The sequence below is a fragment of the Cololabis saira genome, chromosome 3, assembly GCF_033807715.1.
Source record: "Cololabis saira isolate AMF1-May2022 chromosome 3, fColSai1.1, whole genome shotgun sequence".
Lineage (NCBI taxonomy): Eukaryota > Metazoa > Chordata > Actinopteri > Beloniformes > Belonidae > Cololabis > Cololabis saira.
The window spans coordinates 55,215,157-55,287,245 of NC_084589.1; the positions used below are offsets into that span (position 1 = coordinate 55,215,157).

At 41.8% G+C, this 72,089-nt stretch overlaps 1 protein-coding gene across 1 annotated transcript; it reads left to right on the forward strand.

The window, feature by feature from the left end:
• Positions 1 to 24,224: 24,224 nt before the first annotated feature.
• LOC133440525 (uncharacterized) lies at positions 24,225 to 54,497 on the forward strand. Its single transcript, XM_061717800.1, has 3 exons — positions 24,225 to 24,274; positions 44,022 to 52,754; positions 52,910 to 54,497. The coding sequence occupies exon 2, from the start codon at positions 44,078 to 44,080 to the stop codon at positions 52,748 to 52,750; it is 8,673 nt and encodes a 2,890-aa protein (XP_061573784.1). The 5' UTR covers positions 24,225 to 24,274; positions 44,022 to 44,077; the 3' UTR covers positions 52,751 to 52,754; positions 52,910 to 54,497.
• The last annotated feature ends 17,592 nt before the right edge of the window (positions 54,498 to 72,089 follow it).

Genomic DNA, 72,089 nt, shown 5'->3' on the forward strand with positions numbered 1-72,089 from the left:
TATCTAAAATCATCTGTGAGTAGGGCTCCAGAGACATGCTGCGGATGTGCGCTCTTGGTTGGTAAAGAACAGCTCATTCGCGTGCTTGCTTTGTAAATGCCAGCTTCCAGTGCACGAATATGAATAAACGGTTGTTTTTGGTTCGATTTTTCGTTCCTGTTGACTAGTGATTTCATTTTTCTTATATGAAATAGAAAACGAAAATAAAAGCGTATTTTGAATCTTTGTTAAATCATATTAACACAAAAAAAGAAAAAATGCAGTGTAATTCAATATTTGTTTTTTGTTTTAAAAGGAAAATCAAATAAACCAATCGTTTTTTGTTTTTTGATTCCCACTCATGACGGAAAAATCCAATGACCAAAAGATACACTGACCTGGACTGATGGTTGGAAGAATTAGCAAGTGATTTGTGGGTAAAAGTGAGTGTAATTGAAAGTTTTTTTGGAGGGATCTTACAGAAAGAAAATGGAAAGTTTTTGGGAAGTTTTTCAGTAAGAGAGTCAGAGAAAGAGTTGACTGATCCTTTTAAATACATGTATGGTAATTACGGTACCGATAGTTTTATTTGTTAGTTTTATTTGTTACTTAGTTAGTATTACAGTTTTTCACAATTGTTTAAACGGCGTAGGGTACGCGGCGAACTCACCGAACGGTGTGCGTCGCTGCGTACCCTACGCCGTAGGGTCTGCGTTGGTGTAACGCGGAACCATAAATCAGCCTTTATTCACCCGCTCGTGCGCTCCTGAAAGAAACTCCTAAAATAACTCCTAAAAGAGTAAAGAGACAAGTAAAAGATGGTGATTACTTCTAATCTTCCTACGTTTGTACTTTCTAAACAGAAAACAAGCTTATAATTTGGTGGAATAAGTGGGGAAAAAACCGAACGGTGACGCAATCAAACAGTGAACAGCGTGAGAGACCGGCGTGTTCGTGGTGTTAAAGCAGCAAACATGTCAGCATGTCAGATCATTACTGGGATGTGGGGAAAAAGCAGAGGACACGAGAAATCCGGCAGGATCCGGCACAAATTAAGCCCTAATAAGATTAAGATAAGATTCTTATTATATCTTATTATCTTATCAGAACCTGCAGCTCCCTGGCATCTCCCTCCAGCAGCTGCCACTTTATTGAGGTTCTTGTATTGAAATGACTGTTTCCTACAGCGCTTTACACTTTTTTTCAACTTTCAACCGGCTTTCAAAGCGAGCGACAGGAAGAAAATAGAACCAGGGCGTGCGACAAAAGTCCAGCTCAAAACGACGCCGCGTCGCAACCAGTGTAGACAGTGCAATAAAAATAAAGCAATGGAACTGTTTTTGACGCTGACTCTCGCTCGCGTCGCATGCAGTGTGTATATTTACAATATACTGTGGACATTTGAATAAAAACCTCATAAATAGATCAAAGCGCTCTCCAGCTCTGCGTCTGATATACGTCTTTTTTCTCCTCAGATGATGCCGAGCACAGAATCTTCTGACGCTCATTTCTGAGCATTGCAGGAGACTCATCTGCTGCAACGTGCAGGAAATGTGTTTGTGCGTCAAACCACTGTGGAACAAGTCCTTAATCAATCTTTAAAAAATAATCCTTAAACTGTTGTTCCAGCGCCGCTATGGTTGCCATGGTTACCCAAACTGCCGCGTACAGAGCCATTTCCGGCTCACGTAAACCCGACAAATTAAATATTAAAATCAAATTCAGTCCCGCGGCCCGTTTTTCTATTTCGTATTTTTGATCTGTGCCTAAAATTGAAATATGAAAAACCGGACGTTTTTCCGTTTTTTGTGTTATAATAAAAAACAAATAACAAAATAACCAGTCACTTTTTCATGTTTTGGTTTTTGATTGCCAATTGAAAATGGAAAGAACGAATGATACACGGATTTTTCTCTATTCTTATTTTGTCATTTCAAAACACAGAACGGATGGCGGTGAAGTCCACAGACCCCTGAGTCTCTGCCCGACACTTTTCCACGTCTAATGGTCTGTCCGACTCGTACGAGTTCCTGCAGCTGGTTCCTCTTAAACCCTCGTGTTGCTGCAATTCCACTCAACATGAGCTAATATGTTTCTCACTAAGTAGAAAATACCTCCGTTAAACATTTGCTCTGGATTGTTACGCTGGTTTACGGCCGTGAGACGTTCACTCTGGTTTTATGTTTGTTTTACAGTCTTGAGTGGGTTTGGATGTTTAGATCAGCGGTCGTCAACCCAAGATATTAAAGAGACATTTTGGACCAAAAACACAAAAAACTATTAAAGCTGCAGCAGCGATGAACGGATGAATGGATGAACAGATGAACGGATGAACAGATGAACGGATGAACGGATGAATGGATGAACGGATGAACGGATGAACAGATGAACGGGTGAACAGATGAACAGATGAACAGATGAACTGATGAACGGATGAATGGATGAACGGATGAACGGATGAACGGATGAACGGATGAACGGATGAACGGGTGAACGGATGAACGGATGAACGGATGAACGGGTGAACGGGTGAACGGATGAACAGATGAACGGCCTCCACCCTTGTGCTCGTTCAGGCTGCAGTGGAAGCTTGTGACTTGTAGATTCTTCAGAACTGGACATTTAGCAGATGAAACCACCCACGACTCTCTATGTCAAACCATTCAAAAGTTATGGCAGAAAGTAGGAACTATCAAATATGGACCAATCAGATGAAGGGGGGGCGCGCTTTTTGGCATGTAGCGTCGCCACGGTAACACTTTTGACTGAGAAAAGTAATGCGTGGTGTCGCAGGATGGAGACGCACATTTTGATGTATAACACACCTGGGTGCACGTTACGGTTCGGGCTGAATTAACGGCCGAAGAAATGGGATAAATTGCGCCAAAATTACGCGATTCATTCAAAATGTTCAAAATGGCCGACTTCCTGTTCACATTTTTCACCAGGCCTGGCTTGGTGCAACATTTGGTGACTTTTGGGACACGTTTAGGGGGAAAAAAGACCTAATTTCATCAGAAAAATAAAAAGAAAGAAAGAAAGAAAGAAAGAAAGAAAGAAAGAAAGAAAGAAAGAAAGAAAGAAAGAAAGAAAGAAAGAAAGAAAGAAAGAAAGAAAGAAAGAAAGAAAGAAAGAAAGAAAGAAAGAAAGAAAGAAAGAAAGAAGAAGAAAATTCCTACAGATACAATAGGGCCCTAAATATGTCTGGAGCTGCAAAAAATGAAAAGTCTTGCATCATCTTAGAATGAAGGAACACATGCTGCATGTTTCTATATATATATATATATATATAATGTTCAGAGACGAGTGGAACAGACGTTTTAGTGCAAATAACAGCCGTTTTAGTGCAAATAAGAGCCGTTTTAGTGTAAATAAAAATGATTATAGTGTAAATAACAGCCGTTTTAGTGTACATAACAGCCGTTTCAGTGCAAATGAAAATGATTTCAGTGTAAATAAGGGTCTGTTTTAGTGTAAATAATGATAATGTTTAAGAGTCCGGGGGAGGAGCGGAGCCAGCAGGCTCTTTTACTGGCGTTGACATGTTTTCACCCCCATGTTCCCCCAGGACCCCAGAGTCCAGCAGGGAGAGGTTCCCCGGACCCCAGAGTGAGGTCCTTGAGAGGTTCCAGGTTTCCCAGGGTTCCCAGGACCCCAGGTTTTCCAGGCCCACCTTGGTTCCGGGTCCACCACGACCACCGGGATTCGCTTCGTATCCAGAACATTTACACATGACGTTGCAGCAAACACGTTCAGCCACGGAGCTCTGGAGAGAAACGGAGCAAAGAAACCTGATCAAGGACTGAACAGACCAGGAGACCAGGAACAATGAAGAACCGGTCTGAGGTTACCAATCTGGGTTACCAGTCCTGGTTACCGTGGTTACCGTGGTTACCAGGGACGTCAGAACTCACGATCTGCTGCAGGATGCGGCTGCTGATTCCCGGCGTGCTGACGGCGAGGGAATCCTTGTAGCCGAAGCGCCGGCCGAACTCCAGGGAGAGAAGCTGGTGGGGGTCGGAGCCCTGCAGCGCCACCGTGAGGAGAGCACTGACGCCTGCAGACGAGACCACACCCGTTATCCACGGAGAGAAGCTGGTGGGGGTCGGAGCCCTGCAGCGCCACCGTGAGGAGAGCACTGACGCCTGCAGACCAGACCACACCCCTTATCCACGGACCAGACCAGAAACCAGACCTGTGAGGTTAATTAACCTTTAAACTTGTTTTTGTCCTTACAGAAACTGTCACATGCTTTATTAACAGATGTTACAACAGTCACTTCCTGATCCACTCAGGGTTTGGACTGTTCTGGTGACATCTGTCTACTGTAGTGTCAGTATTCAATCACACGTTATCACTTCCACCCATTGTCTATTGTTCACTGTCCATATTTGGTCATTTCCTCTCAGGTTTCTCAATAAAACCATCATGCAGGAGGAGAATACTGTGGCAGGGTGCAGGATTGGGGCGTGGTCTGCAGGGGAGAGAGGGAGTGCGGAGGAGTGTCGCACAGGTGACGCGGCTAGAACAGCTGATGGTGCACAGGTGTGTCTAATCACTCTCTGTGTATTTCAGTAGGTGTGCGAGCCCTGGAGACGGAGGAGGACCTAAGCAGAGCAGAGCGCGAGCGAAGCCCTGCTGGAAGTGCTGGTGCACGTATTGCCTCCCAAAAGGAGAATTAAGAACGTGAAAATAAAACGTTTCTGCACACATCCCTGTATCCGCTGTCCTGTCTGTGACCCCAGTAGCAGCGTGACCTGTTACAAATACTTTGGGAAGCGTTTGCTGTTGCTGTTGCTCTCCTCCTTCTGCAGAAGTGGTTAAAACCATTCCAAGTAGTCGCTGTTGTCTTTCCTCATTACGAACTTATGTAATGTTGATTTAGACCTAACAAGAACCACTCAAGGTGACAAAACTTGCTTATCATTTTTGAAATGTCTATAGATGATATTTTGGTCTGAAAACCTTCCTAAGTGGCAGCTGGATCAGAGTTATCAGCTCATGAAGTTCTGAAAATTACATTTTAGATGCTGCTGCATATCCTGGTTTAGACTCATGTACAGGAAATCTGTCAATGTTTCACAATATTGTCTTTGGTATCATTTTAATCATTCATTCAAGCTAAGATGTGAATCTTTCTGACCAACATAGAGGAAACTGCAGCTCTTTAAACTATAAACAACACACATATTTACACAATTTTCGCCTAAATGATATACTATCTTTTATCCCTGTGTCATCTAGTGTGACGACCCTCTTTGCCTTCCTGCCTTGTGGCTGGTCTTCTCCCTTGCAGGTAGCAGTGGGCGGGGCTGAGGGTCATCGGAGAAGTGGCAGCACCTGTTGCTCAATGAGCCTTTAAAAAGCTCTGGCTGCTCACTTCTCTCTCTCTCTCATCCCTGATGCAGCATTTTGTTTGTGGTTTGGTTTTGCTTTAGTTTTACACCTTACACACATACACCCACATTGTTTCCCGCATGCACTCACTTACACCACTGATCTACTGACTACACACGCCATACTTAATTAAGGTTCTTCTTTTAGGTTTATTATTTGGTATTATTTAATAAAAAACATTTTTGATTGGCTTTCCTTGTGTTGCGTCTCCCTCTTTGTCATGGCCGTGCAGCCCGGTTCGTGACAAGTGGGGGCTCGTCCTTAGCTGTTTGGTGAGTAACCGGCTTGTCCTTCGTGACAAGTGGGGGCTCGTCCTCGTCCAAGGTTTGATTTGTTTCAGGCTGTTTGGTGCCTTAATTGATTTGGGGATTTGTTTGAGTGCATGGCATCAGCTATGGTGATGTCCAGTGTACCCTGTGTTTGGGAGATGCAGTTTTGAATAGGAAGGTTAATTTTGTTCTTTAGTTTGGCTGTTGTTCAGTTGGAGGTTTGTCCTGCGTTCAGAGTGCTGATTGAAAGGGCAGGTGTTTCTTGTGCGCATCCTCGTAATATGGGAAGAGTTTTTTTATTTTAGTTTGAGTTGGAGATTGCCGGTAGTCCTGTTATCGGTTTTGTTTGGTTATAGGTTTACCTTGGTTTTTTCTTATTTAGTGGGGAAAGTGCGTGGTCCGACGGCCCATTGCGTGGCTGGCCCTGTGCTGACCCTTCTTTTGTTCTTTTTGGCTGGGATCTCCAACTCATTTTGTTTCATTAAAAGAATGAATATTATACGTATACGTATATTATTTGTTGGCCTGGACTAACGGTGGCCCCTGGACTAACAGTGGCCCCTGGACTACCGGTGGCCCCTGGACTAACAGTGGCCCCTGGACTACCGGTGGCCCCTGGACTACCGGTGGCCCCTGGACTAATGGTGGCCCCTGGACTAATGGTGGCCCCTGGACTAACGGTGGCCCCTGGACTAACGATGGCCCCTGGCTTGTACCGTCCGCTGCCGAAATCACTAAACAGGTCCAATACTTGAGGAATAGAGACATTCAGATTTTCTAAATAGAGAAGAATGTCGTCGGCATATAACAAAATGAGGTGGGGTTGATCCTGTAATTTATAGGGGAAATGGAAGTACTCTGTCTGACAGCCTGAGCTAACGGCTCAAGAGCGAGACAGAATAAGATGGGTGAGCGAGGACAACCCTGTCTGGTCGAGCGCTCTAATTGGAATGTGGGAGAGATGGTTTTCCCTGTAAGGACCGCTGCCGTCGGTGCACCATATAAAGTCTTCACCATATTCTTCTTCACACCCAGGCGCTCTAGCACTGTCCACATATACCCCCACTCGAGACGGTCAAATGCCTTCTCTGCGTCGAGCGAGAAAATGGCGCGGGAATCATGAGAGTCATTAGTTGAGTTTAAAATGTGGAGCAGTCTGCGCACGTTGTCAGCTGCGAGTCGTCCCCTCATAAAACCTGTCTGGTCTGGACCAATGAGAGCATCTGTGACTGCCTCCAATCGTACGGCAAGAGCTTTCGCAAAGAGCTTCTGGTCGCAGGGGATCAGAGAGATTGGTCTGTAGCTCGCACACTCCAGGGGATCCTTGCCTTTTTTTAACAGAAGCGAGATGAGAGCAGCCTTCTGGTCCCTATGGAACTCCCCCCTGGAGATAGCGGCGTTAAACAAGTCTAGGATCAGGGGGCCTATCAGCTCCCATAGCTCTAGGTATAACTGTGGTGGGAGACTTGAGGGCCCCATGAAGCTCTTCGAGGTCTAGGGGCGAATCTAAGAGCCCTCTGTCGGCCTGCGAGATCTTGGGCAAGTGTAAGACACTAAGGAACGCCTCACAGCACGATGCATCATGTTTCACTTCTGATTTATACAAGTCCGCATAGAATGACCTAAATGTGTTGTTCACTGACTGGGGTGAAGTGAGAATAGTGCCAGCGGGATCCCTAACGGCGGGGATGGAGGCCTTGCCCTCGCTCTCCCTTAGCCTAAGTGCCAGCAACCTACTAGGCCTCTCAGCGTCAAAATAGTATTTTTGTCTGTGAGGGATTCTGAGGGGGCGGGGCTATGATAATGAGGCTCTGCGCTGATTGGCTGCTTGAATGACGTGTAGCAGGAGAGGGAACAAAGCCTCTCCGGGCTGAAGAGCCGGCTGTGTACACAAAGCGCCTCCCTTGCGAGAAGCTTCTGCGACAAAATCAATACCATTGCTTTATTTTTTTTGTATTGGCCTGTCCTAACTGGCCGAGAGTTTAACGGTTTCAGTGTGGACAGAGAGAGTTTAATGGTTTCAGTGTGGACAGAGAGACTTTAAGGGTTTCAGTGTGGACAGAGAGACTTTAAGGGTTTCAGTGTGGACAGAGAGAGTTTAACGGTTTCAGTGTGGACAGAGAGAGTTTAACAGTTTCAGTGTGGACAGAGAGAGTTTAACAGTTTCAGTGTGGACAGAGAGAGTTTAATGGTTTCAGTGTGGACAGAGAGAGTTTAATGGTTTCAGTGTGGACAGAGAGAGTTTAACGGTTTCAGTGTGGACAGAGAGAGTTTAACGGTTTCAGTGTGGACAGAGAGAGTTTAATGGTTTCAGTGTGGACAGAGAGAGTTTAACAGTTTCAGTGTGGACAGAGAGAGTTTAACGGTTTCAGTGTGGACAGAGAGAGTTTAACGGTTTCAGTGTGGACAGAGAGAGTTTAAGGCCCAATCCCAATTCTCCTTCACTCGCCCTTCTTTTCTCCACTCGCACTTCTTTTCTTCCCTAAGCCCTAAAAAAGAAGGGGGAGATTTTAGGGCACTTGAGATCTAGGGCACTTGGCCCAGGTGCCTGTCCCAATTCTCCCCCTACCCCTCGTTTTCATCCCTTCCCTGATCAGGAAGCTGAGAGCCAAAAGCTGTTTTAATTTCAGCTGTAGCGCTGTTAATATGGCACTTTATTAAGTTTTAATATTTTTTCAGGTATAATGGTAACCTTAAGATCCCCAACCGGGGCTCAGTTTATCCAAATAACGCCTGTTAAGAAATTTGACCCGATGTTTTCGGAGATGAGAAGAGCCGCCGGCCCCGGGGAGCAGCCTCAGCTCACAGCCCGAGAAGAGACGTGATCGCTGGGTCAAGCTGCTCCGTCAGCCCCGGGAGAGACACTCTCTCCCGGGACGCAGCTCTGTTGAGAATCACGCCGGCTGAAATAAATCATTTAGGAATATGTTGGTTTAATAGATTAAATCTAACAGTTGTAGCTACGCCTGTTAAGAAATTTGCTCCGAAATTTAGAGATTTCTGTCTGCCGGGTCCGGAGCTTGGGTCCGCGTTAAATCGACGCAGAGCCTACGGCGTAGTTTGCGTAACCTCCGCCGTAGGATCTGCGTTGGTGTAACGCGGAACCATAAATCCCTTTATTCTGGCGTGATCTTCCGCAACTTTATCTGAAAGTGTGTAAATTACCCAGATAACAGCTGGATTACTTTGTGGTTTCTGAAGACTATTATATCAGAAACATCCAAAACAAATCTGACGAGTCACAGGATTATTTCTCTCTATTTCTCTGAGACCAGTCTGCCTGTTTGCCTTCGGTCGGCGAGTCAAATCGACGCAGAGCCTCTTTTTTTCATACCCCCTCGCTCGCCAAGTCAGCATCTGAAATCCCTCGATTTGAAGGGGCTATTCTCAGCCCCTAGCCCTCGTTATGCCCCCTCCCCCTAGGTGAAAAGAGGAATTGGGACACCACTACCTTCACGGGAACGCGCAAAAGTTAGGGTTAGGGAAGAAAAGGAGGGCGAGGGGGAGTATTGGGACGCACCCTAACAGTTTCAGTGTGGACAGAGAGAGTTTAACGGTTTCAGTGTGGACAGAGAGAGTTTAATGGTTTCAGTGTGCACAGAGAGAGTTTAATGGTTTCAGTGTGGACAGAGAGAGTTTAACGGTTTCAGTGTGGACAGAGAGAGTCCGATGTCACGCAGCTCGACACGATAGTCGGACGCTGGCATTCAGTTACACGCTGTAAACGGATCTTAAAGCCTGAATTATGGTTCCGCGTTAAATCGACGCGTAGCCTACGCCGTAGACTCTGCGTTGGTGAAACGTGGAACCATAAATCAGCCTTTAGTTCCCTGAAGAGGGAACGGGTCACCTCGTCTTCACACTAATTCACACAGGAAGATTTAATTGAATTCTAAACAGGTACACCACAGTTATTTACCCCGATTCCTCATCATTTCATTTCTTATGTTACAAAACAAATGAATCATGTTATGTTGGTGCCATAGGCGCAGATGCAGAACGGCTCGTAGATCAACATGGCACTAGAACGATCATCCGGGCGGCTGTACAGACCCTGCAGAATTCTGTTGCTTCCTCCTTCTCTGAGTTGGCAGGCTGAGGGGAGACCACTTTATATATGTTAAAGCAAGAAAAAACCTGTTTTTCATAATAGGTCCCCTTTAATAAGTTTTTATAGTAATTTATAAAACCCAGTGCAAAAATGTAGATCATGTACGGTAGATACAGCCCCGCCCCTTCCTATACGCAGAGTACGCACATTGCGTAAGGCCCCCGACGGCCAGGGGCCCCCAATTGCCTGAGCGAATTTGCGGAGTTTAGGCAAAGAACGTACTCTAGGATCCTCCCACTATCTGAGTACTACAGACGGACCCCTCGCCACAGCTGCTGCTACGGTATTTGCGCAGTGGTGCGTTGTGAATCCAAAAACGTAACTTGACGTTCAATCTCATGCGTGCACGGTGCAGCAGCCAGCAGCTGTTTGTTTACGTTTACGAGCCGGCGACCGAGCCGGCGCTAAAAAGAAAACCTAGTTCAGAGTTACAGTAGTAACAGTAACACCAACACTGCAGACTGCAAAATGAAAAGGATATATCCTTCAGGGTGCGAAAAAAAGAAAAAGAAGCAACGGAATGATGAGCTGCGTCAACAACAGTCAGGTAACCAGCCAACGTGACTTCCATGCAACTTGCAGTGTTGCACACTAGTAACGTCAATGTCGTGTTTTTGTTTTTAAAGAGGAATTCCACAATTTTTTAAATATTTTACTATGTCATCATGTAATTAAGATACGGTAGATATTGGCTTAGAGATAGATGTTGCGTGGTGGTGTGGAACTTTGGAAGTTGAATTGTGGAAATAATAATAAAACAGTGACATACCTCCAATCTGTGGGGGGACACCATGGAGGTATGAATGAAAATGGGTGGATTCCCCATTGTTGTGGTGAACTTGCCACAGTGTTGTACACAAGAAAATCATGCACAATCTACAGCATGATTTTTTGTCGTTTTGCTGTAACTTTGTTAGTTGTATCTGCATGACTATGACCAGAGCCTTGGGGTACCTATCCCAGGGGGCCATATACAGTTTTTATCCTAGGCGGATATTTTTATACTTGGATTAACCTAGCTAATATATAATAATATATATATAATAATATATATATATATATATATATATACAGTGAGAGTAAAAAGTATTTGACCCCTTGCTGATTTTGTTGGTTTGCCCACTAATAAAGACATGATCATTCTATACTTTTAATGGTAGATGTATTCTAACATGGAGAGACAGAATATCAAAACAAAAATCCAGAAAATAGCTTTAAAGAATATATTTTTATTAATTTGTATTTCATGGAGGGAAATAAATATTTGATCCCTCTAGCCGAAAGCACTTAATACTTGGTGGCAAAGCCTTTATTTGCAAGCACAGCGGTCAGACGTTTGTTGTAGTTTACCACAAGGTTAGCACACATATCAGGAGGAATTTTGGCCCACTCTTCTTTGCAGATCCTCTCTAAATCATTAAGGTTGGTGGGCTGTCGCTTGGCAACTCGGACCTTCAGCTCCCTCCATAGATTTTCAATTGGATTGAGATCCGGAGACTGGCTGGGCCACTCCATGACCTTAATGTGCTTCTTCTTGAGCCACTCCTTTGTTGCCTTTGCTGTATGCTTCGGGTCGTTGTCATGTTGGAAGACCCAACCGCGGCCCATTTTCAGCTTACTTGCAGAGGGGAGGAGGTTGTTCCCCAGGACTGCACGGTACATGGCTCCATCCATCTTTCCACTGATGCGGTGAAGTAGCCCTGTGCCCTTGGCAGAGAAACACCCCCAAAACATAATGTTTCCACCTCCATGCTTGACGGTGGGCACAGTGTTCCTGGGGTCATAGGCAGCATTTTTCTTCCTCCACACACGACGGGTAGAGTTCAGGCCAAATAGTTCAATTTTGGTCTCGTCTGACCACAGAACCTTCTCCCAATCACTTTGTGCATCTTTGAGGTGATCATTGGCATACTTTAGGCGGGCCTCCACATGTGCCTTCTTCAGCAGGGGTACCTTTCGGGCACTGCAGGATTTTAATCCATTGCGGCGCAAGGTGTTGCCAATTGTTTTCCTGGTGACTGTGGTCCCAGCTGCCTTGAGGTCATTCACCAACTCCCTCTGTGTGGTTGCAGGACGATTTATCACAGTTCTCATGATCCTTGCCACCCCACGAGGTGAAATCTTCTGTGGAGCACCAGACCGAGGTCTATTGATGGTCATGTTAAACTTCTTAGATTTTCTCACAATCGCACCAATAGTTGTTACTTTAATACCTAGCATCTTGCTAATGTTTTTGTAGCCAATACCAGATTTGTGCAGGTCAACAATCCTGTCTCTGAGGTCCTGAGAGAGTTCTTTGGTCTTACCCATGTTGGAGGGTTTGGAATCTGTCTGATTGTCTGATTCTGTGAACAGGTGCCTTTTATACAAGTGATTAGTTAGAACAGGTGTCTTCAATTCAGGTAACAGGTTGATTGGGAGTGTCTAACTGGTCTGTGAAAGCCAGAACTCCTAATGCATACTAGGGGATCAAATACTTATTTCCCTCAATGAAATGCAAATAAATTAAAATAAATTATTTTAAGTTATTTTCTGGATTTTCTTTTTGATATTCTGTCTCCCCATGTTAGAATACATCTACCATTAAAAGTATAGAATGATCATGTCCTTATTAGTGGGCAAACCAACAAAATCAGCAAGGGGTCAAATACTTTTTACTCTCACTATATATATATATATATATATATATATATATATATATATATATATATATATATATATATATATATATATATATATATATATATTATATTATAAATTTCAAATTTGCATAAAATTAGCTTGCATTCTGTTACTATGCCAAGTGTGTGTGTGTGTGTGTGTGTGTGTGTGTGTGTGTGTGTGTGTGTGTGTGTGTGTGTGTGTGTGTGTGTGTGTGTGTGTGTGTGTGTGTGTGTGTGTGTGTGTGTGTGTGAGTGATGGTGAGGCAGAGCATGTGAGTGAAGAAGAGGCACAGTCTGTACAGCATGCATCAGATGACAGCAGTCCTGACGCTTTCATACTCTAATACATACACTAAAAACAATGCAGTGTATTGCTTTTGCTGTAAGCTCTTTTCTACAAAAGACTACAACATAATAAATCGGGGTGTGAATGACTGGTCAAACATAAATTCTGTTCTACAAAGCCATGGGGGAAGTTCTGAGCACACAAATAACATGATCAAGTGGAGAGAACTTGATATACCATTGCAATACCATTCTCTGCAACCTGCATAAATAACATCTGTAAATATCCATCTGTTTTTCTTTTTGTATACTAGTATTTTTTTATTTATTACTATTTTTATTCTCCTTCTTCTTATTATTATTATTATTGTATATACTGTTTATAGTGTTTTCTATTATTATTATTATTGTGTGATATTGATGCCTCTTGTGTTTTGCACTATCCCCTTTGCTGCTGTAATCTGGAAATTTCCCCTCTGGGGGACTATTAAAGGATTTCTTATCTTATGTACGCCTACGTCAGGGAAAGACACTTGACCATATTCAAATAACGCTTCTGGAGGCTGAAAGAAAGAGATGGCGAGATGTCCTTAAAAGGTTACTACTTATCACCCAGTCTCTGGCCCAAAGAAACATTGATTTGATTTGATTTGATTTATTTGCACAACATAAAAACGGTACAAAAGTTGAAATGAACATAAAAGCATGAAAATATGTGCAGGTGAGAAAGGAAGCCCTAAATGGGCTTATTCAAAGTTCTCACCAAGAAAATACATTGAAATAATAGCAAGAACAAAAAAACAAAAAAACAGCGTTCCAAAAAAGATGGATATTTACAAACAGACAATTTCTCAGTTGAATGAGTGCATGTGCTTGCATGTGAGCATGCACATGTGTGTTTGTGTGTGTGTGTGTGTGTGTGTGTGTGTGTGTGTGTGTGTGTGCGCGCGCATGTGAATGTGCACATGCAGAAGTGAGTCCACATTAAGTGGAATCACTTCTAGACGCTTGATCAATAAGGCTGGTCTTCAATCTCTGTTTATAACTACTAATAGACAGTGTTTGCATTCAGGGGTTCATCACAACAATTATACCAGCCAGATAATGGAAACTTTTTGAAAGAGGTTGAGTTAATGGCAGCAGTTGACCCTGTTCTACAAACCCATCTGGGCAAAATTAAAGATGGAAAGACGCACAATCATTACCTTGGGTGCAGAATACAAAATGAGCTCATCCAGATTGTGAGTGGGAAAATACTGGAGACAATTGTGGCTCAAATAAGACAATCAAAATACTTCTCCATTATCTTGGACTGTACACCAGACATTAGCCACCAGGAGCAGATGTCTATTATTCTGAGAATTGTCAGCATTCCTGAAAAAAAGGAAAAAGAGGAAAAGACAGACATGAAGCCACAGATCAAGGAGCACTTCCTCGGCTTTGTGAATGTAGTGGAAACCACAGGCTTGAATCTCTCTAATGTCATCCTAAACAGACTGGAGGAGCTGAAGATTCATTTTGCAGATTGCAGAGGCCAGTCCTGTGACAATGGAGCTAACATGAAGGGCAGGCACCAAGGAGTACAAGCCAGACTGCTCCCAATCAACCCCAGAGCTGTATTTGTGCCTTGTGGAGCACATACACTAAACCTTGTAATTGCAGATGCTGCCACATCTTCAGAAGATGCAAATGGTTTCTTTGGGTACCTGCAAAAGATCTTCACCTTCTTTGCAGCTGCCACACAAAGATGGAGTGTTTTGAAGAAACATGTGAAGATAACTGTGAAGTCTTGGAGTGACACCAGGTGGGAGAGTAGGATCAAAAGTGTGGAGGCCGTCAGGTATCAGGCTTCTGAGGTCCGGGAGGCGTTACTGGAAGCCAGAGAGACCACCAGTGATTCTGCAGCCAAGATCGAGGCACAAGCCCTTGCAGATTGATTGATTGATTGAATTTATTTATTTAAAACAGGGATAATGCACCAAAAAAAAAACATTAATCTTGTAAAACAAGAAGAGATGCTTTGAGCCAGGTTATAGCAACAATTGCTAATTTCCGCCTGTAGTCCCTGGGCAGGTAAAGTGCTAAGCAGATACAATATTAAGATTAATTGAAATAAGACATAATAACCATAATATTTAAAAATTGGACAGAATGCACTAATAAATAAAAGCACGGAAACAAGAGCGCCAGATCATAAAGTGCACAATAGCGACCAACAGCACATACACTCTCTCTCACTCTCATCACACATTCAAACACATACACATACAATACACAGATAACAATCATCCTCAACCACACTCATAACCAGACACATACACACACTCACATAATATTCAACAATGTGTGCAAACCTGCTTACTTAGTAACCAGCGCTTTGACAAGCATGAGAATGTGTGAGGATTTGTACATAGAATAAGTTCTGTGGGAAGGACATTCCACTGCCCCATGGCCACAGGAAAAAGAAGAGTTCTACGTTGAGGAATACTACACTCACCCCTCGTAACAGATCTAGTTAGACGTACTGTGTTTTCAGAGCAGAGTGTCACAAACTTTTTCAGAGGGGGGGCATAAGCATTATGAATAATTTTGTGAAGTAGACAAACATTTGAGTGTATAATCAAGTTTTCAAAGCTCAAAATATCATATTTGGCAAGTACATGGCAATGATGGTAATGTCGTGGGTTTTTGGCATGGATCTTAAGACTACTTTTGTACAATAACTCTAGTGGGTCCTCTCAGAGGAAGTTGGGTCCTACCGTTTCTTGATTTGCTGTGTCGTATGGTATGACATACTGTTCATGACACACACTGTGAACAAGCATCTCCAGAAAGCCTCGATGCAGCTCGATGTGGCAATGAGTTCAATTTCAAAAGCAAAGGCTTCCCTCTCTGCATACCGGCAAAACGGAATCACTGGCGCCCAGACGACAGCCAAAGATCTTTGTGAAGAAAGGAATGTCGCCGCTGTGCTGAAAGCGAAGCGACTAAAAAGCACTGAGAGGCATTTCAGCTATGAGGCTCCTGATGAACCATTCACTGATGCACTGAGAAAACTGGAAGTCAACTTCTTCAACAAGGTGGTCGACTCTGCTGTGACATCCACGGGTGAGAGATTTGAAACAGTCAAATATGGGGTGCTGCTGAACTTCACAGCTGCCTCTGAGATGTCCAGTGAATCTTTAAAGGCCCACTGCATGGAACTTGAAAAGTCCCTAAGCTTTCAAGATGACTGTGACATCAGTGGACGGGACCTCGCACAAGAGATTCAGGATCTAACAGATCTGCCATCAAAAGACATGTCAATGTCAATGTCAATGTTAATTTTATTTATAAAGCACATTTAAAAACGGCAGAGGTCGACCAAAGTGCTGTACAGCATACAAAAAAATAAAACAATACCAAAAGAAAAACACAGTGCACAGTGTAGAAACAATAAAATCACTAACATACTAAAATGATCAATAAAATAGTAATAAAAAATAGAAAATAGAGAATAGACGACAAAGAACAGACACATAAAGTGCACAATCACTTCTCACAGATGTAGGGAACTAATTTGTCACACACTAAAAGCCATAGAAAATAAATACGTTTTCAAAGAAGACTTAAAAACCTCTCGGGTCTGAGCAGATCTAACATTTAGTGGCAAACTATTCCACCGCTTAGGGCCGGCCACCGCAAAAGCTCGGTCACCTCTAGTTTTGAGCCTGGATTTTGGGACGTCTAAAAGCAACTGATTTGACGACCTCAGAGCTCTGGCTGGTGTGTGAGAGTGGAGAAGTTCATTAAGGTATTGGGGAGCCAAGCCATTCAGTGATTTAAAAACAAGCAGCAGAATCTTAAAATCAATCCTGTAGTGAACAGGAAGCCAGTGCAGGGAGGCCAGAACCGGGTCATGTGGTCACGCTTTCTACTTCCAGTCAACAGTCGAGCAGCAGCATTCTGCACCAGCTGCAGGCGTCGCACAGAACGCTGGTCTAAGCCCACGTACAAGGAGTTGCAGTAATCTAGCCGTGATGTAATAAAGGCGTGAATGACCCTCTCATGACTCATGACTGCCTTTCAGCTACTTTCATTTCTCAGTGAGAAAAACCTGCATGATATTTATCCTAACCTTTGGAAAGCCCTAAGAATTGCAGTCCCCCTACCAGTAACCGTAGCATCAGCAGAGAGGAGCTTCTCAAGATTAAAGCTAATCAAAACCTACCTGAGATCCACCGTGTCACAGGAACGTTGGAGTGGTCTGGCCATCATGAGCATAAATCAGGAAGTGGGAAACGGTCTGTCCTATGATGACCTCATTGATGATTTTGCCTCCAGAAAGTGCAGAAGAGCAACATTTTCAGGTGGGTTTTTGACTCAAACATCCAAATGTTTTTCACACTTTAATTAATAACAGATTAAGACAATTAGGATTGTATATATAAATGTGTGTGCATTTGCATTTGCTTAACTGTGACATTTTTCACAATTTATTCCAGGCATTCCAGATAGACCGAACTATCCACACTGAAGAACAGTCTTTCCACTGGGAGACACACAGATTGAACAGGTCGTGTCATACAAATATCTAGGAGTCCAGGTGGACAATCAGCTCAAATGGAATGTCCACGTGGATTACCTGTGTGCAAAGTTGGCACAGCGCTTACACTTTCTTCGTAGGCCCAGGCTATTCGGTGTAAGCAAAGGAGTCATGTCCACATTCTATGATGCTGTCCTTGGCAGCATCCTTAGATACGGCATGGCAGCCTGGTATGGGACGTTGTCAGTCCAGCTCAAATCTAGAATAGCTAAAATGAAAAAAACAGCCATGAAGGTAATCGGTAGGAAAGACTCTCCGTCACTACAGGCAACTTTCGAGAAAACTGTTGTCAGCCTGGCAAATAGAATACTGTCCGACCCTTCACATATCTTATATCCCGAGTATGAGCTGCTACCCTCGGCTAGGCGCTACAGAGCGAGCCGCTGCAGGTATAATCATTATAAAATGTCCTTCCTACCTACTTCAATTGCCCTTTTGAACAAAAAATAGGGCCTTTTGTATGCTGTGTTGGGGGTTGTGCCTGTGTTCCCTCAGCTCCATGTTCCCCCACTGCCCAACCCCTACCTAATCCCCCTCCCTCCTCACTCCTACCCCCTCCCAACCCCTCACCCTTCCTACCGAGTGGGGGGGCATGGAAACTACGAATACTACAAAAACTACGAATACTATAAATACTACAAATACTACAAATACTACAAAAACTACGAATACTACAAATACTACAAATACTACAAAAACTACGAATACTACAAATACTACAAATACTACAAATACTACAAATACTACAAAAACTACAAATACTACAAAAACAGCACAAATCATGTACAGTATTTTTGCGGACGCTAGTGGTTGGTAGAGGAACCAAAGGTCTGGATCCATGACCCGGGCTCTGAACTGGGTTCTGAACCAGCAACCCTTTTGTATGCTGTGTTGGGGGTTGTGCCTGTGTTCCCTCAGCTCCATGTTCCCCCACTGCCCAACCCCTACCTAATCCCCCTCCCTCCTCACTCTTACCCCCTCCCAACCCCTCACCCTTCCTACCGAGTGGGGGGGCATGGAGCGGGGGGTGCATAGGGGCAGCCCCTAGTACTGTACTTTTTTATCTGTGTGTTTTGCACTACTGTACTTTTGTACGATGATTTACTACTTGGATTTTGATTGTTGATCTTTTGATAGTACTCTTGTATGATGATTTATAACTGGTACTTGAATTTTTACAATGATGAACTGTGAACTGCTGAAATGCTGTTGTTGATTGTTTGTCTCATGTTTTAAAAAGACGCTGTATGCACTTTGGCACCTTTGCCCAAAACAAATTTCCCCTCGGGGACAATAAAGTATATCTCATATCTCATCTCATCTCACTGTACACATTGTGACTAGAGTTTAATGCAATCACGAGTCTTCTGACCTGAAAAAGAAAAACCTTTCCACTGTAAACCTTTTCATTCATTCAGTCATCTGACCTAAAGAGGCAAAAACATACCCACACTGAGGAAAAAACCTTTCCAGTGTAAACATTTATGTTCTACACATGAATCGTGTGGGCCTGATGCAGAAAAGTCCATGCATGCTATAGAGAACCAAAGTTTAGCTATTCACACAGCTGTCAGTTTTTATATATATATATATATATATATATATATATATATATATATATATATATATATATATATATATATATATATATATATAGAGAGAGAGAGAGAGAGAGAGAGATAGATAGATATACTCTACTGTCCTGAGACATTCATAGCCTTTAGGCTTGTGTTTACAATTTTTGTAGCTGAAAAAGCTAATTTCATGTTTCGGAGCTGTTATTTTATTTGTATTTGTTTACAATAAGCCTGTAGGCTTATTAACAGTTTATTATTTATGTCAGTGTCAGTGGTTCTCAAACTATGTCCAAGAGCCTCAGTATTACATATATCTGTATTTGGCCACATACTCCAATCTCAGAATATGTTGTTCCAGGAACCTCCAGGAAAGTTTGCTGAGAAAGATTTGCACCACATTCTCTGGAGTTTTGGTGTAATATTCAATAAATGTTTCTACCTCATTCTGATGTGTTTGTCTACCTACTCTGAATATGGATTTTAACTGTTTTTAAGGTGAGAGAAACCCTGCAAAAACACTGGCCAAAATCAGTCCAAATTGGCCCAAATCGGCGCGGCTGCCACAATTCCTGCTTAGGGCCCCCTGGGAGCCAGGATCGGCACTGGGTAGATACTGCCTATACATTATGTGTAGTTCTGTGGTTATTGTTTTCCCATTGTTTTTATCTTCATGGGTTTTCTTTTTTTTTACTATTTATGCTTTTTATTGTCACTGCAAGGTTTACACTAAAGCTCTTTTCTTTTCTATTCTAAGGCCCCGTTTACACGGAGCAAAAACGGAGGCATTTTCATGCGTTTTGGCCGTTCGTTTACCAGAAAACGGAGCTCAAAGCCCCCAAAAACCATCATTTCTGAAAACGCCGGCCAAAGTGGAGATTTACAAAAACTCAGTTTTCACGTTTGCGTCTAACAGAGGAAAACGGAGGAAAACTGAGATTTATGTCACATTATGCGACAGAAACGTCACCAGCAGCGTCATGAGTGCGACCTGTGTTTACAATTTGTTTGGCCACCGCGACGATGGAAGCTGTTAAAGAAGTGCTGGTTTTTACGCTTTTGCACTTTTTGACTGTTTGCATTTGCATTCACAACTGCTGTATGATGTCAACGAGCAGAGGAGAAGGACTGCTCGGAGGTCTGCAACTATTTCAACGATATTACATCAACTTCATCTCCAACCAAGGCAAAGGGTTGCCTGCCGACGGCGTCGGCGTCGTTTTTGGATCCGACCAGGGCGAACCGCTCGCTGGTGGGAAAACTTTGAAAACGAAGTTGTTGTCCCGGAGGAATGGCGTGAGAACTTCAGGATGTCACGGTCATCGCTACTGTCCCTGTCGGAGTTACTGCGCCCCCACATAGAAGGGCAGACAACTGTCATGCAGCGCCCGGTCAGGGTAATGAAAAAAGTAGCTGCACCCTCTACTATTTAGCTGACGAGGGGAGACAAGCAAGACGGCAAACGCATTTGGTCTATCTAGATCTGTCGTTTCAATCATTGTCAGACAGGTGTGTAAAGCAATAACTGTGCACTTGGGTCCTAAACAGGGGCGAAAATCCCGGGGGGGACAGGGGGGATCATTTGAGACAGAATTAATAATTTTGGAACAATGCAGTAGTATTTAGTAGTGATGCACCAAAATGAACATTTGTGGCCCAAACCGAAATCGAAAATAATAATAAACAGTAAAATCTCATTACACTTAAAACAAGACTCATCACTGGAAAAAAACAACAATTTTCACCTGTTTCAAGTAAATTTTCACTTGAAATAAGTAGTAAAATCTGCCAGTGGAACAAGATTTATCTTCTCATTACAAGCAAAACAATCTTGTTCCACTGGCAGATTTTTCTACTTATTTTAAGTGAAAATCTACTTGTAACAGGTGAAAATTGTTGGTTTTTTCCAGTGATGAGTCTTGTTTTAAGAGTAATGACATTTTTTTTTTAACTAAAAATGAGACATTTTAACTAGAAATAATACAGATATTCTTGTACAGATTGTGGGTTTTTGTATCAGTGTATTATGTCACATGTGTGTATTATTGCACCTTCACCTAATACCATTGTTTTGTTTTGCTCTAAGAAAGCTCTTCTGCCTGTTTGAGATAGAGATGGAAATGTCAAAATGCTGGATTAAAGGAAGGATCAAACTTTTATTCTTTGTCCCCCCCTGGATTTATTCTCTAAAATGTTACTGTTCATTGTCCCCCCCAACTATGAAACGGGATTTTCGCCCCTGGACAGGTGTGTAAAGCAATAACTGTGCACTTGGGTCCTAAATACATGAAACTGCCCACAACAGAATGTGCTGTCCAGCAGCTTGTGCAGGATTTGAACCGGCTCACGGTCTCCCTCAGTGCCCGGGTGCTGTGGATGGGACTCATGTGGAGATCAAGCAACCATCAGATAATTCCACTGACTACCTGAACAGAAAAGGGAGGTTTACTTTGAATATCCAAGCCACCTCGGATTACAAATATTCTTTTATGGACGTGGTAGTGAAATGGCCAGGGAGTGTGCACGACGCCCGTGTTTTTGCAACTCCTCACTGAACACCTGCCTGAAAAATGGAAAAATCCCCCCCAAGAGACCTTGTTGATGACGAAGAGGCCATACCAGTTTATCTACCCGGCGATCCTGCATACCCACTGCTCCCATATCTCATGAAAGAATATGCAAATGGGGGACACACTGCCCAGGAACAGTACTTTGGACTACATTTGTGCCGAGCACGAATGGTGACTGAGTGTGAATTTGGGAGAGTAAAAGCTTCAGAGTCCTGAGAAGGGCGATGGACATTCATCTGAATGACCTTCCCGTTGTTATTTATGCTTGCTTCGTGCTGCATAATTATTGTGAAGCTTCAGAGGACAGGATAGACGACAACAGTGTTACTGTTAATTCAGTACGACAGGGACAACCAGCCGGATTCAGAAGTCGCTGTCAGAGACAGCTGGACAGCAGAAGGGAAGAGGGTCAGGAGAATCCTCACATGGATCCATAAAAGACACTTTTCTCCACTGTGTTTGAGAGAGAGAGCCAGTGTTGTTGCTTAAAGATATTTCTAATAAAACATTAATGTTAGTGCAATTGTGTTAACAAAAATGTTCAAAATGTCCGTGTGCACCACCAGTAATTAAAGCATTTTAAGTTTACATTTTTTGGCTTTTTTTTTTACATTTAAAGTTGTTTACAATAAGTCACTTGAATAGAGACAGCCAAGTCTAAATGTTTGGTTTGGTTGAATGCCATTGTTCATTGTTGTACTCTTATGTCGATTAATCACACAGACACACTCCTGAATTAGTTTTCAGACTTTTTATTTCTGAATAGATCTGACACTGTAAAGATTCACAAAAACATAGTGCAAATAAGCTGCCTCTAAAATACCCATTTTGATGATTAAATAAAAGCATTCAAGAATAACGCAGTTGTACAGCTGTTCAACAAAAATGCTGCAGAAATACTGTTCAAGTAAACAAAGACTCAAGAGGCTTGAACTGACCTCAGTGTTACAAACTCTTGGAGCTGCCAAAGTAAACATTTCACACATAAAACCCCTAAAACTAGTGCACCCATTTCTGTCAACATTTGAAGTATTGCAGCTTGCCATTTCACATCTCAAACTAACAGTGCAGGAACGGCCATGACTCCCAAACGGAGGTCATCATTGGGTGAGGTAAGATTCACTAATCTCCCTCAAGAAGAGACCGGGTTTATGAAAACTGCTGCATTCCCTCACCAGATGTGTTAAATCTGCTGGGTTGATGGTGCTAAGTGGTACAGCATTCCGTGTTCTATTGTCGGCCGATGAGTCGGTGGGAATGTGGGAAGTGCTGAATTTGAATTTGGGGGGTATGAGCGTAGTGGTGTGTGTGCAAACATCTGTCCATAAGGTAGACCCTCCAGAAAAACGGGCTAAAATCATTGATTATGCGATTAAATGTGCAGATTTTTTATGTGCTTTTATGCGGTGAAATTGCGGAATATGCTGGAAGTCGTGGAATATGCGGAAAGTTGCGATATATGCGAAATATGCAGGAAGTTGCGGATTCGGCGCTGAGCTCTTCCCTCTTCGCTCGCCGCTACTGAGGGAATCCTTGTTAGTTTCTTTTCCTCCGCTTAGTAATATGCTTAAATTCAGCGGGCTGTCTCGTCTGATCTGAGGTCGTAGACGAAAAAAAAAAAGGAGAGCGCGGGTGGAGAGGAGATGGGCGGTGGCCGTCTCTCTCCCTCCAGCCCGCGGCTCAGTGCTCGGTGATTGCCGGGCGCGCCGGCGCGGCGAGAGGACGAGCTGGGGCTCCGTCACCCCACACGTCCGCCGTGGATGGGAGCGTGGATGTGTGGGGTGGATGGGAGCGTGGATGTGTGGGGTGGATGGGAGCGTGCGTCCGCCTCCGCCGGCAGCCGCGCCCACCGCGCAAGCGGGGGGCTCGGCGGAGACGGCACTCCTTTTTCCTCTCACCCCCGCGGGTGAGAGCTGCTGTTTGGGGGGTGGCGGTTTCTGCGAGGGGTGCGGAGGTCCCGGGCGGGTCCCGCACGTCGCGACCGGGCGTCCCGACATGTCACTCACAACACTTCCCCCTTTTTCCAAACTTTATGCGAAAATGTTCGGCTTGTGAAATCAAGCGAGCCCCGCATTATTTGCATATTCAGCGCGGACATATGCGATTATCGCGGGAAATATGCGCTCTTTTAGGAATAAATGTATCGCCGCGTAATCTGCGCCATTTGGTCCTCTTCAACAGCATTCTGCGACTGGACCTCAGCTGGCAGTCTTCTCTTCAGCCGTTCATGTCGGTGTCCCTTCAGTTCTGCCTTTAAAAAGTAGACCAAAAACAAAATATATTAAAACATGCTAATTTGCAGAAGTAAACCCATCCTATACAATCTAATTTGATAACCTAATACAATAATTGATGGTCTACATTTCCCTCAGCATAATCAAACTATGAACAAGTCCTTAAGACTAAACATCTCAACAAATTATTGGAATATACAGGACTGTCTCAGAAAATTAAAATATTGTGATGTTCTGTAATGCAATTACAAAAACAAAAATGTCATCCATTCTGGATTCATTACAAATCAACTGAAATATTACAAGCCTTTTATTATTTTAATATTGCTGATCATGGCTTACAGTTTAAGAAAACTCAAATATCCTATCTCAAAAAATTTGAATAATCTGGGAATCTTAATCTTGAACTGCACTCGACTACATCAACTCTTCATGCTCTTTACTCTGTTGTGCAATGGCCTCTGGCTTGAATATCTTATATCATTTTGTAATTCCCGCCCACTCGACTCCACCCCTGTGAAAATAAAAGCCCCTCTGCGAGCAGCACGCCAGCCAGACTGGAGCTCCGCTGCACACCCAACCAGGACCCACGGCTGAAAAAAACACTGTGAGTATACCTTAGAATATTACAAGCTGTGTATTTTAATTGTTAATTTATCTCAAATGGTATATTAGCCGTTTAGACCTTCGTAAAGAAATTATTCTCTTTTGAATCCACATTTATCAAAGATCCGCAGTGCGCCCTATAATCAGGTGCAGCGTATGTATGAGTTTTGTGGTGCTTACTGAAAACATGTTTTTACAAACTGAAAACTAAAAAACAGTACCTTGCGCGACAAAAACGCATAATTTAGCCACTATAACAAAGAATAATATATAAATAATAATAATGTCATAATCCGTGTATATATCACGACCACGGATCCCATTGACTTTGCATGGTACAATATCCGTGGTGCTCACACGGAATTATACCACTTTCCGTGTTGGTACCACGGAAAATAGTGGTGAGAGGTCGTGGGCATTTCACGGATTTTTGTGAGATCAGGTTGGAAAAATATTCTATCAATGTATATTTGTGTATCAATATTTAGCGTGTTTGTGGCTGAATGATGGAAAATAATCTAATTACGTTTTTTTTCCCAATATTGCGATTTAATATGCAAATATTTTTCCTTCAATAAAATTTAATGGATGATTTTATTACTCAAACAATATTATATACATTTAGTGTAAAATGTTCTTACAAAGACCTGGCATCTTTGTTGTTGTTGTGCTATTGTGTGTTTTATATTCTACTGCATTTTATCCCTGATGTAAAGCACTTTGTGATTGTATCTATGAAAAGTGCTCTATAAATAAATTTTACTTACTTACTTTTAAGTCTTGCATATTTTAATTTATCCAGTAAATACAATATACAGAGTAATGATAACAATAGAACTAATGCTTTGTTTTTTAGAAAGTTTTAACCAGATTACTTCAACACCACAAACCAACATTTCTACTACATCAGACATACAATTTAAACTGACAAAACAACAAAAACATGTTTTCCTTAAACCAGTTTTATGTGAGACACTGCACTCAAAAATCTGTCAAAATATGATGTGTGACTTTGGTAAGTGTAACCCAGGTAGCATGTAGCTATGTAAAGTTTATGTTGAGTGTGCAGTACGATGGGACGGGGCCTGAGTTTGTTGTTGAACTGTAACATGTAATATTACCCTTTAATTTAACTCCTTTAAGTTTTACCACAATTTGGACTTCCAACCTTCCTTAATAGACTTAATAAGGACACCACACAACTGTACTTTAAACGTAATAATCCTTTTACAGGTATTTATTTTCAAAATGAGAAAATAAAATTAGGTAATTCTTCCTGTGAAATGAAATATAAACAAGACTGAAAATGGTATTAATAAAATTGTACAAATGGAAAATGAGATTTATTTTCCTTTTTCTTTCAAAATATTCTTCTATACCTTTATACTCAGTAAACAATACCTTATTTTGTTCAAGACAAATACCTTTTTATTCTTTTAAGTTAAACCCAAAATACCTCTTTACTTTCTTTTAAGCAGAATAAGTACCCCTTTAAATAGCTTTTATACAAAATAAGTACCCTTTAATTACGGTCGTCCCGATCAGGATTTTTTAGCTCCCGATCCGATCACTTGAGTTTGAGTTTCTGCTGATCCCGGTTTTGGGAGTGTGAATATTGCTGACTTATGTTAGAAACATTACACTGACCTATTTAATTGTGTTAAAAGTGATGATTTTAATCTAGGTGCTGTTTCTAATGCTAGTGTGGTTATTAGACCTGAAGAGATCAGAAAAGCTATCGAGAGACTAGCTCTAAATAAGTCCTGTGGACCTGATCAAATAACTGCCGAACACTTAAAATATTCCAGCCACAGAGCTTCTGTACTACTGGCTATGTGTTTTACTGGAATGCTGATGCATGGAATACTTAGTTTAGTTTAAGTTTAGTTTAGTTTATTGATTTGCACAGTTTTTAAAAAATATACAGGAAATATCAATGATAAACACTATACGGTGCAGGAAGAGGCAAAAAACCCAATCCACCGAAGATATTAAAATTTCATGTCAAGATTAACATACAAAAAAACAGAAAGTAAAACTACACAAAAGTGATGGCAAACTAATAATGCAATATATAAATAATAAAGAATAAAGACAAAAAATAAATGTGTGTGAGTGTGCATGGGATATTGTTTTTACAACTTATATTATATTGACTCCTGAGCAAATAAGACTGTACATGTCACTATGAGTGAAACACACAAAAAAAAAAAAAAAAAAAAAAAAAGAACATGGATACATAAACAACAATACATTGGGAAAACAGTTACAAAACAGCAGTCAAGTGGTCCTTCAAAACTCTTTTGTAATATTTCAAAGAGGACGAGCTGTTTGCCAAGTGGGAAAAATCATTCCACAATTTAGTCCCTAAATCTCACCGAACATTGACGTCTGCAAGTGAGAAATTTAGGAGGATGAAGATCTGAGGATTGTCGAGTTGAATAAGAATGAACCTGTGAATTTAATTTAAAGTAAGTCTTGAACTCTCCAGGAATATTACCTTCACTTGAATTTAGCTTATAAATAAAAACGCATATCTGAAAAATATTGATATCATAAATAGTAAGAATCTGGAGTTTTTGAAATAAAGGAGTAGATGAAGCGAGTGACTCTGATCGAGTTGCAAGCCTAACAAAACGTTTTTTTAGGACCAGAATTTATTTACTTCCTGACCACATGCTGTCAGTTCTATTGGTCCCTGTAGTCAAGGAGAAAACAGGGAAGATCTCCAGTATCGATAACTATAGGCCAATAGCCTTGGCTAGTGTGCTGTCAAAGGTTTTAGAGAGAGTCCTCCTTGAGAGGATGCAAGACTATATTGTCTCCACTGATGAGCAATTTGGTTTTAAAAGTAAACACAGCACTGACATGTGTGTATATGCTCTAAAAGAAGCTGTCAGCAAGTACAGTAAACATAATTCCACCATGTTCACATGCTTCCTGGATGCTAGTCGGGCCTTTGACAGAATTAACCATGAAAACTATTTACTAAGTTAAAAGAGAGAGGTGTACCCTCTTATCTAATACGTATATTACATTTCTGGTACTCCCATCAAACTATGCAAGTTAGATGGGGCGATACTCTATCTGGGCCCTTTTTGGTGACTAATGGGGTCAAACAGGGGGGGATTTTGTCACCTGTGCTTTTCAATTTATATATGGATGAGCTCTCTACTAACCTTAGCAAGTGTAAGACTGGCTGTATGGTGGGGGAGAGACTCGTAAATCACTTAATGTATGCGGATGATTTGGTGATCATGTCTCCCTGCTCTGCTGGCCTACAGCAGCTGCTGAATGTGTGCTCTGAATATGGTCTGCAGTATGATATTATGTTTCATCCAAAAAAGAGTGTAGTCATGATCATGAAAACCAAGGATGACCGGAAGGCAACATTCCCTTCATTTCCTGTGGCCAACAAGGTGCTCAGTGTCGTTGACAGGGTCAGATATCTGGGTCACATCATCAGGGATGACCTCAGTGATGACGACGATATACAGAGACAATACTGTAAACTGTATGCACAGGCAAACATGTTATCCCCAAAGTTTTATATGTGTACTGATGATGTAAAAATAGCTCTCTTTAAGGCATACTGTTCACCACTGTATACTGCCCACTTGTGGTGCAGCTACAGTGCTGGTAAATATAGAAAGCTGAGAGTGGCCTATAATGATGCCCGAGGTGGACTAGTGCTAGCCACTTGTTTGTTACCAGTGGAGTTCCAACCCTGGGTGCTGTTCTCAGGAACTTAATGTACAGTTTTATGATGAGAGTGAACAAGTCCAATAATGAAATAATAATGACACTGACAATGCCTGAAAGGAGCAGCATCCGATACTCTTCCTGTTTTTAGAAACACTGGAGAGAGTCCCTGTATGTTTCTTAAATCTGTATTTTAATTTATTTTATGTTTTGTACTTCTGTTGTATCATGTTTGTCAATATGGACCTTGTAGTCTGAAATAAAGATAAAGTTTAAGTTGTGCCATGATACAGGTGTGTACCGATTTTCGTTCATGTACGTCAAACCGTATTGTGGGGCTTGAAGTTTTTTTTGTCTGAATCAGATGAAGGGTGGGTGCGCTTTTTGGCGTCTAGCGTCACCACGGTAACACTTTTGAAAGAGAAAAGTAATGCGCGTAGTCGCAGGATGGAGACGCACATTTTGATGTATAACACATCTGGGTGCACATTACGGTTCGAGCTGAATTAATTCTCGAAGGAATGGCTCATATTGCTCCAAAATTACGCGATTAATTCAGAATGTTCAAAATGGCCGACTTCCTGTTTGGTTTAGGCCATGGCGCCAAGAGACTTTTCTTTAAGTTGCGACATGATACAGGTGTGTACCGATTTTCGTTCATGTACGTCAAACCGTATTATGGGGCTTGAGGCGCAAAGTTTTTTTGTCTGAACCAACCAGATGAAGGGTGGGCGCGCTTTTTGGCTTCTAGAGTCGCCACGGTAACGCTTTTGAAAGAGAAAAGTAATGCCTGATGTCGCAGGATGGAGACGCACGTTTTGAGGTATAACACACTTGGGTGTGTGTTAAAGCAGCACAATGTAACTTTCAGCTTTTGTTGAGTTTGGCGGCTCCTTTGGACAAAATGGTAGTGCTTTACCAGAAAGAACTACATTTCCCATGATGCACCAGGACGTACTGCCGGAAAACTCCTGTCCCCGTCGCTGCATTTGATAATGCGCTCTGGTTTTGTTCTACGGCATCTTTTTCCTGTCACGTTTTTTACAGGGACTTTGTCATAAATTAGTAGTCCAACATAGTTACTGACAAAATAAAAAAATACTTTATAACCTGTCAATAACTGAACGTTTTGCAGATCAGCCCTGCATAATTTTACAGTTCTCAGGAAAAATAGTAGAAATGTTCTATACATTTTCTTTGCATTGCATTCTTTCCTCTAGTGCTGTAATTCTATTCAATTGTATTATTATTTTATAAAGCTTCCTCATTGCCAATTACACAATTTTATGATCACTATTATTATTCTGTGTCTGTTGTTGATATTCTCAGTAATTTTAGAATTACCAAAACCCAAGACGAATGTGAAAACATTCTAGTTATGTTCATGCCAAGTAATGGCATGAACATATTGCAATCGTCCAGAATGGCCCAAGGGGCAATGTTGCTAGCATTTTGCTAACAAGCTAAAGTCGCAAAAGTCCCACGTCACACCAGCGGGTGTACAGCATGACCCCGCTCTGATGTGGGAAAAAAAATCCCCAAAAAATAAAACACGGACGGAAAAATGAGGAAAAACATGAAAATGAAGGCGATATATTAGTATACAGAAAAGGTTTCCCTTTTCTTATTATTCTTATTCCGCACTCTTTTTTCGTCCATTAATACGGCCCGAACCGCAACGTGCACCCATGCATGGCATACATCGTTGGATGCGTCTCCACCATGCCTCGATGGGCATTACTTTTCTCAGTCAAAAGTGTTACCGTGGCAACGCTTCATGCCAAAAAGCGTTTTCGGACGCTTATTGCTAGACCGAACTTTATCGTAGAGACATCGTTCAAATTTACTCGGCCCGATTGGCACTAACGCACCGTACTACCTCATTTTGCTACGTATTACGGTTTTTGCGATATTTACCTTTTTTTTTTTAAAGGAGCTTGAGGCTCCTTTTAAGAAATGAGACTCTCTAGCGCCACCCTTCACCACGACGGCCGTTGGGGGTACTGCAGCCAACAGTGAAGCCGGCACGGGAGAACGGGGAGAACGCACATGCAGCGTCATGTGACATCACATCTGCAGCCCGGCGCGGGAAATTCGGGACCGAATTGCAGCACATTTTGCAGCACACAGACTGTTTAAGGCAAAGGAGAGATACACTAGAGGAATCATTCTTTTGGGTTTGGAATGCTTCATCTGACATTATTACTAGAAAACTTAAAATGTATACGAATTTTTTTCATAAATCCTGCCACAATCCGGCCCCAAGCTCCTTTAAATTTCCATTTGACTTTGGACGCTTGTTGCTAGGCAACAGGTTATCGTAGAGACATTGTACAAATGTTCCCCGACTCGGCACGCTGTGGACTTCAACATATTCAAATTTCATGAAGCTGGAATTTAAGGAAATTTTATGTCAAAATCCATGCCAAGTGGCCCCATTCATTCGGATGGAGTTTTTTACCACGGTGAAAAAAAACCTATCCGTTAACGTAGCCTGAACCAGAACGTGCACCCATGCATGGCATACATCGTTACATGCGTCTCCATCGTGCCTCGATGGGCATTACTTTTCTCAGTCAAAAGTGTTACCGTGGGGACGCTAGACGCCAAAAAGCGCGCCCCATTAATAGCTATTGGGAGCACAGGAATGAATGCAATACAACCGTAAACACCTCGAACTGACATAGAACCACCAAGAACACAACCACTACAGCCCCAAACCAAAGCAGAGAGAGGGGACGAATGGGCAGTAGGGCATGCCCATATCAAAATTTCCTGAAATTTTCTAGTTTTGATTCTTATTGAACAAAGAACTCTACATTTACATTTGTATCATAACAATTCTGTCTCTTGTTTTATCCCCATAAATCCCCATCGGTCGGACATCCCTCCTCGTCTTTCAGCTCACACCAGCGAGTGAACGCAGTGATTGCCTGCCAGAATCTGATTTCTCCCCTGAAAATGGGTCTTTTTACCTGCCAAAAATTGATTGAAGGCTAAATACAGTTAATGAAAAGTTGTCTCTACCTAAATATGATTTGATCTTATTCTTGAGCTTCATAATATAAACACTAGAGCTCACAGGATTGCTTTTAACTCTTTTACAACACAAAATAGGCATTTTCACCTGCAAAAAATTGATTGAAGGCCAAATACAGTTAATGAAAAGTTGTTTCTGCCTAAATATGACTCTATCTAATTCTTGAGCTTCATAATCTGAAAATCTGACATTTAAACGCTATCGCTCAACGGGCTGCTGTGCGCGCTCCCGCGGCCACAAATCAGATTCTAGCACACAATCACTTTTTGGCACGAGACCGGGCCAATGTTTATTCTTGTCCGGGCATTTAGCTTGTTACTCTCCCGCCTTCTTTTTTTGCCTCCTCTGATAAAACTTTTATTTTCTTGGTTTTTCCGCTGCTTGGGCCATGATACCAGCTTCTGCTGAGCTCTGCGCTCCACGTCCCGCCCAGCTTTGGTCTGGATGGGTTACCATGGTTACCATGACACCAGCTTCTGCTGAGCTCTGCGCTCCAAGCCCCGCCCAGCTTTGGTCTCCACTACGAATGGGGAAGGAGGGGGAAGTGACGTATGCCGTAAAGCAGTCAAAGCCGTAAAAATGTGTAGTTTTTTAGTGTGGCAGGGTTCCTACCATGCTCCTCAAAGTTACATAGTGCCAGTGAAGGCGATACAGACCCCTCAGACCATGACAGAGGTTCATTAAACCTGTTGGAAGTTGATGTTCCATCACAATGATGATGATGAAATATGATATTAAGCTGGAAACGTTACATAGTGCTGCTTTAACTTGATATTAAATACAAGCCATAAACCAAGCACCACATATACAATCTTGTTCCTTCTTGGTTTGTGTCAGACACTCAAGTATGTCACAGCAGCAGAGCCGAGTTGAGAAGAGTAGAGCAGAGTAGTGGACAAGCTCCATAACTAGGGATGTCCCGATCTGATCACATGATAGGAAATCAGGCCTGATCACGATGTTTCAGACTTGATCGAAACCCTAACCCTACCCCTTTGATCGCCAGACTATAGAAACAATACTAAACAACTGGTGTATCAACAGGCAACAGGTCCACGTCATTTTATGCAACAACGCTGCTAACCGAACTAAGCTGCCGGTTGTGTCGTCTTCCTAGCAGAGCGTTCATAAAAACGCCACTGACTGTGTCGCGCATTTTTGCCAACTTTGCGTGCACGAGGGCTTTCTTTCTCAACGCAGCGTGATAGACACCCTGGCTACCGTGAGGAAGATTGTAGGACACTTCAAACACAAACATTTTATTCTTTTAGCCAGAAAAGGACAGTCAGAAGTAAGAGTTCAATCTAAAAAGCACATTACTGCCTGACCTTATGACACTGTTGCTCTTTTATTTACTTATTTGTTTAAATACTTGCTGGGTATTTTCAGTTGAGCTGCTGGTTTTATTTAATTAAAATGTATGTTGAATTTTGCACTATTTTTACTACTTAATAGTTGCACTATTATTATTTGATTGTTCAAGTTACCTCAAACAGAACTGCACTGTTTAAGTGCAAAATGATAAAATAAGGTGACAACCTGGATCTGTTTATTTTGCATTTGTTCATTCCGATTTGGACTCATCAAATCAAATGACTCTGAATCTGCCAAATAAACCTGATCGGGACACGCCTAGCCATTACTGTCCTACACTGAAGTGGTGCAGGAGCGATCCCTGCTGACGTTGAAATTAGTTTTTGAATCATAACAAGAGTAAAACACACTAGAAAATTTCAGGAAATTTTGATATGGGCGTGCCCTACTGCCCATTCGTCCCCTCTCTCTGCTTTGGTTTGGGGCTGTAGTGTTTGTGTTCGGAGTGGTTTTATGTCAGTTTGAGGTGTTTACGGTTGTATTGCATTCATTCCTCTGCTCCCCATAGTTATTAATGGGGCGCGCTTTTTGGCGTCTTTGACTGAGGCAAGTAATGCCCTTCGAGGCACGATGGAGACGCATCTAACGATGTATGCCATGCATGGGTACACGTTCTGGTTCAGGCTACGTTAACGGATAGGTTTTTTTTTCACCGTGGTAAAAAACCCCATCCGAATGAATGGGGCCATTTGGCCTGGATTTTGACATAAGATTTCCTTAAATCACAGCTTCATGAAATTTGAATATGTTGAAGCAACAAGCGTCCAAAGTCAAACGGAAATAAAAAAAACATGAAAGGTCAATATCGCAAAAATTGTTATAAATAACATAATGATGTTCGAGAGTCCGTTAGTGCCGATCGGGCCGAGTGATTGAAAGTTTGAACGATGTCTCTACGATAAAGTTCGGCCGAGCAATAAGCGTCCGAATTTTCACCTTTTTTTTTGCTTTTTGGCATCTAGCGTTGCCACGGTAACCCCTATTACTGAGAAAGGTAATGCCCATCGAGGCACGATGGAGACGCATCCAACGATGTATGACATACAACTGTTAACACCCATTTCTCAAAACAATAACAGCTTTTTTCAAACTGAACACACAGATCTGAAAACCTCACACACAAAATGCTAAACCTGACACTCCCTTTGCAAGATGACTCTTTGCCATCAAATCTCTTACCTGTTCACAAAATGGAACCCGTGTTTTCATTTGGTACACATAGCCATTTTTTCAAATGACACACACATACCATTCATTGAGTACACACAACTAAGCATTTGTCTGCACACTACCAAGCATTTACAGCACACTTAGGTGCAAAACTGAAAACACAATTATAGAAACAGAACACACCATAATAATGACAATGACTTTGGAAAATGTGCTTTTTCTCCTTTTGTAAAATGTCTGTAGGCCTTCTTTTGTATAGTCAAACATAAAACAGCACACAAATATGCAACCAAAAAAAGTTTAATTTTAGCACACACAGAACAGTACAGTACAGTAACCCCCCCTCACAAAAAAAAATTTGCCATCATGCCTCCGGTTCCTGTCAGGCCAGAGGGCTCGTCCACATCACATCAATGTGCTCCCTGTCTAGGCAGCATTGGAAGAATCGCCTTGAGTGGCGAATGAAGCCCTGACAGGCCTCCACGCTTACGTCGCCACAAGCCTCCTCCATGGCCCGGAGCAGTGGGACCCGGCCCGGGGGGGTCCGTTCAAACACCTTCCACCTCCATGCTGAAAATAATTCCTCTATTGGATTAAGGAAGGGAGAGTAAGGTGGAAGAAATAGAGTGGAAAAGCGTGGGTGGTCCTGGAACCACCCACGCACCAGAGCAGCCCTATGGAAACTGACATTGTCCCAGATGACGATATAATGGATCCGATGTGGGACATCCATCCCACCAGGTGGTATTAGCAGGTCATGCAGGCCGTCCAGGAAGGCAAGGAGACGGGCAGTATTATAGGCCCCTAGGTGGGCATGATGGTGGAGGATGCCATGATGATTCATGGCCGCACACATCGTGAAGTTGCCACCACGCTGGCCGGGGACCTCAACAATGGCCCGCTGGCCAATGACACTTCTGCCCCGGCGCCTCTTCTTCACGAGGTTGAACCCAACCTCATAAATGAAAATGTACTCATTCACCTCCATTGCGGTGTCATACATTTTATACTGCAGTCCTGATTGAAAATTGCTCAACAGACCTGAAAGTTTAGAGATTTGAATATTTGTGTGTTGTAGTTTGATGCTTTGAGATTTTATTTGAGAAGTGTGTTCAACGACTGAACATTGTGTGTAGTGTTATGAATATTTGTGTGTTATAGGTTGATGCCACGGGATTTGTAATTGACATCAGAATGTAAAGAAGGAAAGTCAGACTCTAATGCAGTTAAGGGAGTGTGAAGTAGTGCCAACTTGGGTCGAGCAATTGGTACATGAAGTGAAGGTTGTGCAAATTGTGCCAAATTTTTGATTTTTGGGTATTAGCAACTGTGAAAAACTGTAATAAGGAAGAAAAGGGAAACCTTTTCTGTATACCATTATATCGCCTTCATTTTCATGTTTTTCCTCATTTTTTCGGGCGTGTTTTATGTTTTGGGGATTTTTTTTTCCACATCAGAGCGGGGTCATGCTGTACACCCACTGGTGTGACGTGGGACTTTTGTGACTTTAGCTTGTTAGCAAAATGCTAGCAACATTGCCCTTTGGGCCATTCTGGACGATTGCAATATGGTCATGCCATTACTTGGCATGCCCATAATTATGCTGAGGTTAGTTTCTGAATCTCAGCAAGACCAAAGAACTGTTCTACTTTATTTTAGAGGAACGAAGCCTTAAACCAGAAGCACTTCAGAAGCCACAATAGTTAAACTGCTCCAACTAGGATGAAATTAACGCTGGGATTTCTTGTATTATTCAAATTGTTAACATTTTAAATAGTTTAATTTCACTGTTTTCATTGGTCCCAATATTAAATATTTTGTCAAATCTGATTTAAAAAGAACAACTAAAAAAATTCCGGCAGGGCTGCCCTTTGTCACCGGTCCTGTTCATAATCTTTATGGACAGGATTTCTAGGCGCAGCCAGGGGCCGGAGGGGATCCGGTTTGGGGACCTCAGGATTTCATCTCTGCTTTTTGCAGATGATGTTGTCCTGTTGGCTTCATCAGACCGGGACCTCCAGCATGTGCTGGGGCGGTTTGCGGCCGAGTGCGACGCGGCAGGGATGAGAATCAGCACCTCCAAGACCGAGGCCATGGTTCTCCACCGGAAAAGGGTGGCATGCCTTCTCCGGGTGGGTGGAGAAGTCCTGCCTCAGGTGGAGGAGTTCAAGTATCTCGGGATCTTGTTCACGAGTGAGGGAACAATGGAGCGGGAGATTGACAGACGGATCAGTGCAGCGTCCGCAGTACTGCGGTCGATGCACTGGACCGTCGTGGTGAAGAGGGAGCTGAGCCGAAAGGCGAAGCTCTCGATTTACCGGTCAATCTACGCCCCTACCCTCACCTATGGTCATGAACTTTGGGTAGTGACCGAAAGGACAAGATCACGGATACAAGTGGCCAAGATGAGTTTCCTCCGCAGGGTGGCTGGACGCTCCCTTAGAGAAGAGTTTCCTCCGCAGGGTGGCTGGACGCTCCCTTAGAGATGAGTTTCCTCCCTTAGAGATGAGTTTCCTCCCTTAGAGATGAGTTTCCTCCCTTAGAGATAGGGTGAGGAGTTCGGTCACCCGGGAGGAGCTCGGAGTCGAGCCGCTGCTCCTTCACATTGAGAGGAGTCAGCTGAGGTGGCTTGGGCATCTGTACCGGATGCCTCCTGGACGCCTCCCTAGGGAGATGTTCCAGGCATGTCCCTCCTCCCTAGGGAGGTGTTCCAGGCATGTTCCTCCTCCCTAGGGAAGTGTTCCAGGCATGTCCCTCCTCCCTAGGGAGGTGTTCCAGGCATGTCCCTCCTCCCTAGGGAGGTGTTCCAGGCATGTCCCTCCTCCCTAGGGAGGTGTTCCAGGCATGTCCCTCCTCCCTAGAGAGGTGTTCTAGGCATGTCCCTCTGGGAGGAGACCCCGGGGAAGACCCAGGACACGCTGGAGAGACTATGTCTCTCGGCTGGCCTGGGAACGCCTCGGACTCCCCCCGGAGGAGCTGGAGGAAGAGATGGAGGAAGAGCTGGAGGAGGAGCTGGAGGAAGAGATGGAGGAAGAGCTGGAGGAAGAGCTGGAGGAAGAGCTGGAGGAAGAGATGGAGGAAGAGCTGGAGAAGGAGCTGGAGAAAGAGCTGGAGGAAGAGATGGAGGAAGAGCTGGAGGAAGAGCTGGAGGAAGAGTGTCTGGGGTGAAGGAAGTCTGGGCATCCCTGCTGAGGCTGCTGCCCCCGCGACCAGAACGGATAAAGCGGGAGAAGATGATGATGATGTGAAAAAAATATGAACAAAATTTACTCTTTCAAATTCGTATTACCTTCATTGTTTTGTCAGTTTAAATTGTATGTCTGAGGTAGTAGAAATGTTGGTTAGTGGTGTTGAAGTAATCTGGTTAAAACTTTCTAAAAAAACAAAGCATTAGTTCTATTGTTATCATTACTCTGTATATTGTATTTACTGGATAAATTAAAATATGCAAGACTTAAAACAAAGATGCCTGGTCTTTGTAAGAACATTTTACACTAAATGTATATAATATTGTTTGAGTAATAAAATCATCCATTAAATTTTATTGAAGGAAAAATATTTGCATATTAAATCGCAATATTGGAAAAAAAACGTAATTAGATTATTTTCCATCATTCAGCCACTAACACGCTAAATATTGATACACAAATAAATATTGATAGAATATTTTTCCAACCTGATCTCACAAAAATCCGTGAAATGCCCACGACGTCTCACCACTATTATCCGTGGTACCAACACGGAAAATGGTATAATTACGTGTGAGCACCACGGATATAGTACTATGCAAAGTCAATGGGATCCGTGGTCGTGATATATACACGGATTATGACATTATTATTATTTACATGTTATTCTTTGTTATGGTGGCTAAATTATGAGTTTTTGTCGCGAAGGTACTGTTTGTTACTGTCAGTTTGTAAAAGCATGTTTTTAACGCTGTTTTAGCAGTGTTTTATTGAGGTTTTAATGGGAGCACCACAGATATAGTACTATGCGAAGTCAATGGGATCCGTCACCCGATTTGACTGCTGTCATACCATTGAATGAAGGACAAAACGATAACAATCATCCCATAGATATGGGCCAGTAGGGCCCTACTTTACCTACTAGTAGGCGCAGGAGGCTGTTATCGCCCCTTTCTATGGCTAACCCCATGTTATTAATGCTCAGTAGGCACAGAAGTTTGTTATGAAGCTCATACCTCACCTCCCTTTTTTATGTATTTAGCTAGAATTTTAAAACCTGAACAATAGAATTCAACGTAAAATGCCGGATCTTGTCCATTAAAAACAATACTTTTTGGAACATAGTGTAACGACCACAGATAAGATAAGGCCTTGCCCGCCTGGGCAACACATCAGGATTTGGCCGACTGGTTATTGCAGTTGACTGTGGTCTGAGAGACTGTGGTTCGAGACACGCTCTGGGCACGACTTGTTCGCCACGGTATTTTCCTCATTGTGTTATGGTTTTCTTTTAATATCTTTAAAATTTCTAAACACAAAAACACAAAAGTGTCCTTGATAATTCAATAATACAATAGGTTCATGTTAAGGACATCCGTTTTAATTAGTTCTCCTTCGATTATGACATGTTATTAATGCTCAGTAGGCACAGGAGGTTTGTTATGTATTGTTATGAGGCCTATTTCGTGTCTATTTTTGCACAGTTCACTAACGCTTTGAGCTAGGAGGCTGAAATTCTAGACTCTGTATCAGGAGGGGACTTTCATCCACTGTGCGGAGTTTCAGATCTGTGTGACCTTCGGAAGTGTCAAAGGTCACCGCGTCTGTTGCTTTTCTGGGCTGCGAAGACTATTTTGTGTCTTTTTTTGCATAGTTCACTAACGCTTTGAGCTAGGAGGCTGAAATTCTAGACTCTGTATCAGGAGGTGACTCTCATCCACTGTGCCGAGGTCCAGACCCATGCGACCTACGGCAATGTAAAGGTCACCGTGTGTGGTGCCTTTTTCAGGCCATTTTTGTGTGTTTTTTGAATAATTCACTAACGCTTTGAGCTAGGAGGCTGATTTTCTGACTATGTTGCAATGCAGAAGGCCCTTTGCTAGGATCCTTAGGTCCCGTGGCTGTACGAATTCCACAGAGCTAGTTGGTATTGCAGAGGGTTCACAGAGTTCAATTCAATTCAATTCAATTCAATTCAATTTTATTTATATAGCGTCTAATACAAAAGATGTTGTCTCTAGACGGAGAAAAACCTTAAGCCAAACAGTGGCAAGGAAAAACTCCCCTTTAGGAGGGAAGAAACCTTGAGCAGGACCAGGCTCATAAGGGGGGATCCTCCTGCCGAAGGCCAGAGTTCAGACTTGGCAAGCCCAATCTAGGCCCCATATGGAGGCCACAGGTCAAGTTTTACTTGGTTTGGTCAAATATTGTGGCAACGGTGTCCGTTCGAATGTTGGAAAAGGTGACGTTTCAAAGCCCCGCCCATCGAAAAGTACAGGTCCGATCTGCACCAAACTAACGTCTGTCTGATCAGGGGATGCCCCCCAAACAACATATACAAAATTCAAATTTCTATGACTCCTGCAACAGTGTTTCCTCCAAAACGTTCTGGCTGGTTAGGAGGGTGTAGAAACCTCTAGCTCTGAGAGCCTCCTGACTAATGGAACAGGGCCTATTTTGTGTCTTTTTTTGCATAGTTCACTAACGCCTTTAGCTAGGAGTCTGAATTTTTTATATGTTGTTTGGGGGCATCCCCTGATCAGACAGACGTTAGTTTGGTGCAGATCGGACCTGTGGGCGGGGCTTTGAAACGTCACCTTTTCCAACATTAGAACGGACACCGTTGCCACAAAATTTGACCAAACCAAGTAAAACTTGACCTGTGGCCTCCATATGGGGCCTAGATTAGGCTTGCCAAGTCTCAACTCTGTGAACCCTCTGCAACGCCAACTAAATCTGTGGAGGTCATACAGCCACGGGACCAAAAGATCCTAGCAAAGGGCCTTCTGCATTGCAACATAGTCAAAAATCAGCCTCCCAGCTCAGAGCGTTAGTGAATTGTTCAAAAAACACACAAAAAAGGCCCGAAAAAGGCACCACACATGGTGACCTTTGGCACTTCCGAAGGTCGCACGGGTCTGGACCTCGGCACAGTGGATGAGAGTCACCTCCTCATACAGAGTCTAGAATTTCAGCCTCTTAGCTCAAAGCGTTAGTGAACTATGCAAAAAAAGACACGAAATAGTCTTCGCAGGCTGAAAAGCAACAGACACAGTGACCTTTGACACTTCCGAAGGTCACACAGATCTAAAACTCCGCACAGTGGATGAAAGTCCCCTCCTGATACAGAGTCTAGAATTTCAGCCTCTTAACTCAAAGCGTTAGTGAACTATGCAAAAAAAGACACAAAATAGTCTTCGCAGGCCGAGAAGCAACAGACGCAGTGACCTTTGACACTTCCGAAGGTCACACAGATCTGAAACTCTGCACAGTGGATGAAAGTCACCTCCTGATACAGAGTCTAGAATTTTAGCCTCCTTAGTGAACTGTGCAAAAATAGACACGAAATAGGCCTCATAACAATACATAACAAACCTCCTGTGCCTACTGAGCATTAAAAACATGTCATAATCGAAGGAGAACTAATTAAAACGGATGTCCTTAACATGAACCTATTGTATTATTGAATTATCAAGGACACTTTTGTGTTTTTGTGTTTAGAAATTTTAAAGATATTAATAGAAAACCATAACACAATGAGGAAAATACCGTGGCGAACAAGTCGTGCCCAGAGCATTTCTCGAACCACAGTCTCCCAGACCACAGTCAACTGCAATAACCAGTCGGACAAATGCTGATGTGTTGCCCAGGCGGGCAAGGCCTTATCTTATCTGTGGTCGTTACACTATGTTCCAAAAAGTATTGTTTTTAATGGACAAGATCCGGCATTTTACGTTGAATTCTATTGTTCAAGTTTTAAAATTCTTGCTAAATACATAAAAAAGGGAGGTGAGGTATGAGCTTCATGACAAAACTTCTGTGCCGACTGAGCATTAATAACATGGGGTTAGCCATAGAAAGGGGCGATAATGAGGTGTGAGCTCCATAGCAAGCATTAATAACATGGGGTTAGCCATAGAAAGGGGCGATAACAGCCTCCTGCGCCTACTAGTAGGTAGAGTAGGGCCCTACTGGCCCATATCTATTGGATGATTGTTATTGTTTTGTCCTTCATTCAATGGTATGACAGCAGTCAAATCGGGTGACGGATCCCATTGACTTCGCATAGTACTATATCTGTGGTGCTCCCATTAAAACCTCAATAAAACACTGCTAAAACAGCGTTAAAAACATGTTTTTACAAACTGACAGTAAAAAACAGTACCTTGCGAGACAAAAACGCATAATTTAGCCACTATAACAAAGAATAATATATAAATAACTAGACAATTTCCTTGCAGAAATTTCGAGAGTGCCACAGCGGGCTGCTGCACATTTGTGTACATTTTACAAGCAATAAAGGTGAAGGACTCAATACCGAGTCCAATGACACCACCCATGACTCTCTATGTCAAACCATTCAAAAGTTATTGGACTATAACTATCGGCCAATCAGAAGAAGGGGCGGGGCTAATTTGCACCAATGAATGTCAAGGATTCGATACTGAGTCCTATGACACCAGCCATGACTCTGTATGTTAAACCATTCAAAAGATATTGGACTATAACGTATCGGCCAATCAGAAGAAGGGGCGGGGCTAAATTGCACCAATGAGGGTCAAGGACTCGATACTGAGTCATATGACATCACCCATGACTCTGTATGTCAAACCATTCGAGAGATATTGGACTATAACATATTCATTCATTCATTCATTCATTCATTCATTCATTCATTCATTCATTCATTCATTCATTCATTCATTCATTCATTCATTACCAACTTCAGCATTCGTTCATTCATTCATTCTTTCATTCATTCATTCATTACCAGCTTCAGCATTCATTCATTAATTACCAGCTTCAGCATTCATTCATTCAAAAATGCATTATCAGCTTCAGCATTCATTCATTCATTCATTCATTCAAAAATGCATTATCAGCTTCAGCATTCATTCATTCATTCATTCATTCATTCATTCATTCATTCATTCATTCATTCATTCATTCATTACCAGCTTCATTCATTCATTCATTCATTCATTCATTCATTACCAGCTTCATTCATTCATTCATTCATTCGTGCATTCATTCATTACCAGCTTCATTCATTCATTCATTCATTCATTCATTCATTCATTCATTCATTCATTCATCCATTCATTACCAGCATCAGCATTCATTCATTCATTACCAGCTTCAGCTTTCATTCATTCATTCATTCATTCATTCATTCATTCATTCATTCATTCATTACCAGCTTCATTAATTAATTAATTAATTAATTCCCAGCTTCAGCATTCATTAATTCATTACCAGCTTCAGCATTCATTCATTCATTCATTAATTAATTCATTCATTCATTCATTCATTCATTCATTCATTCATTCATTCATTCATTCATTCCCAGCTTCAGCATTCATTCATTCATTCATTCCCAGCTTCAGCATTCATTCATTCATTAATTACCAGCTTCAGCATTCATTCATACATATATATATATATATATATATATATATATATATATATATATATATATATATATATATATATATATATATATATATATATATATATATATATATATATATATATATACCATGAACCTGTTCCCAGCAGGACTGGGGATCATCTAAGGTCAAAAGGTCAGGGTTCAGATTTCTCCATTTTTCAGGTTATACTATATGAATTCGGTACTGACTGGGTCATGTGACCAGTTCTGGGTCAGCCTAATCAGTCAACAGCTGAGCTGTTGCCTTGTGACAAGCCTCAAATAACTCCACCTTGTGATCAAACCGTAGCTCTTAGCAGAAAAACGAAAACATTTTGAGAAACAGAGAACCTAGCAGATTCTGTAAATCTTATTTTTTTGAAGAAAACTTTTTTTTACATTGCAGTCAATGGAGACCGTGGCAGGAATTGGCGTGTCTGTTGGCCCCCCTGTTCAAATTTTGTGCACACCACGCCTGTCAAAGTCACATTATTTGAATCTCAACATCTATGTCTACATTCTGACCAAAAATGATCTTTCTAGCTTTTACGGTTTGGCCTTGAGCTCGAGTTACAAATAAAAATTATGTTTATTTTTTGAATGTTTCCTCACTCTAATCAATTACAACCTGCCTCTAGATTTGACAAAAAAGTGATTTCCAGTCCTCGCTTGAGCGCTCATATCTTGAAAAGTGTACATTTTAGGAAAAAACAGTTCCAGGTTCAGAGAGAGAAGAGAAGTTTTCCTCCGTTTTGAAGTTTGAATGACATTTCTACGTGCAACTATGAGAAAGACGTGACTCAGAAAAAAGGTGAATTTCGTCTTTTTTCTCCCATCCGCTTTGAATGGCGCCATAGGAATACATGGGAAAATGATCTCCCCATTTGTTTGGAAATTTGGAAATGTTTTTGCACTTCGTGCAAAAACTATTTGTGCCATCGCTCTGAAAATCCACAGGACTGTAGTTAAATTCAGGGCCTACAACTTTCTAATATGGTTCAGAATTTTTTGAGTAACGGTGTGCGGGTGGTGAGGCCCCAAAGTTCTCCCAATGCATTCCGGATGGGTTTTAGCGCGCACGTTTGTGCACGTTGCGCAAAAACGTGCACGCCAATTGCTTATAAAAGTCATAGCACACGATTCCCGATTAAGGCGCACGTTTCTACATTTTTACTTTTCGCGTTTTCTCAAAGCTGTAGGAGGAGTAGCGAACCGAAATCTGTCCGGAAGATGAGGAATAATAAACCCGCAGAATAACAATAGGCAAAGTCAATGGGATCCGTGGTCGTGATATATACACGGATTATGACATTATTATTAGTGCCACGGCCTCCGGCCAGATGCATTACTCCTCCTTGCTATTGCATAGCTTTGGAGGAGTCGTGCCTTTGGCCGGGGGCCGTGGCACTAATAATAATGTCATAATCCGTGTATATATCACGACCACGGATCCCATTGACTTTGCATAGTACTATATCCGTGGTGCTCCCATTAAAACCTCAATAAAACACTGCTAAAACAGCGTTAAAAACATGTTTTTACAAACTGACAGTAACAAACAGTACCTTGCGTGACAGAAACGCATAATTTAGCCACTATGACAAAGAATAATACATAAACAATAATAATGTCATAATCCGTGTATATATCACGACCACGGATCCCATTGACTTTGCATGGTACAATATCCGTGGTGCCCACACGTAATTATACCACTTTCCGTGTTGGTACCACGGAAAATAGTGGTGAGAGGTCGTGGGCATTTTACGGATTTTTGTGAGATGAGGTTGTATTTTTCTGTTTTGTCAAAGTAATGTAGATTTTTGATATATTTATCTTTCAGACTGAAACTGCCTCGATTTGAAAAATTTCACCTTACTGAGGATTAAATCAGCCAAAATGGGGAACGTACCATCAGAACACAGCATGGGCAACAGCCTGAGATGTTGCATTTGTTCTAGAGTTCTACCTCCATGCCGCAGCTTCAATGATTATTCCCGAGCGACTGTTCATGGTCAGGAGGTTTACGTGTTCAATGGAGGTGAATACTTCAGACATGTTGGCCACAATAGTATCTACAAGTGTGAATACTGCTTTCACAAGGAAGTCAGGGATCGAGAGGAAATGAGAAGAGAAGAGGAGAGGAGAAGAGAAGAAGACCAAAGGAGGAGAGAAGAAGAAATGAGAAGAGAAGAAGAGCAAAGGAGGAGAGAGGAGGAAATGATAAGACAAGAGGAGCAAAGGAGGAGACAAGAGGAGCAAAGGACGAGACAAGAGCAAATGAGAAGAGAAGAGGAGCAAAGGAGGAGAGAAGAGCAAATGAGAAGACAAGAGGAGCAAAGGAGGAGACAAGAGGAGCAAAGGACGAGACAAGAGCAAATGAGAAGAGAAGAGGAGCAAAGGAGGAGACAAGAGGAGCAAAAGAGAAGAGAAGAGCAAATGAGAAGACAAGAGGAGCAAAGGAAAAGACAAGAGGAGCAAAGGAGGAGACAAGAGGAGCAAAAGAGGAGAGAAGAGGAAATGAGAAAACAAGAGGAGCAAAGGAGAAGACAAGAGGAGCAAAGGAGAAGACAAGAGGAGCAAATGAGAAGACAAGAGGAGCAAAGGAGAAGAGAAGAGCAAATGAGAAAACAAGAGGAGCAAAGGAGGAGACAAGAGGAACAAAAGAGGAGAGAAGAGGAAATGAGAAGACAAGAGGAGCAAAGGAGAAGACAAGAGGAGCAAAAGAGAAGACAAGCGGAGCAAAGGAGGAGAGAAGAGGAAATGAGAAGAGAAGAGGAGCAAAAGAGGAGACAAGAGGAGCAAAGGAGAAGACAAGAGGAGCAAATGAGAAGAGAAGAGGAAAGGAGAAGACAAGAGGAGCAAATGAGAAGACAAGAGGAGCAAAGGAGGAGAGAAGAGGAAATGAGAAGACAAGAGGAGCAAAAGAGGAGAGAAGAGGAAATGAGAAGAGAAGAGGAGAGGAAAAGAGAAGAAGAGCATAGGAGGAGAGAAGAGGAAATGAGAAGAGAAGAGGAAATGAGAAGACAAGAGGAGCAAAAGAGGAGAAAAGAGGAAATGAGAAGAGAAGAGGAAAGAAAAAGAGAAGAGCTTAATCAAAGATTACAAAAATCAAGGAACCAAGCTGAAAAGCAGCACGAAAAACATATTACAGACACCATTTTACAGGAGTCGAAGAAAAAAGTTCTGAAAGGACATTTGGATGAATTTGAGGCCGAGTCAGATAAGAGCAGTGATGATTTTCTAGCAATCCTCTCTTTGAAATGTGACATTGAGGTTTCAGATCTGAGTCTCCCTGAACTGACAGCTGATCAGCTGGGAAAGATCCTTCCAGCTCTGGACAAACTGCTCTTCAGTGAATGGATTATTGATCCACCGTCTCTCAGCACTCTGCAGCACACCCAGGTCTACGTCACCGAGCTGAGCGCTCTGTCTCTGGAAACTTCTCAGGGAGTTGTCCTACAAGTCATCTCTGACCACGTGCACTTCCTGGTGGGGTCTATTGACAAATCAGCATCCAATTATTCTGAAAGTTTGACACTGACTCAAGCCCTATATCTCACCTTGATACACTTCTTGGATGAGACTGGGGAGTGTAATGCTGATGCCGTCCTCATCGCTAAACAATGGATGGGAGACGAGCTCTCCACTGAGAAGATCTTTGTTGTTGAGTTCCTGAGCGTCCTCACATCGTCACTGCAGACGGCAGTTGAACGGAGCTCTGTGTTTATTACAAAGATGGAAGTAGAATGCTTGAAACTTCTTTTATCAGAGCTCACAGATTCAATCCCAACGCACTCTGAAACCACAAAAATGATCCTAACACTTGTAGAAAAAAACCAATGGTCTCCAACTGAAGCACTTAATCTGCTCAAAGAACTGTCACAGAAATGTGCACAAGGCGATTCAGTGGTTAAAGTCTTGACATTGATACAAGTGAATGACGTATCTCCAGACTGGACGGATGAACACGGGCACTCTCTCACACGGGTCCTTGGTAATATGGACATCCAGGATTTCCAAAAGATTCTCAGAAGGAAAGATGAGCACAGTCTACTTTCAGCTGTGGCAGAGTTAAAAATGTCACAGAATTTGGATGATGATGAAATTAGTTTCATTAAGAACATCACCACTGGTGTTGTAAAACATTTAGAAAATGTACCAACAAATTCTCCATCTTCAAGATATTCCTTACAAGATGGAGCCTTGAATGAAGATAACGTACAGAACTGTCTCTCTCTTCTCTGTAAAGCAGTTTTTGACACAAAAGGCTGGTGGCCTACAGTGAAACACATGGTGCACTGGTGTGTACTAGTGATAAAAAAGAAGACTGGAGCACCACAACTGGTTGGAAGAGAAGAAGACCCATGTGTCATAGCAATGTTTGCAGCCGCGTGTGTCTACATGGGAAACAAACTGGACATTGTTCTGAGCTCTGTTGATCACTCAAAAGAGCAATCTGAGGAGTGGTCGGCCTTCTACAACAACCTTGGAATTTCTCTAAACACAAACATGAAGACAGACACATCACTCAGAGATGTCTATGGAGCAGACATTGTGTATGGTGTACTGGATGACTTCGTTTCTGATTACTTTCAGCATGGCAAAGACGTAATGGAAAATAGACATCCTCAGCTAATTCGAGGTTTCATCATCGATGCAAAAAGCTTAAGTTCTTTGGAAAAACTGGATCTGTCAAAGCTCAAACAGAATGAATCTGAAGTTGTTACTGCAGAAGTAATGGAGACTCTCGTACACAAGTTCCAAAGTGAAGAAATGGGATTGAAATGCAGATTTATCAAGGGTCTTTTTCAGGGTCTCCACACAAATCTAATCGATACAAACACCAAGAGTGAGTTCATCCAAGTCTTTAATAAAATTACTGGAAAGCCATTGCTTTCCAATCAGATCTTCGTTTTGACCATTGTTGAAAATCTCCTCAAAGTGCTTACAAATGAATCAGTAGATGGGAAAATCATGACATCTGCTGCAAATCGATGGTGTTTGGATGTCTTGTTCCCCTGTGCAGAGCAATTCCAAGGCTCAAAGGAAGAAGCAAAAGCAGTCTTTCAAATGGCTTCCACTCTTGGCGTTCCATCACTTTGGCCACCAACAGAGATCTTGAGCCTCCTTGGAGCATTAGCTCACCACCATCACGATGAAGACTGCATTTCCATCATGAAAGTTTTACATCTGATGTCAACATACCAGGTTTCATCCAAGTGGACAGACGAGAGAAACAGATCTCTCCTCGAGCTCATAGATTCACATACAACTGAGAATCTCATTCAACATTTAGAAAAGAGCTTTGCAGATGAAAAATGCAAAAGTGTTGACATGCTTTTTAATGAAATACGTCAGATGAAAGACATAGATGAACAGACTCTGAGTAAATCTGAGACTGTAGTAAATTATGTAACAAACCTCATCAAAAGTGGTGATATGGACAAACACAAAGATGTACAGCGAGCAAAGTCTCTGGGTCACAGTCTGGAAACAGAAGACCTTCAAGAAGTCCTGGCAGTTTTATGCAATGCTGTTCACCTACACAAGGCTAAGGGGAAATGGTGGCCTAGGGCTACCCAGATGATGAGCTGGTGCCTCTTGGCCTTATCTGATAATGGGAAACTCTTGGAAATGGGAACTGGAGAAGGAAAGTCTTGTGTCATAGCCATGTTTGCAGTGCTGCGTGTGCTGAGAGGTGAAAAAGTAGATGTGGTTTCCAGCTCTTCAGTCTTATGTCAAAGAGATGCAGGAGAATGGAGTAATTTCTACAACTACTTTAACATTACTGTTGACACAAACACAAACAAGACAGAAGATGAGGATCGAAAAGAATGCTACCAGAAGGATGTGGTCTATGGAACCATTGATGCCTTCGCCGCAGATCACCTTCGCCAGATATTTGAGATGAAGGATGTGAGACCTGATCGCAGCTATCAGTGCGTTATAATTGATGAAGTGGATTCCCTTCTGCTGGATCAGGGAGTGCAGCTGACCTACCTGTCCAGCCCCATGGTCTCCATGGAACACCTGAACACCATCCTCGCCATGATCTGGGGCCACGTTTCTCAGTACGGCTTTCTGTCCTCAGGACATAGGACATTTGTCCAGGGTCCTCCAGCCTCATTCTTCAAGGCCGTCTTTGACTCAATCAACACAGAAGAAACTGGAATCGATGACCCAATGGACATTTTAAATATTGCTGAACAAACCCAAACTGTGCCAATGGGGTTTACAGAGGCGATCTTCAAAAGTGAGAAGAACCTTCCTGACCAACTCAAAACTGTGAGTCAGGATGCCATGGTTGAATTTTTTGAAGAATTGGAGGACTATATCCCTTATGGGTTTACCATTTACACTCCAGACGATAAGGGATTGCTCTGTCTCAGAAAGGTTAGCCCGTACAACAAACACCAAATCCCAGAGCTGACGTTTCTTGTCTTGGAGGAAGGCTTGTGTTGTCCTCTCTATGACTCAGAAGAAAGTCTTATCAGGCCAATTGCAGACTTTATCACAGAGAAGATTCAGTACACCCCGTGTACAAACAACAAATACAAAATCAGCATCCCCGGATTCTTGAAAAGTCTGATTGAAAGCAAAGTGTCCGTGTGGGTTCAGAATGGCTTTCTGGCGATGCAGCTGAGGGAAGGACGGGACTATGTTGTTGAAAACAACAATGTCTGTCCTGTGGACTTCAGATCCACTGGTATTGTAGAACTGAATAAGAAATGGGGCGATGGCCTGCAACAGTTTGTTGAGATTAAACACCAAATCAAATTGAGCACAATTTCAACAGTTACAAACTATATTTCTAACATCTCCCTTTTTAAGAAGTACCAGGGAAAGATATATGGAACAACAGGAACACTTGGCGGCAAAACAGATATTCTGTTTTTGCAGGACTTATATCCAAACCTGTCTGCCTGCAAAATGCCAACTTTCAACAGGAAGTTGTTGTTTGAGGTCAAAGGTACACTGAAGAAATCTGAAGAGTGGAAATCTGAAATAAAACATACAGTCATGGCTCAGATCTCGCCAAATTCATACAGGGGTGGAAGAGCAGCCCTGGTAATCTGTGAAACCATCAACAAAGCCAACGAGATCTACGAAGACCTGAAAAGCAATGTCCCAGGTGAAATAATTCTCTACTGCCGCAGTGACAAAGACAGTTTGAGCAAAATGGAAAAGGAACTTTTTCCTGGAGACGTCATTGTTGCCACAAACCTGGCTGGGCGTGGCACAGACATTAAAGTGTCCAAACAGGTGAACAATAACGGGGGACTCTTTGTGATTCTCTCCTTCCTTTCAGAGAACCAAAGAGTGGAACTTCAGGCTTTTGGTCGAACAGCACGGAAAGGCAAACCTGGATCTGCACAGATTATCACGTTCACTGAAAATCTTCAGGTGACATCTCTAGAAGAAGTGAAGAGAAACAGGGACAAATGTGCAGTGGAAAAGATAAATAGCATGATGGATGATGTCACAGAGATGAATCTGAGAGAGGAACTGTTTTCAGAGTACTGTGAAACACTTCAACAGATTTACAGAGACACAGCTGGAGATGAAAAAAGAGCTGTTGTGGCTGTCATGAATGAGTTCTGGGGCATCTGGCTGCAAATTCATTCAGAAGACATTGAACAGTTGAAGAGAGATGAACTGCAACTGAGACTAAAAGATGATTTGTCAAAGGCAAAAAGTCAGTCTGAAAATCAGACTTCACCTTCTTCTAGCATTTATCACTACATCAAGTTTGGAAATATAGCACTAGATAAAAAACAATGGGACGTCAGCACCAAGCTCTTTGAAAAAGCCATGAATCAAGATGAAAGCTGGGCATCCATTGCTTTTTACAATCATGCATACTGCACAATAATGCAGAGGAATCCAGATTATCTCACTAATGCAATAACAGATTTGAGAAAAGCACAAGATTCTCTAGAATATCTCACTGAAGAAAGCTTGATCTGTTTGCAGTTTGTGAAAATGGCTACTGCAACCTCAACCAACAATGACCCAACCAGCCTTGAAAAGCAATTCACAGCCAAGTGCAACATGTACAAGTCATTTGATGAGAATATCACTGAGGCCATCAAAAAGCTGGAGGAAATTCGTGACAAGGAAAAGGATGCATTGGCCAAAAAATCGCCAGTCTTCTCCCTGGTTTCAAGTGCTGATGAAGAACTCCAAGCTGAAGCTTACAACCTCTACAATAAAGGTATGAAATATATATTTGCTGTCGAAGAAGAGCCCACATTATGGGGTGCTCTGGTGGTGCTCTTTCTTGGAATTCTTCAGATTGTTGCTGGAGTATTGCTCACAGTGTTTACATTTGGTACTCTGGCTAAGGTTGGCATGGGACTCATCACTGAAGGCATATCAGACTGTATCTACGGTATAGAGGCCCTTGTGACAGGAGAGTTCAGCTGGAAGTCATGGGCTATAGAGAAAGCCATTTCAATCGGTATATCACTTATTTCCTTTGGAGTTGGTAAGTTGATAAAGTTGGTAAAACAGGGCTTCAAAGCTTTCAAAATGGCACTAAAAGGTTTAGGGAAAAAGCTGAAGGCTTTGCCAAAGTTTCTCTCCAAGCAGGCTAAAGCAAGCTTCAGTCAGGTCACAAAAACAAGCATGAAGAATGCAATAAAAAGCAGTTCGAAACTAATTGTGAAGGAAGTCATTTTTAAAGGACTTGAGAAGGCACAAGACGCACTACTGAAGGAAATACTTGAAAGAATCAAAGCAGATTTGTCAAAGAGAATTGTTGAACAAGTGAAAACCAACATAGACAACAACCCCTTGAACACATTGGTAGACTCTATTATCCTCTCACACCTCGAACATAAGGAACAACTCAACGATCTATTGAAGGACAAGGACAGAAGGAGTGACCTGCTGTTTATTTTCAAACGATACAGCAAAACTGCTCTACAACCATTTAAGGCTGACCTGGACTGGCAGAACAAGCTCAACTCATCCATAATCAAAATAATGGACGCAGCTAGAGCTCATACTACAGGAAAAGCACATACAATTCTAACCATCATCAAAACTGTCCACTACGGGATCCTGGCAGCAGATGCCACTGCTGCAGTACTCACTCTGTCCGACAAGTTTTTCTTAAAACTTAAGGAGGAGCTGAATTCTTTTAAAAAAGAACGCTCTATGACAGAGAAAGTTGAGATAAATGACCTGTCATCTTCAGAACTTGAGATGCTGAAAGAATTCAAGCAGGAGTTGGCCGGCACCGTCAGTGAATTACTGGCTGATGCTTTAGTGGAAGTGTCCCATCAGAAGTTCTTCAGTCACATTGTTTCTTCTGTTCAAGGTAAAGTGAATGACGCCATAAGGGAAAAAGCAGAATCTGGCTTTAACAAAGTAAAGGATAAATTCAGAGATCACCAGAAACAAAAAGCAGCAAAAGCAAGTAAACTCTCAAGATCACATGCAGAGAAAGTCAAGAATCCTAAAACAAGCGGGACAATTCTTGATGTCCAATTCCTGTCAGAGGTCACTGGAACTAAAGCTGTCATACTAACACAGGATAGACGTGGCAAACTTACTAAAATGCAAGTGGTGAACCCGACCAATAAACCTGCCAGTCAAACTGTCACACTGATCTACACACCAAAGAGTGCCCAATATCCCGATGGCCGTTATGATGCGTTAATCAATAACACGCTCATATTCATATGCGGCAAGACCTCACTCTTTCATGCTTTTGCACAAGGCATTAAACCAAACGCTGGTCAACATGAGGTCACATTGGAAGCGAACCGGCTCAGGTCCATGGAGGCTGCTGCTCTGCTCAGAAACCCCAGCCAATGGGAGGGTTTAATCAAGCGCTCAGAGTGGACTCAAAGAGTCAGAGGTGGAAACTGGTACATGGCAGAGGGAGCTGAACCAAACAGGATCATCAAACACAGCAAAACAGTAACCATACCAGGGGTTTGGAAAGAGAGACAATACAAGGAATGGCAAAAACATGCAACTCAAAATCCAGAAATTGGAAAAATCCTGAATACGGACCGTCAGCCACCAGTCCGTAGTATGCTGGAAGCTAAAAACATGAACCTGAGTGGCAAACTAGCACAGTCTATGCTTAAAGAGAGAGCAAAGTCTTCTCCTCTGGATCCCAACATGATAACGGATGTGCAGAAATATCGTGGCCATGAATTTCCAGCTGTTTATGGGCCTAAAAAGGCACACAGTCCGTTTGCAGATTCAAAATATGAAGACTTTAGATCAAACTTGGCTAGGACCATGAGTAAAGATGATGTTGAGGGAACATTCAAACTGACAATCCTCGGTGCGATGATGAGACAGCTGGACGGCGGCAGCAGCTCCAACATCCTGCAGATGAAGAGGAAGAATACGAGCAGGCTGGCCATGTTTGATCACAGTTTTCAGGAACAAAGTCTGAAGTTGGTGGACGGATGGTTTAGCCGGCTTCAGGGGTCAGGGGTCATGACGGTCGACCATCACATCACCATGACGACCTGGATCAAAAGAAAGGGCTACAGGGACCAAAATGATCCACACACGGTCCAAATCACCAACTTCCTGCAGTGAAAAGGTAACGTTTAACTTTTAATAGGTTATTGCAATTAAGCACTGACAAGTTGTTTTGCTTTGTTTTGTTTTTATGTTTTGAAAGTAAAACGCAGTTACACTGTTTACTTTTGCAAATGTTTAACAGCTAACCAGAGTGGTTTTGTGTTCTTTCTGCAGTTGTGACCATGTGAGGAGAAACAACCGCAGGGTCGTGGACCTTCCTGGCGGTCGTAACGAGGCCTCTCTGGATTGGTGTCCAAAACACTTCATTTTCTATCTGTTTTCGATTGAAATTAATTTTAAGTTTTACTTACTGTTGATGGGCTCATTGCAGTAAACTAAAGTCAAAAGTTAAAGACCAGCAGCAAGTACTTTTTCCAAAACAGAAGTAGACACAACCAGTTTTTAGAAACCACTTTGCCCTGTGGGTCGCATTAATAATCACACACATTTTATGTGGAAATAGACACCTTACTGTAGATAATGTTACCACATCGTCGGTAAAGTAAATCATCATCATTCATTATGATTAAAGAAATCTTACCACATGTTGATGCAATTTTATGGAAGCTTTGAATTAAAACTTATTTTTGGATGCTTGTACATGAATCCTGACCAGACGCTCAAAAGGAAAAACTGGTGTTTTTTTAATGATGATCTAAATGACATAGTTAGTGATCCAGTACCAGTTTTCTAGTTTGTGTGAATAAGAATAATAATTTTTAAAGTCACAGTATTTGATATTGATAGAATCATATAAGAGAATGTTTCAGTTCAGTGTTGGACTCTGATATGAGCTCCTACTCATGCTGGCACTGAGGAATTATTGTAATTGGGGTTGTGTTCTCTCAGCTTTTTTTTTTGTCATAGTAACAAATTGCTATAGCGTGGTAGAAAATCAATCGTTTCAAGAACTTCTCATCGCATTAGAAATAGACATTTTACTTACCTGTAATGTTTAAAGCCATATTATGTAGAAATAACACACTGACATCATGTAACAATAAAGTTTATGTCAGCTGCATCACCAACAACAAAGTGCACTTATTGTGGGACAAGTGATATTACAAGATGTGGCAGATCGGCCTCATTCATTATCATTATTATTATTATTATTATTATTATTATTATTATTATTATTATTATTATTATTATTATTATTATTATTATTATTATTATTATTATTATTATTATCATTATTATCATTATTATTATCATTATTATTATTATTATTATTATTATTATTATTATTATTATTATTATTATCATTAGCTCAGTATCGTCGGTTGGTCTTTCTTCAACAACGCAGACCCATTGGTTCCCCATGTGGTCAGAAGTGGTATTACTACAAAAACGGGTTTATCAGCTAGTTAGTCATTTGCTGTAATCGTATTATGTTAATTGTCTTCTGGAATTAATGGTGTGTTGGAAAAAGGGGATTTTCATCCATTTAATGGAAACATATCAATATACGATAAGCTTGTCAGATTTTTTTTCGTCTAATGTATTTTCTTGAATTATTATCCTACAACAATTAAATCCCTTCTATATTGTACTACATTTCATAAACGGTTTTACATGTTGATTTTGCATAGTAATAAGACATAAATGAATTTACATAAAATGTAATAGTTTTAAGGTTTCTCTTGGGGAACAGACATGAGGGGGATCGTCGACTCAGTTAATCATTGTTTTCTCTGTAACAACTGCAAAGCATTTGTTTGGTGATGGGTCATTTCCGAATGAATAAATATAATCACTTTCACCAAGTTGTCGTTTTCTTTTTTTTTTCTTTAGGTGAAAGAAATATAGATTAATTAAATGCTTCAAGTCCAGTTTTCAACTTCTAATTATTTCTGTGTCAACAAATTAGTTTCCTCTCTTCAGCTAAATTAGTTTTTTTTCCTGAGAAATAGTGACATAAACTAAGCTATTCAAAACAAACTTTATCAATATTAAAATTAAAAGGGATCAATCATGGCCCAACCTGTAGTTTGGAGAGCCAAGAAGAGATCCTGGGGGTATTCCAGGTAGGAGGTTTAACAAACACTGAGTTAAAGTCTCATCTTGAGGTAACTTGAACCCATGACGACTAAACCCGCTCAGTTGGTTCCAACACACCGGTTACGAATCAGCTCAAGTAACCCAGAGTTGGTTAACCCAGAGTTGTGCAAGTTCCCAGTGAATCTATAAAGACATTGGCCGGGTTTCCCAGATCCAACCTCTCTTAAGGATTTAAGAGAGGTTCAAAGAAGGTTTCAACTAAGAAGGGGCCCTAAGATACGGGTGTTTCCCAGATGACTTCTTAACACCGCTCTTTAGTTTCACTCTTTTAGAAGCTCTTTGGAGGAGCTGTCCACCACCGCGGTTCTGAAACCAAATCAATCGATGCCAGGCAAATCGATCACCGATCACTATCAGCGCATTTTCACACGCAGCACTGCTACCAACGCACTAATTCCCTGCTGCATGTGCGTTATAATGAAAAATTAAGATGATAAATATAATTCAATGACCTTTTTTCATGATGAAAACAAGACTGCAACTAAATAAGAAGTAGTCTTGGTAAGAGAATAATGAGGAAATGTATTGTTTTCATTAAAAGTGAAAGATGGACGAAAGGAGAAATTAACTTAACGATCATTCAGCATATAGGACCACATTGTATCCTCCTGACTAGTAAAACAGAATCCTTCACCTCAAAAAAATATTCTGAAGTTTATTTAGCTGCTTGACCGTTTTCACTTTTGCATTCATCAACGTTGTATTTGCGGATGTTTGGAGACACAGCGGGCGTGGAGACCAGTGTTGGGACTAACGTTATTTAGTAACGGGTTACAGTAACGCCGTTAGTTTTGCGGTAACTAATACTCTAACGCATTACTTTTTAAATTCAGTAACGCAGTTACCGTTACCAAACGGTGCGTTACTCCGTTATTTCTGGATACAGTGAAGCTTTTTTCCCCACGGAGACCAGAGGAAACGTAGTGGCCGTGTGTTCTTTCACAAACATGACGGTCATGGCGAGCCAAAAGAAGGCGAGTTTCGCAACGTGGATTTACAGCAATCCCTGGTTTTTCGCAGGGGTTATGTTCCAAAAAGAACCCGTGATGAGTGAAATTCTTTTTACAATTATAGAGGGCAAAAATTGCAGAGATCAGCCCCGCCTCGCACGTATTCCACTACTCTTCTGAGCTGCTGCATCCCGACCCTGTAGCGTCTTTTTATCCTAAAGCCGCGGTGCAGGGGTGTTTTTTCAAGAGAAGAAAATAGTTATGGGTCGTTGTCTTCGCTCTTTTTTCTTCAGGGCAAAGAGATTCTTATAAACCGACATGCTACCATTGGTTATTATTATATCTGAGACTGTAATGAACGATTCATCAAAGGCTCCTGTTCTTCAGCTGCTGCTGAAGCTCATTGGTCGTTCTCAGCTTGTTGCTAAGCAACCAACGTTATTGACACAGGAAGTGAAGAAGCGGGGAGACTGTTTAGCCAATCAGAATGCAGAACAAGATGCACAATGTAAATCCATACAGAACCTGCTGAAATGAAGGCTAGAGGGGCTTTAATGAGAGCATTTAAAAGAATGTTTTTATTTAAAGTAACTAAAAAGTTACTTTTCATAGTAACGCATTACTTTTTGGTCTAAGTAGCTGAGTTACTGAGTTACTTTTTAATGAAGTAACTAGTAACGGTAACTAGTTACTATTTTTCAGTAACTAGCACAACACTGGTGGAGACACGCAGCGCTGCTCGTCAATGCACTGATTCCCTGTCATCACACATATAGGTGCTCGGGCTCGGGCAGGAGGATCGGTGTCACGGCTGCCTGGACAGCCCGGTCCGACAGCACGTCCAGGGGATTGAAGTGCTGACGCACGAATGCGTTCATAAAAACCGTTCTGCTTCACGCACGGCGACGCGGTTGATTTGCAGCGAGAACATGCTGTATAGCAGCCAAATTATCAAATAAATGATAGTCATGACGATCGTTTTATTTGTGCGTAATGCATAAAGCATATACAGGAACACACTTGTTATTTCTTATTTTTCTTTTTTTTCCCCTTTGCTGTGTTGAGGAATTTATCAAAACCAGTTCAGAAGTCTGCTTGTGAGTAGTGAGTTTCTCAGCAGGGATTCAGGACGCCGGAACTTGTGTGACAATCTGTCTCAAGCACTGTATGAGACTGGAGCCGCCTGTAAGTCCTCGTCCCTGCAGGGGCTGGAAGTCAAAGCCACTTCCAGGGTGCCTGTCTCAGCAGGGATGCAAGACGCAGGAACTTGTGTGAAAATGGGTCAAGCGGGGGTATGAGGCTGGGGCAACCTGCAAGGCGTCGTTCCCCTGCAGGTTTTCAGGAAACTGGAACTTGCATGACATTGCGTCTCGACAATTCACATTATTTCTTTCTTTTTTTTGTGATGTTCAATTACAGTCAATCTCAATTTTGAACAGAAAGTCTGAATTTTCCTCCTCCACTGATGGTACAGGTGGAGTTACCGTGGAGTACATAATTTTAGTAGTAGTTTGATTCATACATATTTTGACCTTAAACATGTGATCAGAAGCCAAATAACAACATGCCAACAAAGCAAATTCAAATATCAAGTAGTATAATTGTCTCGTTTGTGGTATTTGTAAGGTTATCTGTCTTGTTCCTGTGACAGATGTGTGTGTCTTGGCATGTACAATGCTTCTGCTTCTGGGCCTCTTGGGGCCTGCGCTGCTCCTCTGCTCCTCTGCTCCTCTGCCAGTCGTGGATTTCTTGGGGTGTTGAAGTTCAGCTACTTCTGGGCTTTCCGAGTATGCGTTGCTTCTTTCACTGGCTCCGACGGTGGTGAGGACGAGGATCCACAGGAAGAAGAGGGAATCAGCTGGTTTCCGGTGCATGGTGGAGGTGTTGTTTTCTTGCAGTGGGATGCGTGGAACCAGGTTAGACGGCCTTCACACTTGACTCCAGTGTCGGTGGTGCAGGACGTGTTGAGCCTTGGACCAGCGAGGTTTTCTCTGACACAAAGTCTCCGGGTTGGAGGTCATGGCATGGTTTGCCACTAGGAAGAGACTGGACAGCTTTTACTTTTCTGTGGATTGACTGAACGGCAGAGGTTAGAGTAGAACACAATGATATCATGGATTCATCCATGGCATGGAAGTCCATCTTCTTCATACATAGAACTGAATCGCTTGGTATAGTCATAACTCTACCCGTAATCCTTGACGGGTGTTGACCTCATCGACATTAGGACCAAAGGCAACGACATTGTCCATTTAAGTCTGGTCAAAAATTATCTACACATACAAGAATATTTTAATTTTCATTTCATTTCATTTTCATATCCATATTCATTTTGGTATATGAATAAAGTCTATTTGCAGAGCTTCAAAAAAAGTCACAGTGGGGGGAAGTGTTGATAACTTTTGCAATATTTTTTTATAGGATGCAAATCTTGGAGCTTATTATGTGTAAGCTTGTATGCTTACACATTCCATTTGCTCACATGTGATCAACTATGTGACATATGTGCTAGTCACGAGTACAAGGATGTGGGTTTCACAACGCGGCCGTCGTTGCTGACCCACAAATTATTTACATTTTCACAATCATGGGAATGCTGCAATCTGTGCTTCTTCACATCAGCAGTCTCTTGTAAGAGGGCTACATCATTAGGAGAAACCAGGTCGTTAGCGGGTATAGAAGGGCAGAGCTTTACTGGGACAGGTAAGCCTAATTTGGCAGTTTCTTTTGCTGCATGGTCAGCTGAAGCATTGCCTAGTGAAACAGGGTCCTTGGACTGGGTGTGGGCTTCACATTTAACAAAGCAATAGATGAAGGTAGCTGACAGGCTTGTAACAGTTCACCAATCAATTAACCACGTTTAACGGGTGTCTCCGAGGATGTGATAAATCCTCGGTTCGCCCACAATATATAAATCGTGTACACAACCAAAAGCATCTGGAATCTGTATAGATTGTAACAGTTTTACCTTTTGATCAGTGTATATAGTTTCATCTACTTGGGTGGAGCTGGAGGAGGGCAAGGCGGCGCTCCTCCAGCTGTGTTTTGTTTAAAATGACCACTGTTGCCAATCCTATAAAAGGTGAAGCAGAGGTAATCAGAAAGCGTTATATAAATGATAACACCTGTGCATTATTCACCCAGGGTTTTACACCATCAACAACCCTGTCCTCAGTTGTAGTTGATGACCTTGTTAACAGTTTCAGCTCCAATGTTATGGCTGTTATTGATTCTATCGCCCCAATTAAGACCAAAGTTCTGTCCGGGAGGAAAAAGTCACCCTGGAGAAACGCCACACTGGTTAAAGAACAGAGAAGGATATGTAGACAAGCAGAACGCAAGTGGCGCAAAAACAAACATCAGGTATATTACAACAGTTATAAAGAGAGTCTTCGCAACTATAACCAGAAACTGAAGAATGCAAGACAATCGTATTTTTCAGAGATTATCAATAGAAACAGTAATAATACTCGCGCATTGTTTTCTGTGGTAGAAAGACTGACAAACCCTGCAGCCTCAATCCCACTTGAACTGATATCAAAAAAGACCTGTAATGACTTTGCTGACTTTTTCACAAACAAAATATTACAGATAAGACAAACAATGTGCTCCACCTCAGGAATGATAACACTCTGGCCTTCCTATCCTTTAGTAAAGCTGGGACAGTTCAGAGTTTTAAATTACAAAACCCTAACGGAAACAGTTTCAAAATTAAAGCCCACAACATGCTGTCTTGATATTGTGCCTTCAAACTTTTTTAAAACAGTTTTTAACTGCATAGCGCCGGATGTATTGCAGATAATAAATACTTCTCTTCAAACAGGCCAGTTTCCCCAGGCGTTGAAAACTGCAGTAATAAAACCTCTTCTAAAAAAATCAAATCTGGATGCTACAACACTTAGTAACTATAGGCCAATATCAAATCTGCCATTTTTAGGGAAAATCATTGAAAAGGTGGTCTTCCAGCAAATCCATGCTTTTATGATGCAAAACAACCTCTTTAATGTATTTCAGTCTGGATTTCGGCCTCACCACAGCACTGAGACTGTACTCATCAAAGTCTTAAATGATATTCATCTGAATAATGATGCAGGTAAATCCTCTGTTCTGGTATTATTGGATCTGAGTGCTGCATTCGACACAGTTGATCATAACATTCTTCTCAGCAGACTGGAAAAGTGGGTGGGACTTCCCACTGTGCTTCAATGGTTTAAATCTTACTTGCACGATAGGGCCTTCTTTGTGTCAATAGGAAACCATGAGTCTGAGAGAACCAAGATCACATGTGGGGTTCCTCAAGGGTCTATACTCGGACCGCTTCTATTCAACATCTATATGCTACCCCTAGCTCAGATTATGGAACATCACAACATTTCCTACCATACTTATGCGGATGACACACAGCTCTATATTTCAGTGTCACCACATGACTACAGTCCCCTACTCTCATTGAGTAACTGTATTCACCAAATCAATGAGTGGATGTGCCAGAATTTTCTCCAGCTAAATGCAGAAAAGACAGAGGTGATAATTTTTGGCCCTAAAAATGAAAGGGAAAAGATCAGCACTCACCTTGGCTCCATGTCATTGACAGCTACAAATCAAGCCAGAAATCTTGGTGTAATTATTGACTCAGACCTGAACTTCAACAGCCATCTAAAGTTTATCACCAAATCTGCCTATTACCACCTAAAAAACATTGCTAGAATTAAGGGTATTCTGTGTAAACAAGACATGGAAAAACTTATTCATGCATTCATTTTCAGTAGGTTGGATTATTGCAATGGCATCTTTACAGGCCTTAACAAGAAATCTATCAGGCAGCTGCAGCTGATTCAGAACGCTGATCCAGAGTCCTTACAAACACCAGGAAACTGGACCACATTACACCGGTCATGAAATCACTACACTGGCTTCCAGTGAGTCAAAGGATAGAGTTTAAAATCTTACTGCTGGTCTACAAAGACCTGAATGGTCTTGGACCAAAATACATGGTTGATCTGTTAGTTCCTATGAAGCTCCCAGACCCCTGAGGTTCATCTGGATCTGTTAGTTCCTATGAAGCTCCCAGACCCCTGAGGTTCATCTGGATCTGTTAGTTCCTATGAAGCTCCCAGACCCCTGAGGTTCATCTGGATCTGTTAGTTCCTATGAAGCTCCCAGACCCCTGAGGTTCATCTGGATCTGTTAGTTCCTATGAAGCTCCCAGACCCCTGAGGTTCATCTGGATCTGTTAGTTCCTATGAAGCTCCCAGACCCCTGAGCTTCATCTGGATCTGTTAGTTCCTATGAAGCTCCCAGACCCCTAAGGTCTTCTGGATCTGGTCTGTTGTGTGTCCCAAGAACCAGAACCAAGCAAGGTGAGGCAGCGTTCAGTTATTCTGCTCCTCACGGTGGAACAAACTTCCTGTAGACCTGAGGTCTGCTCCAACTGTCAGCTCCTTTAAATCAGGGTTAAAAACATTACTGTTTACTGAAGTGTACTCTTAAATTAAACCTGCTGTACTCTACTCTACTGCCCTTATTTTTTTTAACAGCTTGTGCTTTTTATTATTTTACTTCTTTTCTTATTCTTACCTATTTGTTATTATGTCTTGCCGCTTTTAATGTCAATGTAAAGCACTTTGAATTACCTTGTGTTGAATTGTGCTATATAAATAAATTTGCCTTGCCTTGCCTTTCAACCATTAAGAATTATCACAAATTGTATCACCTGCGTATGGTATTCCATTTTTATAAGCAGAGCCGTCAGTGAAGAAAACAAGAAAGGTCAGGACGAGTGTTAAAGACAGAGGTGTCAAAAGTATTCACATTCATTACTCAGGTAGAGGTATATATACTAGAGTTTAAAAATACTCCTGTACAAGTTGGTAGTTGAAGTATCAACTCAAGTTTTTTTCCAGTAAAAGTATAAAAGTACTGGTTTCATAACTATTTAAAGTATAAAATTAAAAGTAATATAAGGGGGGGAAAAGTCATTAAGGCTAAAAGCCATTGAAAATGAATGCGTCTTAGTATAATGCAAATATATTAAAGAATCGTATATGTGTACTATTGAGCATTAACATGTGTTTCAGAGAGCAGACACGTACAAACCAATTATGTTTATACTTCTCATCCAACCACAACCAAATTCACTCCGGATGGCACAATTTAACTGGATAGTTTTTTTAAAGGCCGAAATGAAATAGAGTAAGGCTGTTTTTAAAATGTAAGGAGTAAAAAGTAAAGATAGTTGCTTGAAAATGTAAGGAGTAAAAGTAAAAAGTCGTCTGAAAAATAATTACTCCAGTGAAGTATCAATAACCAAAATTTCTACTTAAGTAAGGTAATGAAGTATTTTTACTTTGTTACTTGACACCTCTAGTTAAAGATTAGTTACTATAGTTGGCTCACAGACAGATTTCCATGCACTTACATGATGAAGTTACCATAGGCAGGAGAGAGATTATGTGGGCTCACCAGCAGTTCTCCTTTGTTTGAGACGTGTGACGTGGGGCCTTTTGTTGATTGGTGTGAATTAATTAATTGGCTGGTTCCGCTGCGCCTCCCCTTTGTACTTAACCTGTTGTAAACACTTTTGACAAACATTAGTATTTTCATACATTTCAGATTCCCTTTTTTCTACGTTATTCAGCCCTACCCTTTGTTGAGGGCAATTAACAAATATATATTTTGCATGTACCCTGGAGGAAATCCATCAATCTGATCTTGTGACAGACCACAATTCTCTTTTGCTGTCAACATTATTTTAGCATAAAGTTCCCTGGGATTATCATCTACTTCCCTTTGAACTGTTAAGGCAATAAATATTGTAAAAAGGTCTGAGCTTGCTCTGGTGTGATTTTGGCAAAAGCTGTGGGATTAAAGGGAATTCTACAAGCATCAAGTACTTTGTGCATCAAGTACTTTACTTTTCAAATCATGTGGCAAAGTTAGTTTAACAGCTGTTTCCTCTAGCCATTTTTGTTTATCTATTTAAAATCTCTTACTATTATTTGGCTCCAAATTTTGTAGACAACAGATCTTGGATTTTTGTAAAATCCAGTCGTCATCAGAAGTGTCATCGTCACTTGATTCTTTAATCTGTTTCACCGGATAAAGGTTTTGATTTTATCATTTAACTGGTTCTCTAATTTCATTTTTGTCTGCGTTGTGTTTTTAAATTCTTCTAGTTGAGCCATAAGCTTTTTATTTTGATCAGTAAGCGAAGCTATTTGGGATTCTGCATTACGGCGTCTACTTTCATCCCTCCAAAGATCTGAGGGAGTTTGAAGTGCTTTTAGTTATTTTAACCATATTTAATACTAACTAAGTAACTAATAAAGCTAACAAATAAAACTATCGGTACCGTGATTACCATACATGTATTTAAAAGGACCAGTCAACTCTTTCTCTGACTCTCTTACTGAAAAACTTCCCAAAAACTTTCCATTTTCTTTCTGTAAGATCCCTCCAAAAAAACTTTCAATTACACTTACTTTTACCCACAAATCACTTGCTAATTCTTCCAAACATCAGTCTACTTCAGAGCATTCAAATCATTCCTGTTGATGTAAGGAGAGCGAGTCAATTCTTACTGAAATGAAATATACCTCAAGTATTTGGGAGAGTGAGTCATCCCCATTTATAAAATAAAAAACAGTTCTTCTACATACAGTATATGTCTATTTCTCACAAATATCTCAGTGTTCCAACACTTCTTTATGGACCTCAAGTCCTGCATATGCTATAAGTCCCACTGGACTATACTTTTGGTACTCAGACCAACCATGGCGTTCTGGCCATTTCTCTCTTTAATGTTACCCGAGATATTAAACCTTTTTAGGAGAGCGAGTCAAATTCTAAGGCAGGATAAGCAAAGCATTCTCACAACACAATCAAATTCAAGTTTCATGAAATTGTCAGCATTCCTAAACATCTCTACAATAGGTTTTCCCAAAACCCCTTGCTCACAACCACACAGCGGACTTACCTAAATTTCAGGATGATGTCAACCTTTTCTCTGAAACTCCAGTCCACAGACTTTCGACAACAACTCAGCAACAATAATTTGGGATTTTGCAAGTGGATCCCTTACCTCTAAAATTTTAGATAGAGAGTAACTTCTAAATTACCCCATAGGGTGTTCTCGTGATTCAAGTCTGTTTGAACCAACTTCCAGGTGTCGTCTGCAGGGGGGGTGGGTAGGGAGCTGGGTAGGAAGTTGAAGCTAACCCAAAGGTGTTGGGTCCTAGTGCAAAGCCCTGCAGGGGGCCACGTGCTTCATCAAGTACAATCAATCAATTAATCAAAACTTTATTCATAAACTCTTTAACAAGCCTTTAATAAGGCAACCAAAGTGCTGTATAGGTAAATTATACATACAACAAATAAAACCACAAGATACAAATAAAAGCAGCAGAATCATCGTACTAATTTATTTATTTATTTATGTATTTATTTATTTATTTATTTATTTATTTATTTATTTATTTATTTATTTATGTATTTATTTATTTATTTATTCTATTTATTTATTCATTTATTTATTTATTTATTTATTTATTTATTTATTTATTTATTTATTCTTTATTTATTCTTTATTTCATTCATTGATAAAATAAAACGACAAACAATTTAATATAAACACAAACGTTCCTAAATTCTGAATGAAAGGGAGCAGAAAGAAGAAGAATCTTATTCCCAAGAAATCAATTTACCAAGAACTTAAATTAAAAAACAACAACAAGGTAAACTAAAAACTAAACAAAAATAACTGCCGGCGACACATTCCTTTTTAGTTTGCAAGTTACATTTCAGTTAATACTACTCAACAACAACAAAACAATGTTTAACCTTTCATGACGATGGGGATGTCAATCAAACTAACTAACATATTTAATTATATTTCCTTAACATTCTGGCTTTCATTGTTCTTTTGAATGTAATTTTTGATTTGGATTCTTTGGTTTTTTGTTCAGATTGTTTCATAAACTGATTCCTTTCGCAGAAACACAACGTTCAGAAACGTGGGAACTATAGAACCCGGACACGGTTCTCACACGAACCAGAACCGGTACCAGCCGGCACCAGCCGGTACCAGAACCGGTACCAGCCGGTACCAGAACCGGTACCAGCCGGCACCAGCCGGTACCAGCCGGTACCAGAACCGGTACCAGCCGGTACCAGCCAGGACCAGCCGGTACCAGCCGGGACCAGCCGGTACCAGCCGGGACCAGCCAGGACCAGCCGGTACCAGCCGGTACCAGAACCGGTACCAGAACAGGTACCAGCCGTCCAAGCTTCATTCTGATTGGATGATCGCTGAAATGACGTGGGTTTGTAAACTGTCCATTGATTGTGTTGGTTGAGGTTGAGTGACAGCTGTCAATCATCCAGATGTTCCTGAGAATCGTCCACAGCTCAATAACGGCTCCACATGAGACGCTAGAAAGTCCTGACGATGTCACTGATGCAAACTCACCCAAAGCTGTTCTATGAAGGTAATTAATACATTTGTATCAAATAAAAGCAGTTTTATCTTTTGTTACCTGAAAAACCTCAATGACACAAGTATGACCAAATCTACCAAAACATTCATCTTCAAAAAACCTCTAAAACCTCTCTGTTCCACATCAGGAACATCAGCAACATCAGTTCAGTCCAGTCGATGTTCTAGACAGATTTCTAGAGCGTTTTGGTTTAAAATACATGAATCTATAGAGATTTGAGCTCCAAAAGTGGAAGATTTACTCAGACGTCTGCTGTTTATCTTCATTTATTCTGATCTGATGGTATTTATACTTTGATTTTACTCTTTCCTTTAGGTACACACCAGATTAGATTAGAACAGTATATACATTGGAATGGAAATAAAAGTAGTGCAGTACGGGAAAGAAAGAGAAAACAGTTTATTACGATAAGATGAATCTTTATTGTCTCCCTTAGGAGAAATGTGTCTTGGACACGAGAGGCACAAGCGACAATCACACTCCAATAAACATAGAAACACAACCCCGAAGTCTTTACCCACATATACAATCAAACCACACTACAGTTAACACACATCAGTTCCTACTCCCAGTTCCCAGAAAACCTATTACACACTAACCCCTGAGTAGAAGAAAGAATTATTGCACAGAGCCCGGTTTATTCACAGAAACCTGCAGGTGGAGATCAGGTTTTAAAGCGGGAACCTCAGAAACAGAACTGTACTTGTGATTACATCCATCTCGTCCGGGCTGGACTTGTATCTTACAGGCTCCTCTAAACATGAACCTTTACGTCTTTGGACGTACGTCTTCTAAGCACTTTGTGTGATTCATCCTTTCTTCACTGAGAGGATGAAGAACGGAGAGAGGGGAGACAAATGCATCGTCAAAGGTACAAAAGACAAGATATATTAGTATTAATGATCCGTTAACTGGAGAACTAAGAGTCCTATGTAAATGTGACTGATGCATGATTAGTTGGACTACAGAGGTGGAAACAGCAGACTTGTTTCATAAAAAAAACATATTTGATCTGTGAGTATTAATCAATTACAGCCTGAAACTATCTTCATACCAAATACACCACTCAGAAGTTATGCTGGTAAACCTCCGAGCCCGGGAATTATAGTGTTTCTCTCACTAAATATCAAATCCAGCCATGAACATGTGGTGTTATATTCTTGTCTGATATTCGCTTATATTGCTGTACAAAGAGAAACGTAATCAGTAAAGTTCATGTATATCTTGAAATATATTTGGATTGGCGACGCGGTGAAACAGCTGCTGTAACTCCAGTCGGCCACCAGATGTCGCTGTTCACCATCCGAGAAAACCATGTTTGAGGAGCTTTATTGTTGTTTGTCCACGAACAGCTGACTCAAAAACACGTCCAAAGACGTCTGAAATCAAACTTAATACAAACTATTTCTGTTTCCGGAAGTGTAGCGTCTGCAGACAATCAGAGACAAAGCTGTTATTTTTAACGAGAATTATAACCTGAGTTAATTTAAACATCCAGTGTTCATCAGTGTCTATGAAAGAGAGAGGGGGGGGGGGGGAGGGGGGTTTCTAGCCATAAAAAAAGGATAATAGCCATTCAAAAAAGGGTTTCTTATATGCTGCCTCTGAACACTTCATTCCTGTGCCATGAGCAGCGTAAGCGTATTGCTTCTCCAGGTACTCTCTGTCGGACTTGGATCGTGTAGATATGTCTCCCAGACAGGCATCGAGGTGGACGGTGGCCTTGAACCTGGACCGGAGGAGCACCAGAGACAAAGCCAGGGTGACCACACAGAACGGGACACTCTCTCCATCTGGGAGGATGAACGGGATGATGATGCGGTTCCTTCCAACGGGACCGTACGTTTTTATGCAAGTCTTAAAACCATCCTCTGGTTTAAGAGGACATAGATTGATGTTTGGGATCATCTGTCTTCCAGCCCTTTTCATGGAGTTCCAGTGATCCGGGAGATTCATGGGTCGATGATTTTTACCAGGAACTTTACAGCTGTCTTTACAGCGGCAGTAAAAGACTCTGTGCTCAGGTCTAATCATCCCTGTAGCGATGCCGTAGGTTAACCCCTTTATGGTAGAGTTCCAGGGAGTGTAGAGAACCACGTCCATGATGGAGGACAGAGGCATCAAACAGCAGGCCGGCATCATGGGCTCTCCGATCTCCCCATGAGCTACGAAGGTGATGTCCACAGTGTTGTCGTGATTCTCCTCTTCCTCATCGATGCATTTTTTCAGGAAACGGTAGATGTCCACCAACTTGGTGAAGGTGCTGGACTCTGAATTCTCTCGGAGCCACTTCAGGACGGTTTGATCGGTACAGTTTTCCATTGCAAGCTTCATCAACCGTTCTCTTTCTGAGCTTGGGGGGATTCCCCGGAAAAACTTCCTGGTGATGGAGAAAGAACACGGAGGAATTAATTTAGTATGAGCCAACAGTCAGTTCAGAAGTAAGTAAAATATTTTACCCAGAATCCTGGATAAAACCAAGCAATGACAACAGTCTCTAAATCACACAAACTACTAGTTTTTAATCAGAGACGTCACTCTGTGTTCATGTACAGGACAGGTTCATGTATCAGAAGAACTGTGCACTGGGGTTTCAGCTTCCACCCTGAACATCAGCAAAAAACATCAAAACATCTGGAAACGTTTTTCAAACATGAATGAAGTCACTCACATGCGATGTATTTCAGACTGGATGTTGCTCATGATTGGTTGATCAGCAGGAACTGGAAGCAGACTACAACCTGGAGAACAACAACAAAGGAAAGCTGTTGATCAGAAGATGACGAGGTGGTGAACACATGAACTCCTCAGGTTCACACCAGTCTCTCAGCTGAGCCTCCAGAAGGAAAACTGAACTAGAAAAACAACATTCCCATTAAAAATGCATGTGTGAATGCTGAGAACTAAACTGCTGAAAATGCTGCAGAAATTGTAGAACGTTAGTTCAAACATATGAAGAATCTTCTAACTCATATGTCAGCCGAAGGTTTTATCAGAAATGACCGCATGAATAAAAGACTTAAGTGGAAGAACGGTAATCTGAGCTTGTGTTGAAATAATGTTCCTGTTCTGGGTTCCTGAAACACCCCCAGACACTTTATGTATTGTAATAGATGCTATGTGCATAATTAATAAAACTAGAAAATTTCCTTGCAGAAATTTGGAGAGTGCCACGGGGGGCTGCTGCCCATCTGTGTACATTATGATGAGATTCTTGATAGATTTCAAACAATTAACATTCAGTGAATGTAATTGATTGGAAGGACAGACTGGTAACAGAGAACACAAACAATCGCAAGTCACAACTGGAAGGTTACAAAAATGTACTGTACTCCAAACTGTACTCGAACTGAGGGAATCCAGAGACGAAGCAGTGAAGGGTGCACAGGTGACTGTTCGCGCCGGGCGGAAGTGGAAAGCCCAGGATGAAGTGGAGCAAGCTGTTTCCAGGCTGCAACACAAGGAGGTCCTGAGGAGAGTCCAAGACAGTCGGGCAGGGCTGGGCTGGGGGCAGCCGGTCCAGTTCTGGTCCAAAGCCACAAGGGAGCAGAGGAAGACCATGGTGGTGGAAGAGGTCTCACAAGTGAAGAAGGACTGCTACCTCGTCAAGGCCGTGTCCCAGGGTAAACAAGGAGCATGGACTCGCTGGGACGACACCATCAACAGAGTAATAACCTGGGCTGACATCTGTCGAACTCCACAGTCACGACTCAGCTTCCTCGTGAGGGCAGACTATGACACCCTCCCATGCCCCCGAAACCTTGCCCAGTGGTTCGGAAGCGAGAGCAAGTGCTCCCTGTGCAGCAAGGACAATGCAGGTCTCCAACACATCCTGTCAGGGTGCAACATCGCGCTGACACAGGGGCGCTTCCGGTGGCGGCACAATCAGGTGCTGCGGAAGTTGGCAGAGCAGTTGGAGAGATGCAGAGTCGGGGCAAACAACTCCTCCGATACCCATCGGCAGAACATTGCCTTCATCAAACCAGGAGAGGTAGGACAGAAGACAGTGACCGGAAGATCTGGACGTCTGCTTACCCCTGGAAAGAGTTGGGAAATGCGCGTCGACCTGGACAAGCAGCTGGTCTTCCCAACTGAGATCACACAGACAACACTAAGGCCGGACGCTGTGATGTGGTCCACAGCTGCCAAGAAAGTCCGAAGCATTGAATTGACTGTGCCCTGGGAGGAGGGGATACCAGTAGCACATGAGTTCAAGTGGTCGAAGTACAGCGATCTGGCGGAGAGTGCAGAGGAGGAGGCTGGTCCGCGACTATTCACCCGGTGGAGGTGGGATGCGGGGGCTTTGTGGGGGGGTCTGCGATCCGGTCCCTTCGTGCTGCGGGAATGACCGGTCACAGCCTGAAGAAGGCCATCAAGGAATTGGCAGATGAGGCAGAGAAAGCGAGTTTCTGGATGTGGTTACGGAGGAGGGACAGTAGTTGGGGCTCAACACCCCAGTGAGGTCAGTTGCAGGGAGTGGCATGGCTAGGGCATCAGTGAACGGTTGCACCAGATGAAGACCCTGCAGCTGACCTCAAGGTGCACCGGAGGACGTGCGGCAGGAAGAGATGCCAAGAAGTTAACCTGTACAACCTGAATAAACTAACTGTAGTAAATCTGTGAACTAATCAAATCCATCTAACACTGACCTAACCTCAAATACTTACCCTAAGTCAAATTCTACATAACCTAATACTACACAATACATTAATATGTCTTCATATATTTTAATTTAGCAGAAGTAATATTTTAGTTAATATAAATGTGTGTGTGTGTGTGCGTGTGTATCATATTTAGCCAATCACAGACAAGAGTCTCAATTTCTGCCCAGAGACAAGTGACAGCTCTCCCTGTGGAGGGAACTTAGGACCTGCGGTTGCCATGGTGATAAGAACTGTCTCAAATCACTCCGATTTGTGATAAAACCGTAGCTCGTAGCCAAAAACATCGTGAGAGACACAGAAGCCGGCAGATTCTGACAATCTTAATTTTATTCAGATATTCCTTAAAATGAGTGAGTAAGCTCAGTGCGAAGACAGAGTGAGATTCTTTTAAAGAAAACGTTTGATTACATTACAGTCAATGGGGACGGAGACAGGTATTGGCACCGCTCTAGCTCCCCCATTTAAATTTTGTGCATACCCCGCCTGTCAAAGTCACATTTTATGAATCCCAACACCTCTGTCTACATTCTGACCAAAAATTATTTTTCTCCTTTTTACGGTTTGGCCGTGAGCTCGAGTTAAAAATAAAAATTCAGGTTATTTTTAACTGTTTCCCACACTCTACCAACTGACATTCCACACTCTAGATTTGGCGAAAGAGGGATTTCCAGTCCTCGCTTGAGTGCTCATATTTTGAAAAGTGTACATCTTAGGAAAAAATTGTTTGGTGTTTTGGAGAGAAGAGAAGTTTTCCTCCGTTTTGAAGTCTGAATCAGATTTCTACGTGCAGGTATGAGAAAGCTAGGTGACTCAGAAAAAAGGTGAAGTTTTCTGTGTGTTTTTGCCTCCTCCCATCCACTTTGAATGGGGTTTTTTGGCCGTTTTTTTTGGGAGTATCTTTGGGAAAAATGGGAATTTCAACACCAAAAGTCATAACACACTATTCCCGATCGAGACACACGTTTTGAAATATGATTCGCCTGGTTCCTCCGAAATCTGTAGGAGGAGTAGCGAACAGAAATGTGGCCAGAAAATGAAAAAGAAAATAATAAAAAACATGTATAATTGTTGAAATATACAAAGTTGGAAAGCCTTTAAATTTGCTGAATAATTTCAAATCATGGCACCTGAGTAGCCGAAAGGTAGAACCGGGGGAGAAAAAAATGGTGCTTAAGTTGGTGTTTAACTTGCATGAAAATGTTACTTTAAAATCACTTAAAAGCTTTTGACAAACTAAATGTCTAAAGACATTAAGACAGTTTTACCCTAGAGTTTTCCTAATCTAAATGATTAAAAACAATATAAGTAAACTATTTATCTTTTTGTCCAATCTCCTTTATGACTTTTGTTCAGAGATGACAGTGATCTAAATTCCACATATAAGATAATATAATCCTTTATTTCTCCCTCAATGGGGAAACTCACTTTGTTCAGCAGCACTAACTTAAAACACACATGCAGGGGAGGGTAAAAAAGTAAAAGATATATATAATTACGAAATATAGACAGTATATACAGCACATTTCCATGGAAATAATATATATGGGCTTTTATTTTGAAAATCTATCATGTTTCAGACTTCTTTTTCAACTGACATCTGATTTTTTTTCCCCATAACATCATACTTTCTAAATAATTTATAAACTTTCTGTAAGTTCCATATGCTTTTATTTTGAAAATCCAATAGCTGATCCTGTTAGCCCTTAAATAGTGAATAGTGACAACTGTGAATTCAGCTTCTCTTCCTCCCAGCCGGTCTCATTTATGAGTTTGGGGAGAGATGACGGCCATGACATTCATATATGACCTTTCTAAGTAAAAGATAAAATAAAAAACACCATATTTCCCTCTTTTACTTCTTTAGTTTTTGGGAACTAATCTAACTTAGTCTTTTAGTATTTTTAGCTAACAGTGAAGAGAGAAACCACAGATGTCAATCATTGTAAGACATTAATGTCCCAGGAAACAGAGGAACGCAGCAATGTGTGTTTTATCTTTTACTTGTAAAAAATGAGGGCACAGCGCTGAGATTTAAACAAAAGTCTAAGTCAGGATTTGTACAACTTTCTTTGTTTTGTGTGTTTGGACGTTTGTGAGTTCTGGTAGTTACATTCTCAGGTAAAACTCACGCTTTATGTTTTAAGATACTGAAGCAACTTAGAATATGTTTCTATAGATTCTAGAG

Excerpts from the sequence above, each read along its gene's own strand:
- LOC133440525 (XM_061717800.1), top strand. The coding sequence starts at position 44,078 with ATGGGGAACGTACCATCAGAACACAGCATGGGCAACAGCCTGAGATGT.